We start from the raw sequence: 72,089 nt of genomic DNA, 5'->3' as shown, positions 1-72,089 counted from the left end.
CTGTCGACAAATTTACAAAGTGGATAGAAGCAAAGCCGATAAACTCACCGGACGGAGCGTCTGCCATCAAATTCGTAAAAAGTATCGTCTTCGGGTTTGGGGTACCTCACAGCATCGTAACAGACAACGGCAGTAACTTCACATCCAATGAATTCAAGGACTATTGTGCAGAAGTAGGCATCGAGCTACACTTTGCATCAGTTGCGCACCCGCAAACCAATGGTGATGTCTACGCACACTCCTTTTCCTGTAGACAGTGTTGGGCCTCCAAGAGCAGAGGTTTGTAGAACAGCTGCAAGTTTTCCTTAAGTGGATCACCCAAGGTTTATCGAACTCAGGGAGGAAGAGGTCAAAGATATCCCTCTCAAGCAATCCTGCAATCACAATGCAAGAAGTCTCTTGTGTCCCCAACACACCCAATACACTCGTCAGATGTATAGGTGCACTAGTTCGGCGAAGAGATAGTGAAATACAGGTGGTATGAATGTATAAGATCAGTACTAATGGCGCCAGAAAAGTGCTTGCTGGCGTGTAGTAAGTAAACATGCAGCAGAACAGTAAATAAACGGAGATTGCAGTATTTAGAAACAAGGCCTAGGGATACTACTTTCACTAGTGGACACTCTCAATATTGATCACATAATAAAACCACTCTACACTCTCTTGTTGGATGATGAACACCGCTATTTGTGTAGGGCTACAAGAGCGCCTCAATGCCGGAGTTAACAAGCTCCACAACATTCGATATTCATATTTAAATAACCTTAGAGTGCATGATAGATCAACACAACTATACCAAGTACTAACATAGCATGCACACTGTCACCTTCATACTATGAAAGGAGGAATAGATCACATTAATACCATCATAGTAATAGTTAACTTCATAATCTACAAGAGATCATAATCATAAACTACGCCAAGTACTACATGATGCACACACTGTCACCATTACATCATGAAGGAGGAATAGAGTACTTTAATAACATCACTAGAGTAGCACATAGATTAATAGTGATACAAAACACATTGCAATCATAAAGGGATATAAATAAGCACTTCACTATGCTATCCATAACAGTGAATAAGTATTCTGTGAAATATAGCCTAAGAGACCCACACGGTGCACACACTGTCACCTTTACACACGTGGGACAAGGAGTCTCCGGAGATCACATAAGTAAAATTCACTTGACTAGCATAATGACATCTAGATTACAATCATCATCATATGGATATCAATCATGTAAGGCAGCTCATGAGATCATTGTATTGAAGTACATAGGAGAGAGATTAACCACATAGCTACCGGTACAGCCCTTACCCGATGGAGAACTACTCCCTCCTCATGGGAGACAGCAGCGTTGATGGAGATGGCGGTGGTGTTGATGGAGATGCCTTCTGGGGGCACTTCCCCGTCCCGGCAGCGTGCCGGAACAGAGACTCCTGTCCCCCAGATCTTGGCTTCACGATGGCGACGGCTCTGAAAGGTTTCTCGTACTGTGGCTTATTCATCTCGAAGTTTTAGGTCAGGGGCTTCTTATAGGCGAAGAGGCGGCGTCAGAGGGCTTGTGGGGCCACCAAACACTAGGGCAGCGCGCCCCCCTGGGCCGCGCGCCACCACGTGTGGGCCACCTGTGGGCCCCCTCTGGTGACTCTCGGGTGTTCTGGAAGGTTCGTGGAATTCTAAGATGCTGGGCGTTGATTTCGTCCGATTCCGAGAATATTTCCTTACTAGGATTTCTGAAACCAAAAACAGCAGAAAACAGCAACTGGCCCTTTGGCATCTCGTCAATAGGTTACTTCCGGAAAATGCATAATGATGACATAAAGTGTGAACAAAACATGTAGGTATTGTCATAAAACAAGCATGGAACATAAGAAATTATCGATACGTCGGAGACGTATCAGCATCCCCAAGCTTAGTTCCTACTCGTCCCGAGTAGGTAACCGATAACAAAGATAATTTCTGAAGTGACATGCTACCAACATAATCTTAATCATACTATTGTAAAGCATATAAGATGAATGCAGCGATTCAAAGCAATGTTAAAGACAATGATTAAACAACTGAATCATATAGCAAAGACTTTTCATGAATAGTACTTTCAAGACAAGCATCAATAAGTCTTGCATAAGAGTTAACTCATAAAGCAATAAATTCATAGTAAAGGCATTGAAGCAACACAAAGGAAGATTAAGTTTCAGCGGTTGCTTTCAACTTGTAACATGTATATCTCATGGATAACTTTCAACATAAAGTAATATAATAAGTGCAATATGCAAGTATGTAGGAATCAATGCACAGTTAACACAAGTGTTTGCTTCTAAGACAGAAGGAAATGGGTAAACTGACTCAACATAAAAGTAAAAGAATGGCCCTTCGCAGAGGGAAGCAGGGATAAATCATGTGCTAGAGCTTTTCAAGTTTTAAAATCATATAGAGAGCATAAAAGTAAAATTTTGAGAGGTGTTTGTTGTTGTCAACGAATGGTAGTGGGTACTCTAACCCCCTTGCCAAGCAGACTTTCAAAGAGCGACTCCCATGAAACATTTTTGTTTTTGGGTGGCACACCTTCCAACATTTGCTTTCACAAACCATGGCTAACCGAATCCTCGGGTGTCTGCCAACAATCTCATACCATGAAGGAGCGCCTTTTTATTTTAGTTTTATTTAGATGACACTCCTCCCCACCTTTGCTTTCTCAAGCCATGGCTAACCGAATCCTCGGGTGCCGTCCAACAATCACATACCATGGAGGAGTGTCTATTTTTGTAAAATTATGAAGGTTAATTAATTTGGGACTGGGAATCCCATTGCCAGCTCTTTTTGCAAAATTATTGGATAAAAGGATGAAGCCACTAGTCCATTGGTGAAAGTTGCCCAACAAGATTGAAAGATAAAACACCACATACTTCCTCATGAGCTATAAAACATTGACACAAATTAAGAAGCATTTTGAATTGTTTAAAGGTAGCACACGAAGTATTTACTTGGAATGGCAGAAAATACCATGTAGTAGGTAGGTATGGTGGACACAAATGGCATAGTTTTTGGCTCAAGGATTTTGGATGCACGAGAAGTAATCCCTCTCAATACAAGGCTTAGGCTAGCAAGTTTGTTTGAAGCAAACTCAAGTATAAAACGGTGCAGCAGGACTCACATATGAACATATTGTAAGCATTATAAGACTTTACATCGTCTCCTTGTTGTTCAAACACCTTACTAGAAAATATCTAGACTTAGAGAGACCAATCATGCAAACCAAATTTTACAAGCTCTACAGTATTTCTTCACTAATAGGTGCAAAGTATATGATGCAAGAGCTTAAACATGACCACAGCAATTGCCAAGTATCAAATTATTCAAAACATTATACCAATTACCACATGTAGCATTTCCCGTTTCCAACCATATAACAATTAACGAAGTAGTTTCAACCTTCGCCATGAACACTAAAAGTAAAGCTAAGAACACATGTGTTCATATGAACCAGCGGAGCGTGTCTCTCTCCCACACAATGAATTCTAGGATCCAATTTTATTCAAACAAAACAAAAATAAAAACAAACAGAAGCTCCAAGTAAAGTACATAAGATGTGACGGAATAAAAATATAGTTTCAAGAGAAGTGACCTGATAAGTTGTTGATGAAGAAGGGGATGCCTTGGGCATCCCCAAGCTTAGACGCTTGAGTCTTCTTGAAATATGCAGGGATGAACCACGGGGGCATCCCCAAGCTTAGAGCTTTCACTCTTCTTGATCATATTGTATCATCCTCCTCTCTTGACCCTTGAAAACTTCCTCCACACCAAACTCGAAACAAACTCATTAGAGGGTTAGTGCATAATCAAAAATTCACATGTTCAAAGGTGACACAATCATTATTAACACTTATGGACATTGCACAAAGCTACTGAAAGTTAATGGAACAAAGAAATCCATCCAACACAGCAAAAGAGGCAATGTGAAATAAAAGGCAGAATCTGTCAAAACAGAACAGTCCGTAAAGACGAATTTTTTAGATGCACCAGACTTACTCAAATGAGAAAACTCAAAACTAATGAAAGTTGCGTACATATCTGAGGATCACGCACGTAAATTGGCATAATTTTATGAGTTACCTACAGAGAATTCAACCCAAATTCGTGACAGCAAGAAAATCTGTTTCTGCGCAGTAATCCAAATCTAGTATCATCCTTCTATTAGAGACTTCACTTGGCACAACAATGCAATAAAATAAAGATAAGGAGAGGTTGCTACAGTAGTAACAACTTCCAAGACACAAATATAAAACAAAAGTACTGTAGCAAAATAAACACATGGGTTATCTCCCAAGAAGTTCTTTCTTTATAGCCATTAAGATGGGCTCAGCAGTTTTAATGATGCACTCGCAAGAAATAGTATTTGAAGCAAAAGAGAGCATCAAGAGGCAAATTCAAAACAAATTTAAGCCTAACATGCTTCCTATGAAAAGGAATCTTGTAAATAAACAAGTTCATGAAGAGCAAAGTGACAAGCATAGGAAGATAAAACAAGTGTAGCTTCAAAAATTTCAGCATATAGAGAGGTGTTTTAGTAACATGAAAATTTCTACAACCATATTTTCCTCTATCATAATAATTTCCAGTAGCATCATGAACAAACTCAACAATATAACTATCAAGTAAAACATTCTTATCATGAGTCTCATGCATAAAATTATTACTACTCCCATCGTAAGCATAGTCATTCTTATTAATTGTAGTGGGAGCAAATTCAACAAAGTAGCTATCATCAAATATAGGAGGCATATTGTAATCATAATCAAATTTATCCTCCATAGTAGGTGGCACCAAAAGACTACTATCATTATAATCATCATAAATAGGAGGCAAAGTATCATCAAAGAAAATTTTCTCCTCAATGCTTGGGGGACTAAAAATATCATGCTCATCAAAACTAGCTTCCCCAAGCTTAGAATTTTCCATATCATTAGCGACAATGATGTTCAAAGCGTTCATGCTAATATGTTCCATGGGTTTTTTAATTTCCGCATCAAACCATCCATGTCTTAAATCAGGAAATAGAATAAGAAGCTCATTGTTGTCCATTATGCCTAACTAGTGTAAAACAAGAAACAAAAAGATGCAATTGCAGGATCTAAAGGAAATAGCTTCGAGCATTTACAAAGGTACCAGAAAAGTGTTTAGTTACCTGGGACCGGAGTGTGAGTGCCTTTTACCTTTCCTCCCCGGCAACGGCGCCAGAAAATAGCTTGATGTCTACGCACACTCCTTTTCCTGTAGACAGTGTTGGGCCTCCAAGAGCAGAGGTTTGTAGAACAGCAGCAAGTTTTTCCTTAAGTGGATCACTGATACGTCTCCGCCGTATCGATAATTTCTTATGTTCCATGCTACTTTATTGATGATATCTACATGTTTTATGCATACTTTATGTCATATTTATGCGTTTTTCGGAACTAACCTATTGAAGAGATGCCGAAGGGCCAGTTGCTGTTTTCTGCTGTTTTTGTTTCCAGAAATCCTAGTAAGGAAATATTCTTGGAATCGGACGAAATCAACGCCCAGCATCCTATTTTTCCACGAAGCTTCCAGAACACCCGAGAGTCGCCAGAGGGAGGCCACTGGCCCCTGCATGACAAAGCCGGCGCGTTCTAGGGGGCGCGCCCCCCTAGTGTGTCGTCGCCTCGTCGACCCCCCGACTCCGCCTCTTCGCCTATATAAAGGTCCCTGACCTAAAAACCACGACACGATCGACGAAACCCGCAAAAACCTTCCAGAGCCGCCGCCATCGCGAAGCCAAGATCTGGGGGACAGGAGTCTCTGTTCCGGCACGCCGCCGGGACGGGGAAGTGCCCTCGGAAGGCTTCTCCATCGACATCACCGCCATCTTCATCAACGCTGCTGTCTCCCATGAGGAGGGAGTAGTTCTCCATCGAGGCTCGGGGCTGTACCGGTAGCTATGTGGTTCATCTCTCTCTCTATGTACTTCAATACAATGATCTCATGAGCTGCCTTACATGATTGAGATCCATATGATGATGCTTGTAATCTAGATGTCATTATGCTAGTCAAGTGGGTTTTACTTATGTGATCTCCGGAGACTCCTTGTCCCACGTGTGTAAAGGTGACAGTGTGTGCACCGTGTGGGTCTCTTAGGCTATATTTCACAGAATACTTATTCACTGTTATGAAGAGCATAGTGAAGTGCTTATTTATATATCTTTATGATTGCAATGTGTTTTGTATCACTATTCATCTATGTGCTACTCTAGTGATGTTATTAAAGTAGTTTATTCCTCCTGCACGGTGTAATGGTGACAGTGTGTGCATCGTGTAGTACTTGGCGTAGGCTATGATTGTGATCTCTTGTAGATTATGAAGTTAACTATTGCTATGATGGTATTGATGTGATCTATTCCTCCTTTCGTAGTGTGATGGTGACAGTGTGCATGCTATGTTAGTACTTGGTTTGGTTATGTTGATCTGTCATGCACTCTAAGGTTATTTAAATATGAACATCGAATATTGTGGAGCTTGTTAACTCCGGCATTGAGGGTTCGTGTAATCCTACACAGTTAGTGGTGTTCATCATCCAACAAGAGGGTGTAGAGTCTAGCATCTATCTATTTATTCTGTTATGTGATCAATGTTGAGAGTGTCCACTAGTGAAAGTATGATCCCTAGGCCTTGTTCCTAAATACTGCTATCGCTGCTTGTTTACTGTTTTACTGCGTTACTACTGTTGCGTTACTACTGCTTGTTTACTGTCCTGGGCAAAGCACTTTTATGGTGTCGTTGCTACTGCTTATTTACACCACCTGTATTTCACTATCTCTTCGCCGAACTAGTGCACCTATTAGGTGTGTTGGGGACACAAGAGACTTCTTGCTTTGTGGTTGCAGGGTTGTATGAGAGGGATATCTTTGACCTCTTCCTCACTGAGTTCGATAAACCTTGGGTGATCCACTTAAGGGAAAACTTGCTGCTGTTCTACAAACCTCTGCTCTTGGAGGCCCAACACTGTCTACAGGAAAAGGAGGGGGCGTAGACATCAAGCTATTTTCTGGCGCCGTTGCCGGGGAGGAAAGGTAAAAGGTACTCACACTCCGGATCTCGGCTACTAAGCTATTTTCCGGCGCCGTTGTAAGTACTCAAAGCTATTTCCTTTAGATCATGCAATTGCATCTTTTTGTTTCTTGCTTACACTAGTAAGGCATAATGGAAAACAACAAAAATATGAGAGATCTTTATGAACTTTATCTTGAATTAGGACATGATGTGTTTGAAGAGAGAATTAAAAAACCCATGGAACTTTATATGCATGCTAATGGGAATGTTATTAATATGAATGCTTTGAACACTATTGTTGCTAATGCTATGGAAAATTCTAAGCTTGGGGAAGCTGGTTTTGATGAGCATGATCTTTTTAGTCCCGCAAGCATTGAGGAGAAAATTTACTTTGATGATACTTTACCTCCTATTTATGATGATTATAATGATAGTAGTCTTTTGGTTCCACCTGTTATGGAGGATAAATTTGATTATGATTACAATATGCCTCCTATATTTGATGATAGCTACTTTGTTGAATTTGCTCCCACTACAACTAATAAAATTGATTATGCTTATGTTGGGAGTAGTAATAATTTTATGCATGAGACTCATGATAAGAATGCTTTATGTGATAGTTATATTGTTGAGTTTGCTCATGATGCTACTGAACATTATTATGAGAGAGGAAAATATGGTTGTAGAAATTTTCATGTTACTAAAACACCTCTCTTTTTGCTGAAAATCTTGAAGCTGCACTTGTTTTATCTTTCTATGCTTGTTGCATTATGCTTCATGAACTTGTTTATTTACAAGATTCCCTTTCATAGGAAGAATGTTAGGCTTAAATTTGTTTTGAATTTGCCTCTTGATGCTCTCTTTTGCTTCAAATACTATTTCTTGCGAGTGCATCATTAAAACTGCTGAGCCCATCTTATTGGCTATAAAGAAAGAACTTCTTGGAAGATAACCCATGTGTTTATTTTACTACAGTACTTTGTTTTATATTTGAGTCTTGGAAGTTGTTACTACTGTAGCAACCTCTCCTTATCTTAGTTTTATTGCATTGTTATGCCTAGTAAAGCCTCTAATAGAAGGTTGATACTAGATTTGGATTTCTGCGCAGAAACAGATTTCTATCTGTCACGAATCTGGGCTGTTTTCTCTGTAGGTAACTCAGAAAAATATGCCAATTTACGTGCGTGTTCCCCAGATACGTACGCAACTTTCATTAGTTTTGAGTTTTCTCATCTGAGCAAGTCTGGTGCCTCGTAAAAATTCGTATTTACGGACTGTTCTGTTTTGACAGATTCTGCCTTTTATTTCGCATTGCCTGTTTTGCTGTGTTGGATGGATTTCTTTGTTCCATTACCATCCAGTAGCTTTGTGCAATGTCCAGAAGTGTTAAGAATGATCGTGTCACCTCTGAACATGTGAGTTTTTGATTATGCACTAACCCTCTAATGAGTTTGCTTTAAGTTTGGTGTGGAGGAAGTTTTCAAGGGTCAAGAGAGGAGGATGATATACTATGATCAAGAAGAGTGAAGAGTCTAAGCTTGGGGATGCCCCGTGGTTCACCCCTGCATATATCAAGAAGACTCAAGCGTCTAAGCTTGGGGATGCCCAAGGCATCCCCTTCTTCATCGGCAAATTATCAGGTTCCTTCTCTTGAAACAATATTTTTATTCGGTCACATCTTATGTGCTTTACTTGGAGCGTCTGTATGTTTTTATTTTTGTTTTGCTTGAATAAATGCTTGTGTGGGAGTGAGACACGCTCCGCTGTTGCATATGAACACATGTGTTCTTAGCTTTACTTTTAGTGTTCATGGCGAAGGTTGATTGCTTCGTTCATCATTATATGGTTGGAATCGGAAAATGCTACATGTAGTAATTGGTAAAATGTCTTGAATAATTTGATACTTGGCAATTGTTGTGCTCATGTTTAAGCTCTTGCATCATATACTTTGCACCTATTAATGAAGAAATACATAGAGCATGCTAAAATCTGATTTGCATGTTTGGTTTCTCTAAGGTCTAGATAATTTCTAGTATTGAGTTTGAACAACAAGGAAGACGGTGTAGAGTCTTATAATGTTTACAATATGTCTTTTATGTGAGTTTTGATGCACCGCTTCATCCTTGTGTTTGTTTCAAATAACCTTGCTAGCCTAAACCTTGTATCGAGAGGGAATACTTCTCATGCATCCAAAATCCTTGAGCCAACCACTATGCCATTTGTGTCCACCATACCTACCTACCACATGGTATTTCTCCGCCATTCCAAAGTAAATTGCTTGAGTGCTACCTTTAAAATTTCCATTCTTTACCTTTACAATATATAGCTCATGGGACAAATAGCTTAAAAACTATTGTGGTATTGAATATGTACTTATGCACTTTATCTCTTATTAAGTTGCTTGTTGTGCGATAACCATGTTCCTGGGGACGCCATCAACTATTTCTTTGTTGAATATCATGTGAGTTGCTATGCATGTTCGTCTTGTCTGAAGTAAGAGTGATTTATCATGATCAAATGGTTTGAGTATGCATATTGTTAGAGAAGAACATTGGGCCGCTAACTAAAGCCATGATCCATGGTGGAAGTTTCAGTTTGGACAACAAACCTCAATCTCTTATGAGAATATTATCTATTGTTGAATGCTTATGCATTAAAGAGGAGTCCATTATCTGTTGTCTATGTTGTCCCGGTATGGATGTCTAAGTTGAGAATAACCAAAAGCGAGAAATCCAATGCGAGCTTTCTCCTTAGACCTTTGTACAGGCGGCATAGAGGTACCCCTTTGTGACACTTGGTTGAAACATGTGCTATGCTATGATAATCCATGTAAATCCAAGCTAATTAGGACAAGGTGCGGGCACTACTAGTATACTATGCATGAGGCTTGTGATGTCTACGTTCCCCCTCCTTTCCTGTAGACAGTGTTGGGCCTCCAAGAGCAGAGGTTTGTAGAACAGCAGCAAGTTTTCCCTTAAGTGGATCACCCAAGGTTTATCGAACTCAGGGAGGAAGAGGTCAAAGATATCCCTCTAATGCAACCCTGCAACCACAAAGCAAGAAGTCTCTTGTGTCCCCAACACACCAAATAGGTGCACTAGTTCGGCGAAGAGATAGTGAAATACAGGTGGTATGAATATATATGAGCAGTAGCAACGGTGCCAGAAAATAGCTTGCTGGCGTGTAGTTGATGGTGGTAGTATTGCAGCAGTAGTAACACAGTGAAACAAAGAAACAAGCAGTAGTAACGCAGCAGTATTTAGGAACAAGGCCTAGGGATTAGACTTTCACTAGTGGACACTTTCAACATTGATCACATAACAGAATAGATAAATGCATACTCTACACTTTTGTTGGATGATGAACGCATTGCGTAGGATTACACGAACCCTCAATGCCGGAGTTAACAAGCTCCACAATTTGTTCATATTTAAGTAACCTTATAGTGTAAGATAGATCAAAAGACTAAACCAAGTACTAGCATAGCATGCACACTGTCACCTTCATGCATATGTAGGAGGAATAGATCACATCAATATTATCATAGCAATAGTTAACTTCGCAATCTACAAGAGATCATGATCATAGCATAAACCAAGTACTAACACGGTGCACACACTGTCACCTTTACACATGTGCAGGAGGAATAGGACTACTTTAATAACTTTGCTAGAGTAGCACATAGATAGTAGTGATACAAAACTCATATGAATCTCAATCATGTAAAGCAGCTCATGAGATTATTGTATTGAGGTACATGGAAGAGAGATGAAACCACATAGCTACCGGTACAGCCCCGAGCCTCGATGGAGAACTACTCCCTCCTCATGGGAGCAGCAGCGGTGATGAAGATGGCGGTGGAGATGGCAGCGGTGTCGATGGAGAAGCCTTCCGGGGGCACTTCCCCGTCCGGCAGCCGTGCCGAACAGAGATCCCGTCCCCGCATCTTGGCTTCGCGATGGCGGCGGCTCGGGAAGGTTTCGTGGGTTTCGTCGAACGCATCGTGGTTTTCGCGACGGAGGCTTTATATAGGCGAAGAGGCGGCGCAGAGGGCTTCGGGGGCCCACACCATAGGCGGCGCGGCCCCCTCCGGCCGCGCGCTAGGGTGTGGTGTGGGGCCCCCGTGGCTCCTCCGGCGGCTCTCGGTGTTCTGGATGGTTCCGGGGAAAAATAGGAACCGGGCGTTGATTTCGTCCGATTCTCGAGAATATTTTGTTACTAGGATTTCTGAAACCAAAAACAGCAGAACAGAACCGGCACTTCGGCATCTTGTTAATAGGTTAGTTCCAGAAAATGCACGAATATGACATAAAGTGTGCATAAAACATGTAGATAACATCAATAATGTGGCATGGAACATAAGAAATTATCGATACGTCGGAGACGTATCAGCATCCCCAAGCTTAGTTCTGCTCGTCCCGAGCAGGTAAAACGATAACAAAGATAATTTCTGGAGTGACATGCCATCATAATCTTGATCATACTATTTGTAAAGCATATGTAGTGAATGCAGCGATCAAAACAATGTATATGACATGAGTAAACAAGTGAATCATAAAGCAAAGACTTTTCATGAATAGCACTTCAAGACAAGCATCAATAAGTCTTGCATAAGAGTTAACTCATAAAGCAATAATTCAAAGTAAAAGCATTGAAGCAACACAAAAGAAGATTAAGTTTCAGCGGTTGCTTTCAACTTGTAACATGTATATCTCATGGATATTGTCAACATAGAGTAATATAATAAGTGCAATAAGCAAGTATGTAGGAATCAATGCACAGTTCACACAAGTGTTTGCTTCTTGAGGTGGAGAGAAATAGGTGAACTGACTCAACATTGAAAGTAAAAGAAAGGTCCTCCATAGAGGAAAAGCATCGATTGCTATATTTGTGCTAGAGCTTTGATTTTGAAAACATGAAACAATTTTGTCAACGGTAGTAATAAAGCATATGAGTTATGTAAATTATATCCTACAAGTTGCAAGCCTCATGCATAGTATACTAATAGTGCCCGCACCTTGTCCTAATTAGCTTGGACTACCTGATCATCACAATGAAATGTTTTTACCAAGTGTCACAAAGGGGTACCTCTATGCCGCCTGTACAAAGGTCTAAGGAGAAAGCTCGCATTGGATTTCTCGCTATTGATTATTCTTCAACTTAGACATCCATACCGGGACAACATAGACAACAGATAATGGACTCCTCTTTTATGCATAAGCATGTAACAACAATTAATAATTTTCTCATTTGAGATTGAGGATATATGTCCAAAACTGAAACTTCCACCATGGATCATGGCTTTAGTTAGCGGCCCAATGTTCTTCTCTAACATATGCATGCTTAACCATAAGGTGGTAGATCTCTCTTACTTCAGACAAGACGGACATGCATAGCAACTCACATGAAATTCAACAATGAATAGTTGATGGCGTCCCCAGTGAACATGGTTATCGCACAACAAGCAACTTAATAAGAGATAAAGTGCATAATTACATATTCAATACCACAATAGTTTTTTAAGCTATTTGTCCCATGAGCTATATATTGCAAAGGTGAAGAATGGAATTTTAAAGGTAGCACTCAAGCAATTTACTTTGGAATGGCGGAAAATACCATGTAGTAGGTAGGTATGGTGGACACAAATGGCATAGTGGTTGGCTCAAGTATTTTGGATGCATGAGAAGTATTCCCTCTCGATACAAGGTTTAGGCTAGCAAGGTTTATTTGAAACAAACACAAGGATGAACCGGTGCAGCAAAACTCACATAAAAGACATATTGAAAACATTATAAGAATCTACATTGTCTTCCTTGTTGTTCAAACTCAATACTAGAAATTATCTAGACCTTAGAGAAACCAAATATGCAAACCAGATTTTAGCATGCTCTATGTATTTCTTCATTAATGGGTGCAAAGCATATGATGCAAGAGCTTAATCATGAGCACAACAATTGCCAAGTATCACATTACCCAAGACATTTATAGCAATTACTACATATATCATTTTCCAATTCCAACCATATAACAATTTAACGAAGAGGAAACTTCGCCATGAAAATTAAAAGCTAAGAACACATGTGTTCATATGCACCAGCGGAGCGTGTCTCTCTCCCACACAAGCATGATGTAATCCAATTTATTCAAACAAAAACAAAAACAAAAACAAATAGACGCTCCAAGTAAAGTACATAAGATGTGACTGAATAAAAATATAGTTTCAGGGGAGGAACCTGATAATGTTGTCGATGAAGAAGGGGATGCCTTGGGCATCCCCAAGCTTAGATGCTTGAGTCTTCTTGATATATGCAGGGGTGAACCACGGGGCATCCCCAAGCTTAGAGCTTTCACTCTTCTTGATCATAGTATATCATCCTCCTCTCTTGACCCTTGAAAACTTCCTCCACACCAAACTCGAAACAACTCATTAGAGGGTTAGTGCATAATATAAATTGACATATTCAGAGGTGACACAATCATTCTTAACACTTCTGGACATTGCATAATGCTACTGGACATTAGTGGATCAAAGAAATTCATCCAACATAGCAAAAGAGGCAATGCGAAATAAAAGGCAGAATCTGTCAAAACAGAACAGTTCGTATTGACGAATTTTAAAATGGCACCAGACTTGCTCAAATGAAAATGCTCAAATTGAATGAAAGTTGCGTACATATCTGAGGATCACTCACGTAAATTGGCATAATTTTCTGAGTTACATACAGAGAATTTTGCCCAGATTCGTGACAGCAAAGAAAACAGTTTCTGCGCAGTAATCCAAATCTAGTATTGACTTTACTATCAAAGACTTTACTTGGCACAACAAAACACAAAACTAAGATAAGGAGAGGTTGCTACAGTAGTAAACAACTTCCAAGACACAAATATAAAACAAAGTACTGTAGCAAAATAACACATGGGTTATCTCCCAAGAAGTTCTTTTCTTTATAGCCATTAAGATGGGCTCAGCAGTTTTAATGATGCACTCGCAAGAAATAGTAGTTGAAGCAAAAGAGAGCATCAAGAGGCAAATTCAAAACACCTTTAAGTCTAACATGCTTCCTATGCATAGGAATCTTGTAAATAAACAAGTTCATGAAGAGCAAAGTAACAAGCATAGGAAGATAAAACAAATATAGCTTCAAAAATTTCAGCACATAGAGAGGTGTTTTAGTAACATGAAAATTTCTACAACCATATTTTCCTCTCTCATAATAACTTTCAGTAGCATCATGAGCAAACTCAACAATATAACTATCACATAAAGCATTCTTATCATGAGTCTCATGCATAAAATTATTACTCTCCACATAAGCATAGTTAATTTTATTAGTTGTAGTGGGAGCAAATTCAACAAAGTAGCTATCATATATAGGAGGTATATTGTAATCATAATCAAATTTATCCTCCATAACAGGTGGTACCAAAAGACTACTATCATTATAATCATCATAAATAGGAGGTAGAGTATCATCAAAGTAAATTTTCTCCTCAATGCTTGCGGGACTAAAAAGATCATGCTCATCAAAACCAGCTTCCCCAAGCTTAGAATTTTCCATATCATTAGCAACAATGGTGTTCAAAGTGTTCATATTAATATGTTCCATGGGTTTTTTAATTTTCGGATCAAACCATCCATGTCTTAAATCAGGAAATAGAGTAAAAAGCTCATTGTTGTCCATTATGCCAAACTAGTGTAAACAAGAAACAAAAAGATGCAATTGCAGGATCTAAAGGAAATAGCTTCGAGTACTTACAACGCCGGAAAATAGCTTAGTAGCCGAGATACGAAGTGTGAGTACCTTTTACCTTTCCTCCCCGGCAACGGCGCCAGAAAATTGGCTTGATGTCTACGTTCCCCCTCCTTTCCTGTAGACAGTGTTGGGCCTCCAAGAGAAGAGGTTTGTAGAACAGCAGCAAGTTTTCCCTTAAGTGGATCACCCAAGGTTTATCGAACTCAGGGAGGAAGAGGTCAAAGATATCCCTCTCATGCAACCCTGCAACCACAAAGCAAGAAGTCTCTTGTGTCCCCAACACACCAAATAGGTGCACTAGTTCGGCGAAGAGATAGTGAAATACAGGTGGTATGAATATATATGAGCAGAGTAACGGTGCCGTAAAAATAGCTTGTCGCGTGTAGTTGATGGTGGTAGTATTGCAGCAGTAGTAACACAGTGAAACAGTAAACAAGCAGTAGTAACGCAACAGTATTTAGGAACAAGGCCTAGGGATTAGACTTTCACTAGTGGACACTCTCAACATTGATCACATAACAGAATAGATAAATGCATACTCTACACTTTTGTTGGATGATGAACGCATTGCGTAGGATTACACGAACCCTCAATGCCGGAGTTAACAAGCTCCACAATTTGTTCATATTTAAGTAACCTTATAGTGTAAGATAGATCAAAAGACTAAACCAAGTACTAGCATAGCATGCACACTGTCACCTTCATGCATATGTAGGAGGAATAGATCACATCAATATTATCATAGCAATAGTTAACTTCGCAATCTACAAGAGATCATGATCATAGCATAAACCAAGTACTAACACGGTGCACACACTGTCACCTTTACACACGTGCAGGAGGAATAGGACTACTTTAATAACTTTGCTAGAGTAGCACATAGATAGTAGTGATACAAAACTCATATGAATCTCAATCATGTAAAGCAGCTCATGAGATTATTGTATTGAGGTACATGGAAGAGAGATGAAACCACATAGCTACCGGTACAGCCCCGAGCCTCGATGGAGAACTACTCCCTCCTCATGGGAGCAGCAGCGGTGATGAAGATGGCGGTGGAGATGGCAGCGGTGTCGATGGAGAAGCCTTCCGGGGCACTTCCCGCTCCGGCAGCCGTGCCGAACAGAGATCCTGTCCCCGCATCTTGGCTTCGCGATGGCGGCGGCTCGGAAGGTTTCGTGGGTTTCGTCGAACGCATCGTGGTTTTCGCGACGGAGGCTTTATATAGGCGAAGAGGCGGCGCAGAGGGCTTCGGGGGCCCACACCATAGGGCGGCGCGGCCCCCTCCGGCCGCGCTGTGGTGTGGTGTGGGGCCCCTGTGGCTCCTCCGCGGCTCTCGGGTGTTCTGGATGGTTCCGGGAAAAATAGGAACTCGGGGCGTTGATTTCGTCCGATTCCGAGAATATTTCGTTACTAGGATTTCTGAAACCAAAACAGCAGAAACAGAACTGGCACTTCGGCATCTTGTTAATAGGTTAGTTCCAGAAAATGCACGAATATGACATAAAGTGTGCATAAAACATGTAGATAACATCAATAATGTGGCATGGAACATAAGAAATTATCGATACGTCGGAGACGTATCAGCTTGCAACTTGTAAGATATAATTTACATAATACATGTGCTTTATTACTACCGTTGACAAAATTGTTTCTTGTTTTCAAAACCAAAGCTCTAGCACAAATATAGCAATCGATGCTTTCCTCTTTGAAGGACCTTTCTTTTACTTTTATGTTGAGTCAGTTCACCTATCTCTCTCCACCTCAAGAAGCAAACACTTGTGTGAACTGTGCATTGATTCCTACATACTTGCATATTGCACTTGTTATATTACTTTACATTGACAATATCCATGAGATATACATGTTACAAGTTGAAAGCAACCGCTGAAACTTCATCTTCCTTTGTGTTGCTTCAATACCTTTACTTTGAATTATTGCTTTATGATTTAACTCTTATGCAAGACTTATTGATGCTTGTCTTTAAGTACTATTCATGAAAAGTCTTTGCTTTATGATTCAGTTGTTTACTCATGTCATTACCATTGTTTTGATCGCTGCATTCATTACATATGCTTACAATAGTATGATCAAGGTTATGATGGCATGTCACTTCAGAAATTATCTTTGTTATCGTTTACTCGCTTCTGGGACGAGCAGGAACTAAGCTTGGGGATGCTGATACGTCTCCGACGTATCGATAATTTCTTATGTTCCATGCTACTTTATTGATGATATCTACATGTTTTATGCATACTTTATGTCATATTTATGCGTTTTCCGGAACTAACCTATTGACGAGATGCCGAAGGGCCAGTTGCTGTTTTCTGCTGTTTTTGGTTCCAGAAATCCTAGTAAGGAAATATTCTCGGAATCGGACGAAATCAACGCCCAGCATCCTATTTTTCCACGAAGCTTCCAGAACACCCGAGAGTCGCCAGAGGGAGGCCACTGGGCCCCCAGATATCAGGCCGGCGCGGCCCTAGGGGGGCGCCCCCCCTAGTGTGCCGTCGCCTCGTCGACCCCCCGACTCCGCCTCTTCGCCTATATAAAGGTCCCTGACCTAAAAACCACGACACGATCGACGAAACCCGCAAAAACCTTCCAGAGCCGCCGCCATCGCGAAACCAAGATCTGGGGGACAGGAGTCTCTGTTCCGGCACGCCGCCGGGACGGGGAAGTGCCCCCGGAAGGCTTCTCCATCGACATCACCGCCATCTTCATCAACGCTGCTGTCTCCCATGAGGAGGGAGTAGTTCTCCACCGAGGCTCGGGGCTGTACCGGTAGCTATGTGGTCCATCTCTCTCTCTATGTACTTCAATACAATGATCTCATGAGCTGCCTTACATGATTGAGATTCATATGATGATGCTTGTAATCTAGATGTCATTATGCTAGTCAAGTGGGTTTTACTTATGTGATCTCCGGAGACTCCTTGTCCCACGTGTGTAAAGGTGACAGTGTGTGCACCGTGTGGGTCTCTTAGGCTATATTTCACAGAATACTTATTCACTGTTATGAAGAGTATAGTGAAGTGCTTATTTATATCTCTTTATGATTGCAATGTGTTTTGTATCACTATTCATCTATGTGCTACTCTAGTGATGTTATTAAAGTAGTTTATTCCTCCTGCACGGTGTAATGGTGACAGTGTGTGCATCGTGTAGTACTTGGCGTAGGCTATGATTGTGATCTCTTGTAGATTATGAAGTTAACTATTGCTATGATGGTATTGATGTGATCTATTCCTCCTTTCATAGTGTGATGGTGACAGTGTGCATGCTATGTTAGTATTTGGTTTGGTTATGTTGATCTGTCATGCACTCTAAGGTTATTTAAATATGAACATCGAATATTGTGGAGCTTGTTAACTCCGGCATTGAGGGTTCGTGTAATCCTACACAATTAGTGGTGTTCATCATCCAACAAGAGGGTGTAGAGTCTAGCATCTATCTATTTATTCTGTTATGTGATCAATGTTGAGAGTGTCCACTAGTGAAAGTATGATCCCTAGGCCTTGTTCCTAAATACTGCTATCGCTGCTTGTTTATCGTTTCTTTGCGTTACTCGCTTGTTTATCGTCCCGGGCAAAGAACTTTTCTGGTGCCGTTTCTACTGCTTATTTACACCACCTGTATTTCACTATCTCTTCGCCGAACTAGTGCACCTATTAGGTGTGTTGGGGACACAAGAGACTTCTTGCTTTGTGGTTGCAGGGTTGCATGAGAGGGATATCTTTGACCTCTTCCTCCCTGAGTTCGATAAACCTTGGGTGATCCACTTAAGGGAAAACTTGCTGCTGTTCTACAAACCTCTGCTCTTGGAGGCCCAACACTGTCTACAGGAAAAGGAGGGGGCGTAGACATCAATCACCCAAGGTTTATCGAACTCAGGGAGGAAGAGGTCAAAGATATCCCTCTCAAGCAACTCTGCAATCACAATGCAAGAAGTCTCTTGTGTCCCCAACACACCCAATACACTTGTCAGATGTATAGGTGCACCAGTTCGGCGAAGAGATAGTGAAATACATGTGGTATGAATGTATAAGAGCAGTAGTAATGGCGCCAGAAAAGTGCTTGCTGGCGTGTAGTAAGTAAACATGCAGCAGAACAACAAATAAACGGAGATTGCAGTATTTGGAAACAAGGCCTAGGGATACTACTTTCACTAGTGGACACTCTCAATATTGATCACATAATAAAACCACTCTACACTCTCTTGTTGGATGATGAACACCGCTATTTGTGTAGGGCTACAAGAGCGCCTCAATGCCGGAATTAACAAGCTCCACAACATTCGATATTCATATTTAAATAACCTTAGAGTGCATGATAGATCAACACAACTATACCAAGTACTAACATAGCATGCACACTGTCACCTTCATACTATGAAAGGAGGAATAGATCACATTAGTACCATCATAGTAATAGTTAACTTCATAATCTACAAGAGATCATATCATAAACTACGCCAAGTACTACATGATGCACACACTGTCACCATTACATCATGAAGGAGGAATAGAGTACTTTAATAACATCACTAGTGTAGCACATAGATTAATAGTGATACAAAACACATTGCAATCATAAAGGGATATAAATAAGCACTTCACTATGCTATCCATAACAGTGAATAAGTATTCTGTGAAATATAGCCTAAGAGACCCACACGGTGCACACACTGTCACCTTTACACACGTGGGACAAGGAGTCTCCGGAGATCACATAAGTAAAATTCACTTGACTAGCATAACGACATCTAGATTACAATCATCATCATATGGATCTCAATCATGCAAGGCAGCTCATGAGATCATTGTATTGAAGTACATAGGAGAGAGATTAACCACATAGCTACCGGTACAACCCTTAGCCTCGATGGAGAACTACTCCCTCCTCATGGGAGACAGCAGCGTTGATGGAGATGGCGGTGGTGTTGATGGAGATGCCTTCCGCGGGCACTTCCCCGTCCCGGCAGCGTGCCGGAACAGAGACTCCTGTCCCCCAGATCTTGGCTTCGCGATGGCGATGGCTCTGGAAGGTTTCTCGTACCGTGGCTTATTCGTCTCGAAGTTTTAGGTCAGGGGCTTCTTATAGGCGAAGAGGCGGCGTCAGAGGGCTTGTGGGGCCACCAAACACTAGGGCGGCGCGCCCCCCTGGGCCGCGCCGCCATCACGTGTGGGCCCCCTATGGCCCCCCCTCTGGTGACTCTCGGGTGTTCTGGAAGCTTCGTGGAATTCTAAGATGCTGGGCGTTGATTTCGTCCGATTCCGAGAATATTTCCTTACTTGGATTTCTGAAACCAAAAACAGCAGAAAACAGCAACTGGCCCTTTGGCATCTCGTCAATAGGTTAGTTCCGGAAAATGCATAATAATGACATAAAGTGTGAACAAAACATGTAGGTATTGTCATAAAACAAGCATGGAACATAAGAAATTGTCGATACGTCGGAGACGTATCAATGGCCAAGTCGAGAAAGCCAACGGCATCATCTGCAATGGCATCAAGAAGCGCTTATTAGCACCACTGGAAAAAGCTCGACACACTTGGCCAGAGGAGTTGCCCAGTGTGCTATGGAGTATACGAACAACACCAAATACAGCGACAGAAGAAACTCCGTTCTTCCTGGTTCATGGAGCGGAAGCAGTACTACCAATCGAAATAGAGCATGATTCTCCACGAGTCACAGAATACAATGAAGAAACTTCAAGGAAAGCGCTGGAGGATGATGTCGATGCACTTGACGAAGCTCGAGACGAAGTATTGTCACGGGTCACCAAGTATCAGTAGGATTTGAAGAACTACCACAGTCGACGTTTGCGGCCAAGATCCTTCCAGGTGGGAGACTTAGTCCTTCGGCTCACGCAGAAAAGTCATGAGAAACTCGAGTCGCCATGGCTTGGCCCTTACATCGTCACAGAAGTAATCGAAGGAGGAGCGTACAGGATAAAGGATAAGAAGACCGGGGTTCCCGAGAAAAACCCCTGGAACGTGGCGCAACTCAGGCGGTTCTACGCCTAGAGTCGAAATATAGATCCTCTGTAAAACTACAATGTACTGAAACGCCCGCGAGTTTTCAGACGCACTCTTTTCCTTTTCAGGGCACCGAGTGGGGCTGGAAAGGTTTTTAATGAGGCGGGCTCACAGTGCTGCAATATAGTAAAGATATTGATGACATACATCTTCTTTTTCGACACACTCGGGGGCTTAAACCCGACAATTACAATATAGTTCTTCAAAACTACAAAAAGATAGTTTGCCTTGGTATAACATACCTCGCAAAATCAACAAAGATAAAAAATAGTGATAAAAAAAGCTCGGGGGCTAGTACCCGCAAATACAATATAGAAAAATCTTCGCCTTGGTTTAACCTCGCGAGTACAATACAGAAAATCGCCACAGAAACACTCGGGGGCTAGAAAAATATATATACGACTTTGTTCTGCAATATAGTTACAGTTCTTTTTGACAAAAAAAAGTTATCTACTGAAGAAATTAGTCACGCTTCAATATATCGTCAAGCGTGATTTTTCCTTCTTCGGGAGCGGCGCCCATGAAATCAGCATAATGGCCGTCTGCAAAAAAGTCGGTATCCATCCGAAGAAGGTCACCAATTATTTCCTCGGCCACAGGCGTAACTTTTGCATCAATTCTATCGACACCCGCCTTTCGTCGCTTCAGCTTATCATGAACTTTCTCAACAACCTTGGTCATGTCAAGCTTCGAGTGGCATATCTGAAGCATGATAAGAGCAAACCTGGCTCCAACTATTAGTTGAGCTTTCACAAAACCGTGGATTTTGTGTGAGTCCTCAAATTTTTCCATCAGCTCAGGAAGGGTCTTAGGCTGAACATTTCGAGGAAACATGGAGTTATAAATCATAGACAATGTCTTCGTACAGAAGTCAAGGAATTCACGAACTTGGCAGGCTCGATCTTGGAATCTGACGATCTGTCGGGTGCGTTCAGGGGTAGCCCAAAAAAGAACACCATGGTCAAGTGCAGGGTTAATAAGATAGTTGGATCTTGTGTCCACCCGTTGATCTTCAGCATCAGCGTCTAAAAAGGGACCTACGTGACGACAGCATACGAGTTAAAAATGGAAACAGGAAAAGGAAAAGGTGAAGGATAGGGTTAAGAGACATACCTGCTATATCTTGGCTTGCCTCAATCATCAAGTCAAGCATGCAGATTTCTCGGGAGGCAGCTTGCGCAGCCTCAGCAACTGCAGTTTCTTTCAATACCATGGCTTCTTGGGCTTGTTGAATAGCAAGTTTTTCCTTTTCGGAGGACTTTCGAGATTGCTCCATTATTATGAGAGCCTGTTTCTTCATCGACTGCAGCTGCTGACGAAGTTCGTTCAAATCTTCAGTATGTGTAGTACTCGAAGAACTTTTGATAAAATCGCCAGCAGAGGATTTTTTCGAGCAAGGTGCAGAAGGCAAGGCAGTTGGCGGGGGCACCACGGTATAGTTGTCAAAAATTAACTGGAAAAGGGAAAAATTTCGGTATCAATAACTTCGGCAAGATAGTTTTTCATTGATAAAGATCGGATATTTACAATATCCATTACAAGGAGAGTTCCTAGTGAACAAGTAGTAAAGTTGTCGCCAAAACTATTATGGCGACAACATCAAAAGAAGGACAGCAAAACAAAAAAAGAAGTGGTCTACTTGACCTCCGGCTTTGACGAACTTGGATCTGGAGTTGGTTTGAATCCTAGGAAGGCAAGGATTTTCTTTGAGTTTGGCTTGGCAGCCTTGATCAAAGACACCCATGTCTTCATCTCCATCTTCGGCACGTCGCCAACCTTGGCCCAGTCGACGTTTTGCTGACTGTTAGCAACCAAGGCAATGGTGCCTTCAACACCAACCTTCAAGCCTTCTTGTCGAAGATTGTGTCCAAGATCTTCGGCAGCGTTGAAGCACTTGGCCAGTTCAGCAAAAGTCTTGGGTTCTTCTTTCTTCGGGAAGAAAAATGGGAAAAGCTTCGCCAGGCCCGAGTCAGCATCGTCAATGCCTTGGCGAGCTTCGTCTCCGTGAATCTCGAGGAGGGAGAGCGCGTCGAGAAGATGATCACCTTCAGGGAGTTCGAGTTCGTACTCTTGATGCGTCCTCCCTGACGACGGAAAAATACATTGTTAAAAGAGGCTCGTTAAGGAAAGGACGGTACTCGAAGAACAAAGAAACAGTCAGAGCACTTACTGACAAAACGTCGACTCTGAGATTCTAGTCGAGAGATAATTGCTTTCTCTCGAGCGGTTTGCTGAGTGATGTGGTCACTCAGAGAAGTTTCTGCGTTGTGAAGTCTCTTCCGAAGATCTTCAACAACGGCGGCGCTTGATTCCGCCTTCTTGCGAGCATTTTCGCTTTGCTCCAATTTTAGAGCAAGAGCGTCAGCACGTTTGTTGGCTTCCGCAAGGTCGGCTGGAAAAACAATCGACAAAAACAATTGTCATGCCAACAATTATGATGCAGCAAATCCAATCAGAAGAAAGATAGCAAGATAGTACCTTTCAGTTGGTTCGAAAGATCACGGTACCCGACGAATTGGGTACCGAGACGGAAAAATTCCTTCATCAAAGGCTGGAGAGATCCAAGGAAACAAAAATCAAATATAGCGTGGAAAAAGTTTGGCGACAACAAGCAAAAATAGGCAACATTCAAGAGAATAAAGAGAAAACTTACATCATCCAATGAAGGAGTCATGAAACCACCAGTTAATTGGGTGGATTCTTCGACTGGCTCTACCCTGGCTCTCTTCGGTGAAGGGGCTCGGGGGCTTACAGCTGGAGCAGTAAGCTCAATAACTCGTTGAGGAGCCGAGGTTTCGTCTCCATCAGGCTGAGCTTCCGAGATAACCAAAGTACGAGACGTGCTCGTTCGAGCAGTCACGTCAATGGGGGGATTGTCCTCCTCTTCATCACTGCAAAAAAATAGATTACAGTATAAAGAGACAATATAGAAAAAATTTCGAGAGCAAAATAGTAACAAGGAAAACTTACGAGCTGAGAAGGGCGGCTTCATAAGGGTTTAAAGTTGTCCTTTCTGAAGTAGGAGCAACTTCTTCGGCATGAGATGTGCCGGCTTTGGACGTGCCAGTGTCTACAACCTCGAGCCTCTTTCTTTTGTTTCCTGGGGAAACAGCAGAAGGAAGGAATTGTGTCGACTCGCTGGCGTCAGATTCAACTTTTTTTTCAGAGGAAGCCGCAGATTTGCGAGAACCTGCGACTTCACTCTGAGGGAGAGAAGTACCCTGGTTGTCGTCAGTGACAACAACCTGTTCTTCAACTTCTCCGTCTTCGGGAAGAGGAGGAAGAGAAGCTAGGACCGGATGGTTCTACAAAAATAGCGACAAGGAAATATACAAGAGTGTCAATAAAAAAGCAGCAGTCGATAAAACAGCAAAAGTTCGGGAAGACAAAAAAGTCGAGAGGACAAAATACAAGGAAAATACATGGGGGAGAGGATTGGTGGCGCTGTATGGTTCCACGCGGCAAGAGGATGAAATAGGATCCTTCTTGCTGAGTGATGAAATTCTTCGAATAAGCTTCTCCAAGTCCTTTACAGAAAGATCTTTGGAGAGCCTATTAGCATCTTTTTCGCCAGCGTAAGTCCAGAGGGGATTTTTGCAAGCCTGTAGAGGCTGCACTCTAATCCTAAGGAAATATGTTGTGATCTGGATACCCGACAGTTCCTTGCCTCGGGTATTCTGAAGCTCGTGGATACGGGACATGAGAGCCACTGTCGCCATTTTCTCTTCTTCGGTAGCTTCAGCATCCCAGGAACGGCGGCGAAGAATCTTGGCGCTTCCATCAAAAGGAGCTATGTTGTGCTCGACAGAGTTGGCGCTTTCTTCGTGAACATAGAGCCATCTTTTGCGCCACCCTTGGACGAAGTCAGGGAATTTGACGTCAAAATACTCAACGTCAGAGCGGATGCAGATGACAACGCCGCCTATGTTGTAGGTGGCGTTGTGGGAGCCATTGCGGCAGAGGCAGAAGATGCGCTTCCACAGAGCCCAGTTAGGAGGGACTCCGAGGAAGCACTCGCAGAGGGTGATGAAAATTGCGACATGGAGGATGGAGTTGGGGGTCAGCTGGTGCATCTGAACCCCATAAACAAAAAGAAGGCCGCGGAGGAAATCATGGATAGGGGTGGAAAGACCGCGGATGAGGTGGTCGACAAAACTAACCCGATACTCGATTGGCGGAGTGGGGTAGCTTTCTTCGCTGGGGAAGCGGATGGAACCTTCATTCTTCATCAATCCCAGTTTCTTCAGCATGTTCACGTCTTGGTTGGAGATTTTGGATCTCTCCCACTCAAGATCTTCAGCGGCCATCTTGGACTCGGGCGTGCTGTGGCGAGTAAGTCGCGCGCGTGGTGGCATCAATGGCAATGAAGGAGCGAAGCTTGTGCGTGGGCGAGCTCAGAAAGCACCGGGCGCAATGGAGGTTTTTGCAAAGGGGAGCAGAGAGGCGGTGTGAGCGAAGGTGTGAACGGAGGAAGAAGAAGGACTTATATAGGGTTTTGGTGAAGCAACACACCGTTGGATGGAGAAATCGTACGGTCGAAAATGAACTCGTAACTGAAGGGTAAAAATGTATGTTTAGTGGGATGGAACAGAACAGGCGCTACAGTACGTGCGCCAGGAAAAGCGGAGGACGTGTGTCCCCCACTTGCACGACGTGTCAACATGACAGGAAATTTGGGCCCACAAGACAGAGAGAGAGCAGCAGTCGCGCTTTCTGGAGGTAACGATCGTGGCTATCGTCAGTAATGAGGTCACATTGACCAAAGGGAAAATTTCGACAGTAAAGATTGGCGATAGGAAAAATTATTTCGGGAGCCTTTGATCAAATACAAGTTTTTGCCCAAATGGTCGGGGGCTACTTTGGAAAAAAGTAAAATTCGAGTATGACAATATAGAAATTGCGGGAGCCTATGATCAAACGCAAGCATTTGTTCATAGCCTCGGGGGCTACTCCCATCGGGAGCGCTGTTCGCGCACCCGATAGATATGAAAAGCTCGAGAAAGAATGACAATATAGCGGCATAAAGTGTGGAGCCTACAACCAAGTCCAAGTCCTTGGCTGTAGCCTCGGGGGCTACTCCCATCGGGAACGCTGTTCGCGTGCCCGATGAAATAATACAATAAGTGAGCATATTTCGAGTTAAACAAATAACTCGACATATACTCCCATCGGGAAGTCAATATAAGTCATCCGTGACTCAATAGAATGTGCTATTCCAACAGCCGAAAAAGCACTCGACAATATATTCTCAGAGCGCTGAAAGTCGCGAATAATCTCTGAATGTCGCAAAACTTTGCGAAGGTAAGACCCCAGAATCTGTTCTGAGCGGCGTAGCACCGTCTCTGACGTCGGATTGCTACTTTTTTCCGTATCAACAGATACGAAGAAAAATCCTAACGGACGCGTTAGGTACCCGATAAAATATGACTGGGACTCGACAGAATGGTAAGACCTTAAGCGGCACATGTCGGAGTTTACACCAGTATCCCGAGATCATGTCCAGGGACGTGATTTTGAAGTAGGTTTTTGCGGATTGCCACTAGAGCAGTTAACTAGTACCTGATCCGTCAGATGAACTAGCCCCAACTACCAGTATCCCTGTACAATATAGAATTGCGTATTTAAAGATACCTGATGAGCTTGGTAAAAATATAAAGTTGGAGATTTTCCATGACTCTTCGATTCAAGCAAAATCTCGGGGGCTACTGACATAGGCATCCCCAATGGGCCTGCCGAAGATGGTACCCGGGGTTTACTGAAGGCCCATGACTCGAAGAATATGAAGTTCAGAAGCCCAAGATAGAATTAAGGAAAGCTAGAGTTGTATTAGGAAACATAGACTTGTAATCTTGCGGGATGGGTCAGCAACCCTCCCGGACTCTGTAAACTTGTGTATCGCGAATCCCTCGGCTCCACCTCCTATATAAGGGGGAGTCGAGGGACAAATAAAGCATCGAATCATTGTTTCACGCAACCCTAGTTTTCATATTCGTCGAGTACTTTTCGGCTGAAACCTTCGAGATCTACTTGCCCTCTACTTCCAGCAAAACCCTAGTTTACAACTTGTAGGCATTGATAAGTTAATCCCTTGTCAGTCGCCTAGAGGGGGGGGGGGGGGTGAATAGGCGGTTTCAAACTTTTACGAGATGGGCTTAACAAATACGGAATAAAACTAACGCTTACTTTGTCAAGCCCAAAGCCTATATACTATGATTCACCTATGTGCACCAATAACTTATGCTAAGCAATAAAAGCAACTATGTGATAACAATATATATAACTTCAAGCATGATGGTTATCACAAAGTAAAGTGCATAAGTAAAGAGGTCGGGTATAGAGATAACCGAGGCACGCGGGAGAAGGTGATTTATCCTGAAGTTCACACTCTTACGAGTGCTAATCTCCGTTGGAGTGGTGCGATGGCTTAGTGCTCCCGAACGCCACAAATGGCCTCACCTTGAGGTGTGGTTGCTCGATGCACACCAACGCCACAAAGGCCTTACCCCAAGATGCGGTAGTCACAATACACACCGAGCGCCACGAAGGCGCCTCACCTTATTCTCCGGTGACCCTCGCCACAAAGGCCTAGGTCACGGTTCCACTAAGGGATTTCCTTCGAGACGGAAACCGGGCCTTACACAAAGCTTGGAGCACACATCCAAAACTTAATTGGAGGCTCCCAAGAAATCGCCGCAAAAGCCTCAAATCCGTCTAGGGTTCCAAGAACCCAAGAGTAACAACCTTCTTGCTTTCACTTCCACGAATCATCGTGGAGAACTCAAAACGATGCACCAAATGCAATGGCAAGAACACCACAAAGATGTTCAAGTCCTTCTTTCTCAAATTCCAACAAAGCTACAAAAGCTACTGGGGAATAAGAGAGGAAGAACAAAGAGGAGAACACAAAATTCTGCAAGATCTAGATCCCAAAGATTCACTCACAAAGAGATTATATGGTTTGGTCAAAGTGTGGATGTAGATCTCCTCTCTCTTTCCCTCAAAAGGGGGCAAGAATCATGGAGGGGTTGAGAGATAGAACAAGATTCTCAAGGTCAACAATGGAGGAGAGAGAGAGTAAGCGAACCAACAGCCCAAGGAGAAAGAAGTGGGTATTTATACCCCCCAGAAAAATCGAGCCGTTGGGGCATAACAGGCCGGAATTCCCGGCCTAAGTGAGGGCCGAAAATTCCGCCCCCACCGGAATTCCGGCCTAGAAAGTGAAATTTCCGGCTAAATTTTCGGGGGGGGGGGGGTCCAGGGGCTCATTTTCGTAGGTCCTTAGTCGTTTTTCGGGCTCGGAAATTCCGGCCTAGAGAAAACTGGCAACAACAATAAAATAAGAAAGATCATAACTTGAGCATCCAGATTTCGATTTTGATGATCTTGGGCTCGTTTCAAAGCTAGTAATAAGCTCTACAAGATCATACATGGAACCATCATAGTCCATCAAGGGAGGATAGAAATAGATGATGAAAGGTTTGACCTATCTAGAAAGACATACCGGTAAAATCTCCAATTTTGGAAATGCAATAAGTTGCCCGTGCAAAAACCATTCTCGATGAACTAGAGCTTGTCATGAGAATAAGAAAAAGATCTAAAAAAATCACATGGATAATATCCAAATAACAACCAAGAAAGATGATGCAAGGATGCAAATGTTTAAGCTCTCTCCGAATGATACGACCGAGTTACTCACTCGAGATCCCTCTTGATAGTACGGTAGCTAAACTATAAACCGGTCTCCAACTACAGAGACCGGTGAGAAAAAATCCCTATTAAGAGGAAATCTTAAACTTGCGCATTCCACTTGAGCTCGGTGATGACGGTCAACAAGATGGAACGCCTTTCTTGACTGTGCTTGCTTGATGAAGTCTTGTGGATTGCTCCCCCATAATCCATCATGGGAGAGCTTCTTCTTCGGCACACCTTCTCATATCCATGATCACCATATGGATGGCAAGATTGAAGCAAATGATCTCTTCGAGATGGCTCATCTTGAACTTGCACTTTATTTATTCATTCTTCATCGTTGATGTCTTGAAGTTAAACTTGAGGGCTCACATCATCTTCATCTTCAAGACATACTTGACACTTGATCTTCTTCATTTTCTTATTATTTCAATCTTGAAGCCAACATATGGTTCAAGCATTGCCTATGGACAACTCCTACAAATATAACTCAATACAAATATTAGTCCATATAAATTGTCATTAATTACCAAAACCACACATGGGTGCTCCATGCACTTTCAACGCTGACTCCAATGTCTTCACGACCTATGTAAATTTACGGGTGTCTCGGTGTAGAGGCGAGCCGTATATCTAGCCTCCCGCCTCCGATGGCTGGTTTTGTACTAGTGACACAAAGTCATTTAGATTTTAGTTTCTAAGTTTCTAATTTTGGCATCGAGAAATATTTTAATTTTTTTTTTGTCTCAACCATTCTGCTTTGTCTTGACGGAGCAATACTCTCATTTTCGCACGAAAACTGATCCAGCTTGTTGTAGGCTTTTGATTATTTTTTTGTATGCGAGGTTCACACGCCAAAGCCATAACTATGTCACATATAAGGTGGTCTTTCATTCGTCCAATATAAACACATCATTATAGCTCCTTTCAAATAGTTAGCTTGCTCTAGATTCACTGGTTTGTGCAACAAAAATAATTAAGTCACTAGTTTGTGCAACAACAACCTCAAGAGTTTATGGTTTGTGGAATTTTCTCTATTTTTTTTAAAAGTCAAACCAAGTAAAGTTTGATCATTTTTTTAGAAGAATCTACAACAAATATGATATTTTGTAGATACCATAGGAAAATATATTTTATTACCTATCTAATCATACTGATTGTATTTCATGATTTTTTGGTAAAAACTCAATCAAAATTTACATAGTTTGGCTTTCTAAAAATAATACTACAAGACTTAATCTTTGGGATGGAGGTAGTATATGTTTTCATTCATTATGCCATTTTATAGACTCATTTTTCTTGGGGTATGTTAAAATAGCTAGTTATCACCTCACTTATTTATTTATTGTCATCTTATGTTACCAAAATGGTTTGAGATGTTACTAACTATGTTACTCTCACTATGAGTAGTCAGATATCACATTACTAGTTGAATGCCCGTGCGTTGCTACGGATGTCATGTTCCTTCTTTATCTCTTGTCCGCTTCAAACCATAACATCAGATCCGAAGAAATTTGTGTGAATAATCAACCATTCAAACATGTATGCACCTTCGTTTCAACGGAAAAACAAACTTAGAGTTTGCCGATGTTGTCACAGAATAACAAACAATTCCAGAGAATAACAAACACATCCAAATTAGTTATATTTGATTCAAAAATAATACAGACAATTCCAAATCAGTTATATTTGATTCGAAAATAACATGTAGTTTTTCAACAGATAAATTTTGTTGAAATCTTACTCTAACTGCTGCTTTGCCAAGCAAAGATATATTAGCACAAATTCCCCTATTTTGTTCTATTATATCGAAATTATAGATATGTAAAAAATTACACACACATGTACCGAGATTTGCCATGAGCAGGCTGAGATTAAAAATACGGTGTACTTACTTACATCCACGACAAGGAAGGCTCGTATGCTCTACCCTATCCGACAACAACCTATTTCTTGTTGCGGCTCTTACGCAAAATATAACATGGAAACCTATTTCTTGTTGCGGCTCTTACACAGGTTGAAGCAAAATATAATATGGAAACCCATTTCTTGTTGCGGCTCTTACACAGGTTGAAGCAAAATATAATATGGATAACAACACTTTACAACAATTTGAAGAACAGTCAGATCAGCATGATACATCAATATATTAAGCAAACAATTTATCATTTATCATCATGAAAGTAATATTTGTGCTCAAAATTCATAAAAATATATAGTATAATCTTCCATATCCAACTACAGGGAAGACATCATAGTAGTCAAAATGCTTAAACTTGAACTACGACATCATTTTAATTGGAAAGTGTTGGATGGTTTGCACTTGTCACTTCTTAGTCCAGCTTCTGGATCTTCTGCACACATGTACTCCACATGATAAGCTAAAGGAAACGTCCAGGTTCCGAAAATGAGTCCAAAATACGGGCAATCGGTTGAAGTTGATCCTCTATATATATCTCATCAATTTCAGCATTATTAATTATTATTTTTAACAAAACCAGTATTAGGAAGATGCATGCATACATGAACACATGACACTAATTGAATGCTCTATAACATATCTTCATGATTCTAGTGCCATATCTTGTTGAAATCCTGAACACATTCTGGTTGCAAAATAAAAATAACAAGGAGTAGTTGGGCTAGCTAACATAGAAAAAACTGTGACAAATAACTTCACATCTAAATGGGTTTTACATGGGAATTAGAGAATCATGAGATCCACATCATCGTATAAAAGTAGAAAATACTTCAGCTGGCTGGGGGCAAGGCCCTTCTCTAAGCAGAAATCATTAAACACCCATATACATTTCAATTGCTCAATGCACAACAAGGAATCTGTGTGGGAAAAATATTTTTAACTTTGTCGTTGCCTTTGAGAGAAGAGTTAACTAATTAGATATTGCAACAAAATCTTCCAAGTTTGTTTTAGATATTAAAACGATTTCGACCTGGCAGAGGCTCCATGTATATTGCTTCCCTCTAGTGTCCCTTTCAGCTGTACCACAGTAGCTTATTTCCAGTGTGCAAAAATTAAAATAGCAATAGCATAAACCCTGTTGAGCTAAAGTAGTCAATATTCCAGAGTAACTTTGTACTGAACAACTAATAAGTTTGTACAAGAATGAAAATACACTATCAACTAATAAGTTTGTTTATGTCCAATAATCAACTAATTTAGCTCAACAGTCAGCAAATCAGTGAAAATAATACACTATCAACTAATAAGTTTGTGCAAGAATAAAAATACAATCGAACTTTTCAGTAATTTTGTGAGATTTCTTTCTTAATTTGATGTCACCACACAATAGAAAAAAAACAAATAGGAGCACCCTATATTGTGTGAGTTTGTTTTCTTAAGATAAAACACGCTGGATGAGCAGCTGGGAGAAAATCTCGCCTAGTACCTGCTACCGTAATACAACGACCAGATGAAAGATTCAGAATCTTACTTAAATTTTTTTCCTCCTGTTGGGTTCGAAGCATTCACTCTACACATTTTTTAATGGCTACAACAATATGTAGAAAAAGTAGGAGCAACATTCAATTGTTAATAAATTGTAGATATATTGTAGGGAAGCATTTTTTCCTTAGACACATAAATGATGCCTTGCAACTTTTTTCTATCAGTTAGTGTGGAGAACAAGCGAAATAAGGCAGATACACTATCCAGAAAGGCATTTTCAGAAGCAACAACTACCAGACCCCATGTTCAACAACATATCCTTAGAGGCGTGTCACGACCTACACTTCCGCACAACATTACAAGCATACAACTAACAAAAGTACAAAACAAAATCAAATGCTGCCTATGATGCATTCCAACAAGCATATGAAAACGTTACCAATCCAAAATAATCAACTAAAAGAAAATAACCGGAACTTCCTAGTAAACATGATAGAAATTTATAATGAAGTTTTGTAGCCATAATGTCAGAATATGTAATTTTGAGATACATATATGTAGATAAAGGCTATTTTTTCTGACTATCATAAATAGTTCCATGATCTCCTAATTCCTCTTTTTTCACATGAAAAGGAAAACAGTTGAAAAGAGAACTACTGAAATAATACTAAAAACTAAACACAAGTATGGACACAAGAGTGGGCATGATCCCAGGATAAATGAAGATAGAACAGGCATTGAAAGAATACAGATTAATAATAAAATGATTTGCCTAAGCTATAGTGGCAAGGCCATGTTCAACGAACATGTCGAATAATAAGATACTTGAAAATGTTCCTTAGCTTGAACTTCGATGAGAACTAACCTCGGAGATGGAGTGCTTCAAGAGAGAGTTCATGCTCATGTCGCTCAAGTTTGGGGTCACCACTCACCATGAACGAGCTGCCACATAAGTAAGCTTGCAGTTATGGCCATGGTGTTTTGGTAGCGGCTCTGGTATTCAGAAATGGAAAATGAGATGACCAAAACAATTACCCGCATGTGTTGTAGCAGATTGTTCACACCGGCTTCCCGCGCCTCCATGGTTCACCCATGCTGAAGAAGTGCATGTCGAGTCCTACATTTGCATGCCTGGAAAACATTCAGAACACAACACACTGTTAGACCAGTAGTAGAATTCGCATATAATGGTTCATTTCCTATCCTTAAATACATCATTTCTCATGACATGTTGACGATTTTTCTGCTAACCGGGAGACATGCTTCTAACGAGGGAGACGTGCTCTGTCTCATACCAACGTCATCCTCCACAACCACCACGCATCCTGCCCGCTCCTCTTTTAACCTGTCTCGGCTACACTCCAGAAATCCAGCCGCCCGTCCCCTCCTTTCATTGCACCGACTCCACGATCTATGCATTGGATTAATCGCAATGATAAAAATAACTTTGTTGTGCACAAATTAATTCGACATTATAAATGCAAGTGCCAAAAACATCAAAATACATGAAATGATAAATCGTTTCATAATCAAATTTACTTGTACATATACAATGCCAAATTATGTATCTTAACTAACTTTTTTTCTCAACTCCAAACATAGAATTGGAAATGCAGTTTTCATCATATGAATTGCGCATCTCCTCTCGACCCAGCCATTGCTGCAATGATTGAAATCCATCAGAAAGTACAGAATAATTTACAATAGAGAGAAAAGAAAGAAACTTACCAAGCTACCACAGATTCTGCAAGCTCTTGGGGCCTTGAGGGCGTAGATATATGTGATTGTGAATGATTTTTTGAACTTCTGGATATGGACGCCCATCAGACCATCCTTGTGGAAGTTGTCCCGATGTCATTCCACTTGATGGTGGGTTTGTGGGTGATAATGGCCCTCAGCTTCGACTGCTCTGAATCATCCTCGGCTTTATTTACCAGCAGCAAAGTAAGTAAGAAACTCTCAATCTCTCGCAGCCCTCTGTCTCGATCTCTCATACACAAATAGGTACCAGCAGAATTCAGATATAAAAAAGCTAGCACCAGAACATGATTTCCCATCCCGGCCGATCATCCCATGGCTTCCTCCTCGTGAGCGCCGCCCCCAGCGCCTCCTTCATTCAGGCCTCCACCTTCCACGCAGCACCCCCCAGAAACGGCCCAGTGCCACCCCTTGCTTCTCCTCCACCTCTCGCCAACCTCCATCTCGAGCGTCTCCACCAAATACCGCGGCCTGCTCGGCACCTCGAACACCATTCGACCTTCCTTGCATCCAGGCCGGCAGCTGGCTGTGCGCCATGATGCGGCGGGGTGCTCTCTGTCCCAACAAGATGACCATCGTGGCCGCCGCCACGAGGTCGCAGCCCCTACTCTCCCGTCCGCGTCAGAGGTGCCCCTCCCTTGCGCTCTTGCGACCGGATGGGAAAGGTCATCAGCGGCGATCCAAGAAGACATCGGGCTGTAGGCGCTCCAGAAGGAGGACGACGAGCGACTTGGCGGTGCTCGGGTTGTTAGTTGCCGCGGCAAGACGTGAGGCGGCTGGGGCGGGGGGCAGACAGAGCCCTAGCTGCTCCGTACGGGAGGGGGATGGGGATCTGGGTGGAGGCGCAAGAGAGGGGTCGGGACTCGGGATGGAGCGGGGGAGAACAAGGGATCGGACGGTGGATTCACAAAGATACCAGGAATGCGCAAAGGAGGCTTGTGCGATGTGGCTTCACAGATTTGTCAAAGCATTTTAGGACGACGTGGCTTCACATATTTACAGTTCTGTTACACATGGATCTGTCAAGGATTTTACGGCGACTCGTGGCTTCACAGAATTCTCGTAGTCAAAGATTGCTATTTAGATATAGAAAGATCTATCTATCTATATATATTTATAGATTGCTATTTATGACAATCAATAACACATATATTTATAGTAACAATAGTACATGGTAATGAGACATAAGCTGAGTTCAATTATTACAAAATGAAGTCTGGCACAATCTCGTACATGAAAAAAGCAACGAATGTTCTCTCAAAAGATATGCTCAATCCGTCCCAAAATGAAAGGCGCCTAACCTTTGTCAAAAGTCAACATCTTCTAAATTTGACCAAGTTTATACGAAAAATATGAATATCTACAATATCAAATAGATATTTTGAGAAACTATATTTTCTGGTGAATCTATTGATACTAATTTAGAATTGTGAATGTTTATATTTTTACGTATAAATTTGCTTAAACTTAAAATATGTTGACTTTTGACTAAATCTTAGACAAAAGTCAACATATTTGGGCGGAGGGGGTAATTTGGTATCGATAGTTTTAGTTTAGAAAAAAACGAGTGCCGTAAAAGAATAGACCAACACCGAGCTGAAGGGTCAGGCCAACAGGCCGGATCTGGGATTTCTTCCCTAAGTACAGCCCAGTTTTGCACAGCCGAACAGGCCAATACAGTATGGCAAAGCCCAGACAGGCCTAGTTACGTGTGGATCCGTATGCAGTGCAGGCGATCTGAAAAACCCTAGACCAACCCACCGGCTAATAGCTCTGCGCTGAAACTCTGCGCGCCAAATGGCCGAACACCTTCCCGCCAAAGCCACTCCCTCATTTTCACAATAGATCTCCGCCGCGCGCTTCCTTTCTTGTGCGTGAGTTAGAGAAAGATTTAGCGAGAGAACAGAGAAGGATAGAGCGAGCGAGCGAGGGTAGAAGAGGGGTAGCCATGGAGGACCCGCCCGCCGACGCCGCCGCATCCGCATCCGGCCGCCGCCTGCGCACCCGGGGCGCCGAGGCCGCGGCGCCGGCGCGCTCCGCCGCGCTCGAGCGCATCCGCGCCAGGCGCGAGGGCGGCGCCCGCGCCGCCGCCGTCCAGGTGAGGATGGAGGACCCGATCTACGACACCGTGGCGGAGGAGGACTACGCCGCGCTCGTCGCGCGCCGCCGCAGGGACGCGGGCGCCTTCATCATCGACGACGACGGGCTCGGCTACGTCGACGACGGCCGTGAGGAGGACTGGACCCACCGCGCCCTGCCCTCCTCCTCCGACGAGGGGTCCGGCGGCGAGGACGGCGCCGCCCCCCGCAAGCGCAAGCAGCCGCGCCCGCCCCAGGCGAGGCGGCCCCCGCAGCAGTCCGCCGCGGCCGCGTCCCTCTCCGCCGCCGCCGCCATGATGGGCAAGCAGCGCCTCTCCTCCATGTTCACCTCCTCCGTCTTCAAGAAGCCCGGCAGCGACCGCGCGCCCGCCGCGGACAGCATCGTGGATGACGTCATCGCCGAGTTCGCCCCCGACGAGAACGACCGCGAGGAGCGCCGTCGTCGCGTTGGTAGGATTTCTGCCCCTACGCCGCTGCCTCCACCAGTCGCCCACATTAATAAGCCCGTAAAAGCAGCCCTATACCCTGAAATGGAGGTTAGATCGGATAACAACGGGTTCGAGCCTGATGTCGTTTCCGACCATGGAAACGACATGGATGTGGAACCAATTCCAGAGGTGGAACTCAAGCCAGATGTGGAAATGCAGCCCAAATCAGAAGCAACCCAAGGTTCTAGTACTGAATTGGCAGATGTCAGTAAGAACTTGGAGGAGCTGAAGCAGGAGGCTAATGGGGAAGTGAAGGTAGAGAAGGCGCACCGCCTGAATGCGAAGATTAAGGCGGAGGGGAGCATGAACAGGGATGTATCGAGTGCGACAGCAGGCTGGATGAAGATATGTGGGGAGGGGGAGAATGCAGGAGGTGCGGGAGAGGCGGCTGCTGATGGTAACGTAGATGTGGATGAAAGCTCAGAGTTTGAACTCAAGGATGGAGCACTGCCCTTCTATATACTGGATGCATATGAGGAGCCCTTTGGCATCAATTCAGGCACAGTGTATTTGTTTGGGAAGGTAAATATTACTACTAAGTTTGCATTGAAATATTCTGCTAATCTGCCCCTAGAAGAGTCATATTTAGTTGTGACATCTGTTCCAAGTGTTCTTTTGTTTGCAGAATATCATACTGAATAGCCAATGATTCATCAGAGCACCAGAACAATTGATTTTTCTTTAGCTTAAATAGGATAACCAATTTACCATAGATTACGTGGTGCTTAAATTTATCCGAATGCATGATTGCTTCCCATAGAAACACTGTAATCATTGCCTCCATAAGCTCTCGGTATTTTCAAATTAGCTCTTTGTATGGCTATGTTATGTCAAAAATAGATATGAGCTTTGCTGATAGTTGGTGTGTTCTATTGAAATTATGAGCTATCAAATTTTTGCAGTTCTCGGTTAGTTGTACACTCCTCTTTTTGACCGTCTGCTTTTCTTTTCTAGGTGCAAATAGGCAAGGGGTTCCATAGTTGCTGTGTGGTTGTAAAAAATATGCAAAGGTGCATATATGCAATCCCAAGCAGTTCAGTTTTTCCAAGGGACGCCATATCAAGGACAGAGAAGAACTCTACAAATTCGGATGCTTTGCCATTACTTCGAGCAACCCTACATGTAAGAGATTCTTTATTTCATACTAAACTTATGCTCATTGCAGCACATTTATCTTATACGCATACTGCATATCCTCTTGCCAGGAGTTGGCATCTGGACTAAAGAGCGAAGTAGCTGAGAAGTTGTCTGACCTCAACATTTCAAATTTTGTAATGACTCCAGTCAAGGTATGTAGGTGGAATCTCCTTTTTGGAAGCACCCTGTAACATCCTTTCCTGTATTTTTGTTTGTATGAGCTAACTGATCATATTTGGCATGCCATGCCTTAGAGGAACTATGCATTTGAGAGGACGGATATACCAACCGGTGAGCAGTATGTCCTGAAAATCAATTACCCATACAAGGTATGTTCGTTGAACAGTACATCTTTTGTCTCATAGACTCATACTTCTTATTTACTTATACCATGTATTTTCTTAGGATACGGCGGTACCATCAGACCTTAGAGGTGAACATTTCCATGCGTTACTTGGGACAAACAATAGGTATGATCCATAAAAATGTGGACCATGCTCAACAATTTTCATGTGCACTCTTCATGCCACATCCCTTCATCACACACGTTAACCATCATACCTTTTCAGTGCTCTTGAGCTGTTTCTCGTCAAAAGGAAGATCAAGGGTCCTACATGGCTATCGATTTCCAAATTTGTGACATGTCCATCTACACAGCGGGTATATCCTTGATTTCATACTGTCCTCTTATCCCAGGCTGTGCCCCTATCTGAATATTTGTTGCATGCTATTGGTGGTTATGGTTTTTGAATTTTTCACAGGTCAGCTGGTGTAAATTTGAAGTTACAGTTGATTGTCCAAAAGACATTTCTGTTTTGATGACAAGTGCCGCACTGGAAGTTCCTCCAGCTGTAGTTGCGGCTGTTAATCTTAAAACAATCATAAATGAGAAACACAATGTGCATGAGATTGTATCAGCATCCGTCATATGCTGTCACCGGGTGAAAGTAAGTACGCTAATCTGGAGTTGAAGTATTCTATTCTAGTATTTGTCACCGGGTGAAAGTAAATGGTTATCCTTGTCTCTCGAACAAAATTTTCTAGATAAACTGACACATATATGTCAATGAGGTGTCAAGCAAATGGAACCTCCCATCTCTCTAAATTTCTGAAACAGTTCGTTTTAGACTAACTGACACACTTTGGGCTTATTCAAATAATCGTCAACTCTACACATGTGTTTTTAATAAGATAAGGACACTTCATACCAAATAAGTGTTCCTTTATTTTTGGGGTCATTTCAGATTGATAGTCCAATGCGCCCTGAAGATTGGCAGAAACGGGGAATGATCAGCCATTTTACTGTTATGCGCAAGCTTGAAGGTAGCATATTCCCTATAGGCCTCAACAAGGAAGCTTCTGATAGGAACCAAAAAGCTGGTAGCAACGTGCTGGCACTAGAAAGCAGGTGAGCTCATTGTTTTGGCTTATGCAGTTTACATGTTCCTTTGTACAAAGTGAGTGCTTCAGCTTGCTTTTATTAATATTTTTGTTTGATTTTCAGTGAACGTGCTTTGTTAAACCGCTTGATGATTGAGCTTAGTAAACTTGATTGCGACGTACTTGTCGGGCACAACATCTCGGGATTCGACTTGGATGTCCTTTTGCACCGTGCTCAGGTACTCTAAAATTATTTCCTGGTTCATCTTGGTTCCTATATGTAATCCATAGTGGTAGCCATATGTTCTCTTTGACATAGACTGAAAGGCTTCTGTTAATAATTTACTTTAAACATGTCTAATCATGTTTTAGTTCAATTCAATCAATAAGAAACATGTCTTCTTTTGCTAGACCTGCAAAGTACCGAGCAGCATGTGGTCCAAAATTGGTCGTCTTAGAAGGTCAATAATGCCAAGGCTTACCAAAGGAAACACCCTATATGGTTCTGGGGCAAGTCCAGGAATTATGTCCTGCATTGCTGGTCGTCTCCTCTGTGACACCTACTTATGCTCTCGTGATCTTCTGAAGGAGGTAACAAGCATTTTAATTGCTTGGTGCACTTATAAGATCAAATTCGACAATTCTAACCAATTGTTTTATGCAGGTTAGTTATTCCTTGACACAACTTGCAGAGACACAACTGAAAAAGGACAGAAGGGAGGTTTCTCCGCATGATATACCCCCAATGTTCCAATCATCTGGAACACTTCTAAAGCTGGTGTGGCTTCTTTGAAATAATAAATCATGTTTACCTGTTTCAAGAGAATGCCATGACTTTGGAATTATGAACTGAACTAACGTTTACCAATTTATTATGCTCATGTAGGTTGAATATGGCGAGACTGATGCATGGCTTTCTTTGGAGCTCATGTTCCACTTAAGCGTTCTCCCGCTGACACGTCAATTGACAAATATTAGTGGTAATTTGTGGGGGAAAACTCTCCAGGTACACCATCATTATTATGCCTAGTCTACATCTGCAATAATGCAGTCTATGTTATAAAGAATGCCTGTATTGACATTATCTCAAACAAAATGGATGCAGGGTGCTAGAGCTCAGAGGGTAGAATATCTACTGTTGCATTCATTCCATGCAAAAAAATTCATTGTACCAGATAAGTTTGCACGCAACAAGGAGGTGAACTCTGCAAAAAGAAAAATGAATGCTGATACTGAAGGTGCAAATGCTGCTGATGGTGTTACTGATCCATCCGTTGATGACGAGGTGCATCATGGTGATCAAGGTAAAGCAAGAAAAGGTCCTTCATATGCCGGTGGCTTGGTTTTGGAGCCTAAAAAAGGTCTATATGACAAGTATATTCTACTCCTGGACTTCAACAGTCTTTATCCTTCCATAATTCAGGTAATAGTCCTTTTTCGCAGATTCTGTAATTTTGGCTTATTTGCCATGAGTCAACTGCTAAATGATGTGTTATATTCACTGCTGGCTTTATTCTCTTTCTCCCAAAGGAATTCAATATCTGCTTCACTACTGTTGAACGGTCTTCTGATGGCAATCTTCCTAACTTGCCAACTTCAAAGGCTACTGGTGTTTTGCCTGAGGTACTTGGCTTACAGATGTGCTTTATTTTTATCTGGAGTTTTGGGGTACTGGGTAACATACTAACATGCCATAGGTGGGACGCTTCCTGATGAGTTGAAGGACTATCCTTAACTCCTTAACTGGATCAAATACTTATAACTAAGCTGGACTACAGTTTTAACTTTTTTTTTTGTTTCCAACTGATTTTGAATGCTATGAGAATTCAGAAACCTTAGTTTTGGAATAGACTACCGAGTCATAATTTATTTTGTTCATTTTGTTGTACAGTATAGTAATGCACCTGATCAACACCCAATATTCTAATATGTATTAAAGCACCGATACGGCATTACGGTGAGACGGATAGGGCGAGACGGATGCAGGGATACGGAATCCAGCAATTTCTAGAAATAGAAATACGGTGATACGACGAGTATACATATAAAAATTAAAAAAATGCCATGTGATTTAGACAAAGAATAATTGAATGCTGTGAAAAATCTGTCCTATTTGTTGCCTCCATGTCTGCTTTAAGTCCTCGATGGCTGAATGATCATCTCAACAATTTCCTCAATCATTATACTGCCCCATTTGTGCTTGCAAAATACATCAATGGCATCAACGCCTAGCACCAGTAGCAAGCAACACCACACAAGACAGCCTGGCAGAAAGCAAGCACGCATACCCAGCAGCAAGCAAGACCTGCAGCAATGGCCATGGTGCGCTCAATCGCTCCTGATCCGTTGTGATGGTCATTCGACCGAATAGATAAAGAGCGCACTGGTTATTAGGGTTAGTAGTGAGCTTTGGCTGGGCTTCCCGTGTCTCCCGAGTATGGGCATATTTCTCTTTATTTAAATAGGAAAAGACGATACTCATGGTATATTCGTATCGCCCGAGTATCGGCATTTTTTTTCTTTCTTTTTAAATCGGAAAATACGATACTCCTGAGATACGCGTATCACCCGAGTATCGGAGTATCGTCGGAGTATTTTACGCGGACACGACGGAGTTTAAAGTATCGGTGCTTCGTAGTATTAGTACTCCAGCAATTTAGTCATTTCATTTGCTAGTTTTTTCCCTCAACACAATCATTTCTGTATGGATACCAAAGAAGTATACACTTAGAATCTAGAGTGACCAGACCGAACACAGCAAGTCTCACATGGACTATGACGTTAGCATGTGATTTGTTATGATTCGTTTATTTTCATCATACTTCTGTTTTCAATGTAATGTGGCTTTTTTGTCAGGGCATAATTTTTTTCTAATGCGTGTATTTGAAATCATGACTCAGTTGCTGAAGAGCCTGGTCGAGAGGAGAAGAATGGTTAAAAAGTGGCTCAAGACTGCTTCTGGTCTTAAAATGCAGCAACTTGATATTCAACAGCAAGCTTTAAAGCTTACTGCAAATAGGTAAACAATATTCTGTGGCAAACATGAGTAATTTCTCTTGCATTCTCCCAATATGGTCTATGGGTTGTAACTTACCCTTTTTTAACACTTATTCTCCAGCATGTACGGTTGCTTGGGCTTCTCCAATTCTAGGTTTTTTGCAAAGCCACTTGCTGAGCTTATTACACTACAAGTGAGAACATGTTTTTCTCTCCTGCAGAAGTATACAAACTTTTCAACTACTCCCTCCGTTCCAAAAACTTCTTAACTTTTTCTAGATACGGATGTATCTATAGCTAAAACATGTCTATCTACCTCCATATCTAGACAAAGTTGAGAAGTTTTTTTTTGGAACGGAGGGAGTATATTGTTGTGATTAATAAAAGCTATGATGCCCCTTGCAGGGAAGAGAGATCTTGCAAAACACTGTTGATCTGGTTCAGAATAATTTGAACTTAGAGGTATGTATAGTAACTAATGTTTATTATATCTCTGGCAAACAACGTTTCTAAGATACCCAAAGAACCTTGTTTTTAACAAGCTTCAATTTCTTTATGAATAGATTGATCTTATTAGTTGTTCTTTTTTTTAAAACTTTATTGGACAGGTTATTTATGGTGACACAGACTCCATAATGATATATACTGGACTGGATGACATCTCCAGGGCAAAAGCAATTGCAGGAAAGGTCATTCAGGAGGTAGGACTCTAATCTTCAAGCTGCAGGTTTTGATGTTAGTTTATCACTTTTGAAATATCTTTCTGTTCAATGAAAACCTCTTGGATTTGTACGGTGGATGCACAGTGCCAAGGCACAACCAGGATTGAGAGTGTTAGCACCTGCCTGTTGTATTTAGGCTTCTCTAAATTACAACCTCTGCTTGGAAATAAGTGACTCAACTTTGTATCTACACACTGAAATGCATCTAGATACATCCGTATCTGTACAAAGCTGAGTCACCTATTTCCGAACGGAGGGAGTATGATCTATGTGCAGCACAAAAACATCATCTTGCCACAAATGCTTTATGCAGGTGAACAAGAAGTACCGTTGTCTGGAGATTGATCTTGATGGTGTATACAAACGAATGTTGCTTCTCAAAAAGAAGAAATATGCTGCCATTAAAGTGACACTAGATGGTACTTTGCGAGAGGTGTGTGCTTATTCCAATTTTATATTTATTAGTAAATCTAGGAGAGCTATTCTAACATGCTCGATGCAGAACATTGAGCGCAAGGGACTTGATATGGTCAGACGTGATTGGAGTTTGCTGTCAAAAGAAATTGGAGACTTTTGCCTAAATCAAATTTTGTCTGGAGGGTGAGCTTTTTAGTTGCTGCTGTGATTTTTTTTGAGTTTTTCTTCTGTCTCATCCATGTTATTCCTTTCTCTGCAGGACATGCGATGATGTTATTGAGGCGATACATAATTCTCTTGTCCAGGTCAGTAGCCTACATTTGTTTCATCCTTTAAGTTTTCCTTATTCCATCTGTTTTTGAGAGCATAGCTCTGCAAAAATAATTGACTGAAAAGGAATTATTGACATATTTCGAAGTCTAATAATATATGATCGACTGAATATGTGTGTTGCTGCAGGTACAAGAGCAGATGAGAAATGGTCAAATAGAGCTTGAAAAATATATCATCACAAAGAGCCTAACGAAAGCGCCAGAAGATTATCCAGATGCTAAAAACCAGCCTCATGTCCAAGTAAGATTTACCTGTTTTTTTAATTTTTTTTTTCCTTTGGTCTTGGTTTGTGAAATAAATGGATAACTGATGAGCTGAGTGCTGTCTTACCTATGGTTGTGTTCTGTTTTTCAGGTTGCTTCAAGACTGAAGCAAAATGGTTTCTCTGGGTGCTCTGCAGGTGATACAGTTCCTTACATTATTTGCTCGCAACAGGTATTGCAATCTGTTCCTTTTTCTGTTTTGCGATGCATCCCTAATTTAGTATTTTTTTTGTTTGGTTCCCTAACCATACTGTCTCTGCTTTGACACCCAATGATAATTCATAAAGGGGCATAATTTTCCATTCGTCTGAAATTGTTGTAAATCTAAAAATAAGAAATCCTGGCACTAATAATTCTTTGGAAATATCTGTTTTCTAGTTATGTTTCAGCATATTTTATCAGGCTTTATGATTTAGTTGACTATTTTAAGAAGGTAACTTTAACTTTATTTAACTCTTCCAAACAGGACTCAGATAATACACATTCTGGGGGAATAGCTCAAAGGGCAAGACATCCCGATGAGCTAAAAAGAGACCCTAACAAGTGGATGATTGACATTGACTACTATTTGTCACAGCAGGTCCTCCTTCACATATAGAAACCTACAGTTCTCTTATCCCGCACTGGTAACTGTATTGCTAATTCTAATTGCTTTTGCAGATTCATCCTGTTGTTTCTCGTCTGTGTGCTTCAATCGAGGGTACTAGCCCAGCACGACTGGCTGAATGTCTTGGACTTGATTCATCCAAGGTGTGCACCCACTCTTGGTTCATGGTTACTGCTAACTAAATTAGCTTATTGCTATGACTATTTTTTGATCCTTCTAATTCCTTGGAATCAGTTCCAATCAAGATCTATTGGGTCTAGTGACCAAGACACTTCTACCACGCTCTTATCTGTAATTGACAATGAAGATGAGAGGTAAGCATATAAAATATAATTTCGCTTTGATGCCTGCAGTTCATAACTTAAACTAAAGTAACATAAGTAATATTTGCAGATATCGTGGCTGTGAGCAACTGCGCTTATCATGTCCAAGCTGTTCCAGTGCCTTCGAGTGCCCCCCTGTATCTAGTCTGATTGCTAGTCCATCTGACCCAAATGAAGGAAAAGACGCTAGTGTGAATTTCTGGCGTCGGATGCGGTGCCCAAAATGTCCAGATGACACTGATGAGTGCAGAGTTTCTCCTGCTATGCTCGCCAACCAGGTAAATATCAACTATAATATGATGTAGCATTCAGAATGCTGAACTGAAATTGATTTTTGTCCATGCCAGATAAAAAGACAGGCTGATAATTTCATCAATCAGTACTATAAGGGTTTACTGATAGTAAGTATAGTTTCCACTTCATTGATACTTCATGTTTCTTTACCCCTTGGCTAATTGTAATTGACCTTTTTTTCAGTGTGATGATGAGGGTTGCAAATATTCAACTCATACCGTGAACCTTAGAGTGATTGGAGATTCTGAGAGAGGAACCATCTGCCCAAACTATCCACAATGCAACGGCCGTCTAGTAAGACAGGTTTGTTGATATGGGCTTATGTTTACAATGTGCTTATTTGTACTTTGATGGTGAATAATACTGATTCTGTGTGCTGCAGTATACAGAGGCAGATCTATACAGGCAATTGTCCTACTTCTGCTATGTACTTGATGCAACCCGGTGTCTTCAGAAGGTTACACACAATCTAATTGCTGCTATTTCTTTTCCCTGGTCTTGTGAATGCTGTAGTTAATATAAATATTTGGATGCAGTTGGACCAGAAGACTCGGCTTCCTTTTGAGAAAGAGTTTGCAATATTAAACCAAACCATAAACTTGGCATTTGTGGAGATTCAGAAAATCCGGGACAGATGTGCATTTGGATGGGTGCAGTTGACAGATCTAGCAGTGTCAATCTGATGAGCTACCGTTTGCTCTGATCTCAAGCATTTGTTGAACCGAGCTAGAAGCTCCTCATGGGCCCGTGAGATAGTGTTGCTGAAACTAATCTCCTGTTGAGGTAAAAAAAGAACATTAAACAAAGCGAAGACCTGGGCCACTAGCCCGTTTGAAGGGTTTTCCGGCCTGTGAAGGATGGAGTTCCCCAGAGTATGTTGCATTTGAATTCAAATGTTCTAACAAGTGAAGACCATCCTCATTACCTTCGCTAGATTTTCGCAGTGTATATTGTATTGCAGTTGTAAATATGTTGCATCCATAAATCTCATGATTAATGTGGTAACATACTTTGCATACTAAATGTATCATTCATCCAGTTCATTTTTTTGTTTGCCATCTAAATTTATAATCAATCCATTTGTCTCTTTACTGATTGAGATGTAGGTTTATGTTTCAGAAACTAGGGATCTTGTTTCACTTGAAATAGATTATTACTAAATGCTCTAAATCCTTGGCAAAGAGTGTGTTTGAGGTTGCTGGAATTTCAGAATTTTTTTCTGTCATTGCAGCATGATATCTAATACTCCCTCCATCCAAAAATAAATGTTTTATCTAAATTAGGATGTATCTAGACACTAAATAGCATCTAGATATATTTAGATTTGGATAAATCTCAAATGTCTATTTATAGACAGAGGTAGTACTAGCTAAGAGCATCTCTAGTGTGTTCCAAAATGATGCCTGGCAAAAGCTGATATATATACTAAGTTTGAGTGTCTTGGTTGATATGACAAAACAACAAAACATAAATATAGTTGTGAATTGATGAACGTGCTGTGAAGATCATTCATCTCAAACTACCCTTGAACTGCCACCCCTGTAAACTTCATCGTGACTTGTATGGGCTCTTCTGATGTGATGGTTTGCGCCTGTCCAGGCCCTCGACAAGTCCAGCATAGTCTCAGTGGCAAATTGTTTTTCGAGTATCAGTAGGAGCATCAATCTTTGTCTTTCCCGCACGTCTGTGTTTCTGCTTTGGGTTCCTCGGACACATAGAGATTGCTGATTTTCATGACAACGTCTTCTACATCATTAGGTTCCTCTGCAATGCTGATTTTGTAGTCCTCCATGTGTAGAGTAGAAAGCAGGAATATATGAAATGGAGCATTATTTGTGTAGCACTAACAGTTATAAGATTCTTGTAGGATTCTTTTCGAAGCTGGTTGCAATCTGAACTCAGGAGCCTTGAACATACTTTGAAGCTAAAAATATCTATGTGTGCCTAAATTTGATAGCAAGGGAGATGTTACCATAGCATCGAAGGCACGGAAAATTCATGAATGCAAATAAACTTAGTGTTTCGCCGACATGTGTGAAATCCCCAATCATTTGATTCCCGTCCCATGGAAAGTCACATACAATCATGTTCTGAATACAATCAGGTGCATCACCTAGCCACACCTTACACAAATTGTAAAAATGCGATTTGGGGGGTAAGAAGCCCTCCAAACAATTCAATAGATGATATATTGGTGTGTACAATGAGAGAGCGGACGCTAGCACTCGAACTCGAGATCTCACGGGTAGCACAGGTATCAGCACCCGGCAACCATCCGGGCTATGCCTCGGTTCACACACCTTACACAAATTGTTATCGCAGCCATCTTTTGCCATTCTATGAGCAGCTTCGTTCGCTGATTGGCACACAGATCGCACCAAGGTTTCTTCAAAGCTTCCGAGGAGGGATTTTATTTCACGAACTAATGGACCATAGATTGAATGATCCTGCCCCTCGCCCTTCAACTTCGCGGCAACCTCAACCCTGTCCGTCTTCTGAATAACCCGTTGTATGTTGGCGCTGTTTCTTGTAGGTATTTAAGTATTTTCCAAATTTAGTGACACAGTGAATGTGTATTTGCTTGCCTGCAACTCTTCATTGACCTGGATATTGGTGGCGATCACTTGAAGATCCCCACGGCGACATGATTACGCGGATATTAAAATTGATGATGAAATGGGTCGTATATGCGCAATTAGATGGAAGGAGCAGTCTTAGATTCCAGGCCTGGATATTACAAAATTCGAATCAATTAAAGGGAGTACATGGTCTAGCAGTAGAGGAGAGGTGCACTCGAGTCGCGGCCAAAGCTGGCGTTTTGTCATTTCATAAACCACTGGTGTAGGATGCTACCGGCAATTCCCCTGCCACTGCTTCTAGATTCTCCTGTTCGCATTTCAGTCAACTGCACATCATGAATTATGATCCTCGCATCCTTCCGAGAACATCGAATTCGTCTCCCGGTCGCGAAGCCATGTAGTTCTCTCTACCTCTAATGACCACATACAGAGATCATCACACTGTACTTTTGTTGTCTCATGCTGCCGACTTCACCCTTCATGTCGCGATCGGCGCTGTGGTTGACTGCTGGTTGATTGTGGCGCTGTTCTACCGAGGACCTGGTTTCAGTTTTCCAGGTGACATGTCAACGTTCATGGTTCACTTGGCTCTCTGCATTCGGAGTTCTGCGTTGGATTTTATGTTCCAGTGAATGCCAAACTCTCGAAGACCTCAACATTGTCCGCACTCTGATCTGATATGAGTGGATTTTCATGGCCCGGAGAAAATGCAGTGGTGTATGATCTCAGCAATTTTCATGGTTATCAGCATTTCTTTCTCGAGTGTTCTGTAAGGTTTTTCTTTTTTCAGGCAAACGCTAGTCTTCAAGAAACGACCCTCCATTTGCAGTGCAGTTTTCTCCTCAGGACCGTCGTGTTTTTCAGAAATTGAGAGCACAAGGCGACGTGCACAGCCCACACACACCATATTCAGCTTTGGACGGCCGGCAACGATAACGAACGACCAGTATCTATATACATTCAGTTATATAGGAGTATAAAAAAAAAGGCTGACCTACAACTCTAGAAGGTGCAAAATATATGTGCACTGAAAATCAGTATCAGATATGAGGTGTGTTTTAGTGGCCCCCTCACCTCCCGCCACAAGTTGAGAGGATAAGTTAGTCCACGAAATGGTATCAGGAAATCCTAGCCATCCATGCAAGGCCAGAGTTTGCATAGGGAGACACTGAGGCAAAACCGATCCAATATATGGGGACACTCGTGTTGGCTCTCTGACTTTAGTGATATTTTTTGCGAAACACATTACATTTATAGACACTCATATATACGCACATACACTCACCCACCTCTATGAGCACTTCCGAGAGACTGAGTTAAAGAAACTTTATCCAACGGGTCTTAAGATTGACGTAGTCATCATAAATGTCTCGTTGTCGACGAGAACATCGTTCCACTGAAAAATATAAGTGTCAAATCTGGGATTTAAACTCTGATGGGCTGGGAATGACACTGCCCTCATAACCATCCAACCACAGATTGATCCTCGACTTTGGTGATCTTCACGGCCCCACCGAACAACAACACAAGCATTTCAAAACAAAACCATTTTCTGCACCACCAGGTTCTAGCTGTAGGTTTTCCAGCGCCCGAGGTATACATACATGTGTGGTCACGGCACATTTATACCTCCAAGAAACAGCACCAAGATTTTCCTGTGCCATGGCCATGGGCCCATGGCCACGTCAGATTGATTCGGAGTGGCCGCTTTGACTGATCCATGACCGGAGTCAGCCGAGTGTGAACTGGTTGACTCGTATAGTCGTCTCGTATCCTCTCCATCTCCGCGTACATCCCCCTCACGCCGTCACTGTACACAACTTGCGTTCCTTGCGGCGATCCACTTCTTGCTTTTACCCTCTTGTGCTGTTGTGCAGTTCTACTGTAACGAGTGCAGTATTGTTCACGCGCTTGAGTCAGCCCTCGCCCGTTGACAACACCGCCCCGATGGACCATGGATTGGACAGGGAAGAAGATGCCAATTTGGGCGGCGATGAAGATGAACTCGCGAGCATGGTCTGGTCTTTCTTTTACAGGTCGGTTTCCATGCATGCATGGTCTGGTCTTCCTACCCAGTCCGTTTTCAGGCGGATCTTCGTCCGATCGGACGTCTCCAAGTTGCGGCGTGTAGCTTTCCCTAGGGATTGCTAGGGTCTGGCTTAGCTGATGCCGGCAGATTCGTCAAGCGTGCCGACGCCGAGTAATTCACAAATATGCAAAATGTGCTATGGTATGAATATTTACAGAAGGAACATGGAACAGATAAAAAAAAAACTGTGTGCGTAATGGGTGTGCTATTTGTTCGCTATTTAAACAGAACATTATTATGTCATTTGTTTGAGCTGTTTTGGCTACTACTACTAGTAGCCGTTTTTTTAACAGGTGATTTTTAGTCCATTTTTTGGAAACCTCAAGATCCATATTATCAACATGAGATAGGAATTTTATCTCACTTTACTACAACCTATATTCCATAGAATAAGGCTTATATGGATTTGAAAAGAAAACCCATGTAAAGCTTAATCAAAGTTTTATAAAAATCCATTAACTTTTTAAAATGGAGGTTGTACCCTCGGTCTCTGCACTAAAATGATGCATGTGGATTTTTTTTATTAAATTATTCACAAAAGCCTTACAAGATAACACATCAATCAACCCGAAGCCACCTTTTGACGACAAGGGTTGCTACACCTACAAGCTTCTGAAGGGGATGTCCATGATCAGGGTCGTATTCCCTGACTACACACCTACACGCATCATCTAAAATCAGCTCACTGGTCCAACAGATCCTGAGCGTGCACATGCGGTGCACGCTAAAGAAATCGCCACCGCTGGCTTCCACGAAACCATCTTCATGAAATGCATGGATCTACATATTGACCTTGCTAGGCCTTCCCTCTACACCAGACATCGCAACCACCATGCACACGATCCATGAACGTGACTCCCGCCACGAGACCTGCCATCATCGACGCGGTAGATGCAAAATCGCTACACCCTTGCCTCTTACATCCAACATATGCCCCAAAACCAAAACCTCCATGAGGAAAAGCGATACCAAAAGCACCACCATCGTCCAATCTAGGAGACCTAGAGCAACACGAGTGAGTAGAGGATGACTGCAACGATGATGCCTTCAACAATGTAACAAGGCATATACCCCGTCACCGACCGCCATGAATGCAGTCAGAGCTCGGTTTTCACCGGTAGCCACACTTCTCCACCTTGCATCTAGGACTAGATGTCAGATCTTGAAATCCGCCACAACCAGTCGCAAACCAACTGATTACCTTCGGCGTAAGAGGAGGTTGCCATCACCATGCCCAGGACCACTGCCCATGCGTCCTCATGTTGCGGGTGTAGCCCAGGAGCACCTTTGTGTGCCGACCGGAGCAATAGCAATAGCAGCTACACAAAGTCGTTGCAGCCTCCCCGACACATCTAGGCCCACATTCGGCATGACAACCTCACGTTGTTGCCACCACACCACAACACCATCCCTGGAGAAGGAGTAATTGTCGCTGCATCCGACTCACTTGACGATCGAGGAAATCCGTTACCGTCGCTATGTTGCGCATGCTTTGTCTAGCGACATCCCTGGCGGCGGCACGAAGGAGCTGTTGGAAATAATCCCATCAGGAACGTGGAGAAGGTCGGGGTAGGAGGAGGCCGACCCTAGGTGCTCCGGTGCGGCCTGGTGCTGACGCAGGGGAGCGAAGGAGGGGTCGGTGACAAAAAATCATTTCATGCAAAATACAAAATCGATATCATTAGATATATCATAAAATATACATTCATATGATATATATGGAATATCATATTTGTTGATAGAATTTTCTACAAGTTTGGTCAAACTTTTCTTTGCAAAGTGAGTATATTTTGGAACACATGGTGTATTTAATCCATGGTGGGTTGGAGGTAGTACGACTATCTTCACCAGCCACCGAACCTAGTATTATCTACACCGTCATCTATTGGTGCCCTCACCTATTTGAATTAATGCTAGTAACCGGTTTTGTAGTGTTGTCCATATTGTGGATCACATACATCGAATGCTGGTCCACAGATTATTCCGACTGCCGTACGTTGATCAAACTAGCTAGACATATGCACTGACCACGAAATTGCATGCACGAATGCATATAGACAACGGTGCTAGCTAGGGCGGCGCTGCAGGTCCGCTTGATTGACCTTCGTTTGAAGACCTATCTTAGAGTTCAACATCATGTTGCTAGCTAGTGACAGAGATTTGGTGTTTCTGAGCATCAGTGCTTCTGCTATTTTAGAAAAAATAAAAATTATATTTATGTGTTTTAAACAAATTAAAAAAATATGGTGTATCCAATAAATTGTTCCATGAACGTGTAAAATTTCAATTTCAAATACAAATATTCTAGGCCACACATAAACAACAAACGCGTGGATATGGTAAGCATATTTCAAATCTCCAAATTTCAACAGATTTTGTCTTTTTTATGTAGTCTACAATATAAAGAATTTCATATTAAAATTTTACACGCTTGTAGGTTATGTCATTTATTAAGTCCAGATTTATTTCATATTTTTTTGAAATAAATATGTACGATTTTTAAAAATTTTTAAACAGTAGGAGCACTGTTGCCCATGAGCCAAAGACACTTTTCGGCTAGCTAGTTGATTATCTAAAGTCACATGGTCACCAAGAAAACGATACGTGCAGTGGCTGCGTTTATCCCCAGGGTGGATTACGATAATTAGAGCATCTCCAGTCGCGTTTCCCAAATCATCCCCTAAAGAAATTTGGAGCGCGCCGGACAAAAAAACGTTCCCAGCCGCGTCCCCCAAACCCGATTTTTGTCCGACGCGGCCCGATACGGTGTTCGGCGCCCCGAGGCCGTCCCCGCCCCACGGGGGACGCTCCGGGCACGCCAGACACAACGAAAAGCGAGACAGGGAGTGGTGGGGCCGACGCGTCAGCGACACATTCAAGTTTGGACCTAACCGTCGCCTACCTCGTGGCGGAAGTTATTCGCGCGTAGTGACACACGACCGAAGCGTCGCAGCTTTGCCTTAATGGCGGCGGAGGGGTAGGCGAGACGTCTCGTCGGTGCTGCGCAGTCTCCACGCATCGCCGGCGTTCGCACGCCACCGCGCGTTCCCGCGCTTTCTTCTCGCCTCTTCTCGCGCTTTCTTCCTGACGCCGACATCTATAAAAGACCCTCCCGGCTCAATGGCAGCCACCCCAGCCTCCGACACCCCTTTCTCTGTAGGGATTCGTTGCATAGAAAACAAAAAATTTCCTACCGCGAGAACGCAATCCAAGCCAAGATGCAATCTAGAAGACGGGAGCAACGAGGGGATGATCAAGACTAACCCTTGAAGATTTCCAAAGCCTATAAGAGTAGGCTCTTATTGCTGCGGTAGACGATCACTTGCCGCTTGCAAAAGCGCGTAGAAGATCTTGATCACGGTGCCACGATCGGGCAGCACCTCCGTACTCGGTCACACGTTCGGTGTTGATGAAGACGACGTCCTTCTCCCCGTTCCAGCGGGCAGCGGAAGTAGTAGCTCCTCCTTGAATCCGGCAGCACGACGGCGTGGTGGCGGTGGCGGTGGAGATCTCCGACGAAGCTTCGCTAAGCGTGCGGGAGAAGAGGAGGAGAGAGGGGGCGGCTAGGGTTTGGGAGAGGGGGTGGCCGGCCACCTAGGGGTGCGGCCAAGCTATGGGTTTGTGGTGGTCAGCCCCCTCTCCTATGCCCCTCATTATATAGGTGGAAGCCCCAAGTGTTGGACTACAAGTCTTCGAATAAGACCAGAACCAAAAACCTTCCATGTGTAGGGAAACCTACCCAAGGTGGGAATCCCACTTGGGGTGGGATTCCCCCCTTCCATGAGGGGGGTTGGCCGGCCACCCTTGGGGAGTCCACCTTGGACTCCTCCCCTTTAGGGTTGGCTGGCCATGCAAGGTGTAGTCCCTCCGGGACTCTACTTTCCATGGTGATTTCTTCCGGACTTTTCTAGAACCTTCCAGAACCTGCCATAAATGCACCGGATCATTTCCAAACTTGGAATATGACTTCCTATATATGAATCTTATTCTCCGGACCATTCCGGAACTCCTCGTGATGTCCGAGATCTTATCCGGGACTCCGAACAAATATTCGAACTCCATTCCATATTCAAGTTCTACCATTTCAACATCAAACCTTAAGTGTGTCACCCTACGGTTCGCGAACTATGCGGACATGGTTGAGTACTCACTCCGACCAATAGCCAATAGCGGGATCTGGAGATCCATAATGGCTCCCACATATTCAACGATGACTTTAGTGATCGAATGAACCATTCACATACAATACCAATTCCCTTTGTCACCCGATATTTTACTTGTCCGAGGTTTGATCTTCGGTATCACTCTATACCTTGTTCAACCTCGTCTCCTGACAAGTACTCTTTAATCGTACCGTGGTATGTGGTCTCTTATGAACTTATTCATATGCTTGCAAGACATTAGACGACATTCCACCGAGAGGGCCCAGAGTATATCTATCCGTCATCGGGATGGACAAATCCCACTGTTGATCCATATGCCTCAACTCATACTTTCCGGATACTTAATCCCACCTTTATAACCACCCATTTACGCAGTGGCGTTTGATGTAATCAAAGTACCTTTCCGGTATAAGTGATTTATATGATCTCATGGTCATAAGGACTAGGTAACTATGTATCGAAAGCTTATAGCAAATAACTTAATGACGTGATCTTATGCTACGCTTAATTGGGTGTGTCCATTACATCATTCATACAATGATATAACCTTGTTATTAATAACATCCAATGTTCATGATTATGAAACTAATCATCCATTAATCAACAAGCTAGTTAAGAGGCATACTAGGGACTCTTTGTTTGTCTACATATCACACATGTACTAATGTTTCGGTTAATACAATTATAGCATGATATATAAACTTTTATCATAAACATAAAGATATAAATAATAACTACTTTATTATTGCCTCTAGGGCATATCTCCTTCATTCTCCGCCACAAGCCCTCGTCGCTCCACTGTTGTCTCCTTTGTTGTATTGTGATCCAAATTCATATATTAAAGGGAGGCTAACTTCTGACGAGCGGAGCGAGGCCCGTCGCCGGTAGGCTTGGGGCGAAGCGTAGCGGAGGGGTGGGAGGCGCGGTAAGGAAGGAGCGACGAGAAAAGAGGCGTGAAACAACGGTTTATGCAAATACTCGCCGACATGTGGGAGCCCGCCTCGCTTTTCGTTGTGTCCGGCGTGCCCGGAGCGTTCCCTGTGGGATGGGGACGGGCTCGGGGCGCCGGACACCGTATCGGGGCGCCGGACAAAATGGGCTTTGGGGGAAGCGGCTGGAATGGTTTTTTTATCCGGCGCACCCCAACTCTTAGTCCTCTCACTAGTATCTGTTACCACTCAGTTTTGAAATCTAAGATTTTTTTAGAAACTTTCTAGTAATGCTTATATTTCAAAATAAAGGTAGTATCATTTTGTCAATTGTTTAATCATCTTTTTTTTAAAACATTTATGTCTCTATCTCCGCTGTGTAATACAAATACAATCAATCAACCCAGTTTAGCAATCATAAAATGAGTCTAAATTGATCTGCTAGTCTTGTACGTGGAACCCTCAACACACTTGGGTTTGAGTTCCTAAGGACAATTTGTCAGATAAACGGAATTTTGAACTAAAAAGTCGCAATTGTATGTTTGTTTTGAGTTAACCTTGTGGGTAAGTCTACCGTTTCACTTTCGTACTTTGGACATGGCCTTCCATGACTGCACCTTTCTTTGCTAAGCATGGAAGGCAGGCACTAGGGATCTTGGCATTTGGTCGAATGCAGGTGATATTTTTGTCCTAAGGCGGAGAAGTTATGTTTTTAAATTTCCCTGACACAAATAATAATGATATGATTCTCTTAAGTAACAATTATCTTTGCACGAAGGCATTTTTATCCAATTATTGTGACTACAAGACATATGGCATTTTGCATAAAAATATTTTTTCCTTATATTTACTTGCTCAAACTTTACAAGGTTTGATTATGACTAAAATTAAAAACATTGAGTATTTTTAGGAAGGAGGAAATGCTTATGGTACTGATGTGCGAAATTTTGACCGCATGCTTTTTTTATGTAGTATATGATTGTTGGGTTGGCGTCGAATGGATGACTAAACTGGTCAAACTTGTGGAATACCAATATTTGGCATTGTGGTGTCACAATGGCATGGCTATAAATTTGTTTGAAAATAAATTGTAGCAAAAGTTTCCAGTTCTGAAACATAAGAAAACTAATAAAACTTCCGTGCCAAAATGCATGTCTCGTACTAGTATGTAAGTTCGTTTAAGTTAACGTATACTTGCTCAAAGATGTAATCTCTCAATGTCCACTAATGTAAGACCTTTTACATATTTCATTGAATTAGATACATACCAAAACGGGTGAACCCAAACGCTAAAATAAGTCTAGAAAGTAGATACATGCATTTTCGAAATAAGCTATTCACGCCTCCATAATAAGTGTCAGAACTTTACTTCAAATTTAGAATAAATTAAACTAAATCATTCGAAGGTTATTATGGATCAATGGGGGTAAAAAGTCTTGTACTCCGTATAATAAACGGGGGGAATATACATGATTAAGTCTTAAGATGCGTGTAAACAAGGAGAACTCGAACTTACTAAACAATTTTTTGCATGGAAAGAAAAGTAGAAACTTGCAAGTGCATCGTACAAGTTCTAGAGAATGCAGACCATCGTGCATCATGTCCCAAGTTGTAATATGAACAGGATCTACTAGGTATTTCCCTGCCATTCATGACACGGCACGCGCGAACATGGCGCCATGCCTGCATCGGGCACTTGAGTAGTCCTATTGACCCGAGGCCTCTGTTTCTTTGTGTGCAAGTCGTCATTCCGTACGAACTCAGCAAACATGTGCATGTGTCAGTGACAAGGCACTGGCACGCTTGACAAGCTATTTCATAATGTACCAAAATAAAATTGTTGATAGGACGGCATGCAGTCGATTTACACAAAAATAACCCTTTGTTGAAAAAAACGCACAAAATGACCTTCCGGGCAAACTATTTCACGCATCTAATCCTTTTGTGTGGCGCCCTTCGTAAGGGCGCCACACCTGTCTATGTGGCGCCCGTGGGAGCGGCGCCACACATTATCGGCAGACAAGCTCGAGCCACCACGTATGAAAGAATGTGTGGCGCCCTTGCGAAGGGAGCCACACAGAAGGGTGTGGCGCCCTTGCGAAAGGCGCCACATAGAAGGGTGTGGCGCCCTTGCGAAGGGAGCCACATAAAAGGGTTAGAAACGTGAAATAGTTTGGCTGGAGGGTCATTTTGTGCTATTCTTACGCAAATGGGTTATTTCTGTGTAAAGTCACCGGCGTGCAAAGCAACAGGAGTCGCAAAATGTCAAAAAGGAGATGTGAGCCATGCATGCAAAAAGGAGAAGACGAAGGAAAACTGGGGCGTCGCTGTAGCATCTAGCATGCGCATGCAAACCACTTGTCATTTCCGATTCTTGGGACTTCAAATTCATCAGCATGGACCGTTGAAGTTTGAGGCAATTGCCCCTCCAAGATTTCAACTCTCGGATCCCAACTGTACCGGTGCTCCGCAGATCAATAACCGACCATACATTCTTGTCTGATGGTGCCTTACGATCAACGTATTGATTTGTAATGTGTGTGTTTGGCAGAATGTTTGACGACCAGAAAGGCTCGGAGTTCGATCAGCTATTATTTTTCGCAAGTGTCAGCTCCCATGCAGTATTATAATAAGCCTCATTCAAACTAATCAAATTGCCTCGTGTGTTTCCTTTTTGGGGCATTGGTCGCAATGTGTTTGGCCAGACCAAACCGTTGCTCTGTCTTTTGGAAACAAACTCTTGAATTGTTCTCTCACTTCATGTTTTACTAATGTTCTTTGCCCTGTACACTTTGATTTCCATATACTAGTTGGCATATTTATGTATCAGGGACAGAAAATGTCAAACAGTTTGACCAGTGTGGCTGCTTTGCAGGCCTCCGATCAGTAGCTCCTCGGCAAAGGAGATTGTTTGACCTCTGCAAACTGATTTTTTTCCGTCTACCGAGGCGATTGCTTCCCATGCCTTTCTTGAATGGCTTGTGGATACTGTAGCTAGGTTGAAATTTCCCTCCTCTGCTTCTGAGAGAAGTTAATTAACAGCACGATTTGGAACCGAGGATTTTCCAAGAAAATAATGTTGGAGCTGTTATTTGGAGGAAAATAGTTTGAGACGCATGTGACTCAAATAAGTGTGAAAGTTCAAAGTTTCCGTTTCAACATCAGCATCGTAGTCAAAATACTACCTCTGTCCATAAGATTTTTCTAAATATGGATGTATCTAGACACTATTTAGTGTCTAGATACATTCAGATTTAGAAAAACCCCAGACATCTATTTATGGAATAACTTTGAACTTTTATTATTTTTATTGGAATAAATAATATTTATTTAAAATATGTAATAAAAATAGGATAAATTCACACATAATTTTAAAGTGTATATTAAACATTTGGAAGTATTTTAGCAGTTCAAAACTTCAACCCCGTCATTATCTAAATTTTGCAAAACTAGAGAGAGTAGCTTGCTCGGTACATAGAAATATGTTCAAATGCTCTAATGCAAAAGTGTCTGAAGATGGCAAAAATGATTTGCAGATGTCTTCCATACAATACTCACATTGTAATATTCACACGATTGCAGTGGTCAAATTTGAGGACCAAAAGTTACAAGGATTAATTTCTTTGTGATATATATATTACTAGCATGGTTTCTCCAAGACTTAAAGACACAATGTTTTCTACTCCATCCGTTCTGATTTAGTCTACATCTTTGAAAAAATCAGACAAACTAGTATACATTTATTAATACTATTTCAACCAATCAAAGCTACAAAGAGCAGGATTGCTTCATTTTTGAGTTGTTATTGATTACAAAGCTAAAATGTAGACTAATTTAGAACAAATTTTAGGCCTAGAAATAATGGAGGCAGTCCTTGGATCCCTCTCACACCGTGATAAAGAACTGTCCGACGCTTGTCTTCATTGATCTTGGACGTACTGTCGAGTGTCGGAAGGCTACATTGGTCAATTCCAAATGAACGACATGCTTGGAGTTTTCCGGAGCGGATGGATTTTGGTCGCGCGCTACCATATTTTTTCTAAAAGTTTGGTTGTAGAGGGAGAGTTGCAAAGCTCTGCGATCTGTTGCCATCACGGAACATGTCTTAGTTCCACGGTGAAGTCAGACGCACAGAATGGCATGGAAGCTGAGAACTGAGGACTAGCAGTGGGGATTGAGTCTTGGTGGTGATGAGATTCTGGCTTGGTGATTAATGACTTGGAGCAGCGATATTGTCCATTGGGGGCCACAACTTGAGGAAGTCATTGTCTATACTTGCAGGGTTAAAACCCAAGGTCTGGCGTTAATTGGTGGTGCATGGCAATGGTCTTGTTGAAGGTATTGTTTTGTGAGTGCAGATTTTCTCCGGGGTGAACACCTATGGTCATTAATCAGGGTGATGACGGTGCTTGCACACTATTCCTTTCTTGGAGGTGTCGTTTTTGAAGATGATGGATTTCTGGTGTTGTCTTCATGGTGGTTGGCCTGTTATTACAAGGACAAGTCACTATAGCGGAATGGAGGGAGTATGCTTCAGAAAATAGGTTTATGTGTACCTATGATCTCAAACTTGTCTTCAGCTGGGAGAATAGAAGCATAGACAATGCCCCCAAACACACCCAAACTAAAATAGAGACCCTCCAAAATGCAAGTAGCTATCAATCTGAAAGTGACACATTTGTCATTAGTGAAATGAAGCGATGGCAACTGGCCTGCTCTAGCTTTGCCACCAAACAAACAGGAAGTCGACAAGTTTGCATATTTTATTTAATCATTTGAACACCATGTGATGATTAGTAAAGAGAGGGCGGATCGGAAGTGGTCTATGATTGTCCTACTCCCACCTGTCAAGCCGTCTCACACATTCCACCAAGCTATATTTCTTCCCCGCGCAATCCAGCTTCCCCATGTGCTTCTCTCGTGCGTGCGAGCGAGCATGACCCCATCCACGGATCACTGCTGAGATAGGGCGGCGCGCGGGAGGAGCACAAACGTCGATCTCATCTAGCACGCGTGCCTCGTCAGGCAGCTGTAAGGTTTTCATCACTGTTCGCCGTCGCGTTGATCGGAGCACGGTGTCTTTTGACCGTACGTCGCCGTCGGACCCCGCCTCCCCGGTAGCGACCGCTTCCCCGTTGTACTCCAAGCAAAGCGAAAAAAGAAGTACTAGAAGCATCATCTCTCACATATAGCCAAGCAGAGGGACCATCCTGATTAAAACATTCGCGTGCCTCGATCGCCCCCATCGCTTGGATCTCAATCCTCGGAAGAAAAAAACGGCCAGGAGATCTGGTTAGGATCGCTACAGTTAGGTCATTAGGTGGGATGTTTAGCCCAGTTGGTCGCGAGCAAATCTGTGCAAACACATCGACCTATCTCGCACGAGAAGAATGTGTGCGCCGCAACTGCCGCATCGATCGCAAAGGACCAGTAGTCAGTAGATCGATCGACAGTGATCAGTAGGTACCATCCGTAAGTGGCTAAAACTGATAGATCCCCAGGAATAGGCCCCTTGATCGTCTCCCATTTGCTATCTTTATCCATCGCAGGGCATTCCTAGTGATCCACTAATGGCTAATCCTCGTGGTGGAGGACGTACGTAGTAGATGCTCGCCGATCTCATCCACGCCATGCGTGATGTGATCTCTGATCTGCATCATCGTCTAGCCCGATCGATTCCTCGGATAAGCAGGGAAAGGGTACGTTTCCACATGATTCCGCGGAATCAATCATTGAGATATCCAATTCTGATGATGGGCAAGTCACTTTGATCCCCGTCCTCGCCATCAGTTGTCACCGCAGGAGTGCAGCAGCAGGCCGGGGAGATCAAATCTTCCATGGAAGAAATCATTGCCCTTTGGGTTCTGTTTTGGCCTGTTCTGCCACCTTCGTTGCACCGTATCATATCCCAACTGTTTGCGTATCCGGAGCAAGATGTGTTAGCCAAGGAAGATTTTCGTGGAAGAATGTAGCTACAGTAGTTCAGATCCTGGTTTGGGGAAAATAAGTCGATTTGGAGGCACAAAACACATGACAATCATGGGACACATTCCTGGATGAAGACTACCACTGAAAATTTGGACGAGGGCATTACATTTGTCTCCACTCATCACTAGTCTCTATAGAAGGTTCCATACTAGAGCCCCCATAATGATACAGGAAAAAAAAGGAAAGAAAAACAAACGAAAGGCAATTCTAGGCCGATGGGAAAAATGAAAAAAAGAATTTACCCTAAAAAGGATGCTCCCCTAGGGTAGCACCAATGAAGCCTTTGCCATTGCCGTACAAAACCCGCTCGACAAAGGGAGGGGTATGCAACAAGGTTTCCTCCTTGTCTTGCGAGGCGCCAACGACAGACGCACTAAGATCCTTTTTCCTGACCGTTAGGCCCGTTTTCCTGCCGAGCCCGGGTTTCTACCTTGCATCGATGCTAAACTAGTCGCCGGGCTCCATGGTTGTTGCATAAGCGCCGAATGACCCCGTAGGATGCTACGCCATGTAATTAGTGTTGGACCTAGGGGCTCTTGCGCATACGCTAGTAGTATAAAGTTTAGATCTTTTATTTCTCAAGCGCCCAAACTTGTACCTGCGCTTTGTACATGGCGTCATGGCCTGATGGTGAATAAAATGTGAGGTGTTATTCCAAGATGATAACCTCTGAGTTTTCATTGCACTTAGCTGAATTGTTCAATTCTAATGCTTAGCATCTTTTACATTTTTCCCGGCAAAGTCTTGCTCTTACTGTGAGAATTAAGTTTGCAGCTTCAAAAATAATGAAAGTTACTAGAGTACTTATTCCACAATTGCCAGTTTGTGAACTTAAAAGTTGCAAATGACTGTGAATCTTAGGGAAAGCACCACATCAACAACCAACTAATCTTAGGGCACATACGATTCTTAGGATTTTACTATGGAAGCCCTTTGACTTATAGGATCATATCCTATAGGAAATAATTCCATAAAAATATTATATTTTAAATTTTATAGGAAACAAATATTAGGTTAGACCTTATGAAAAGGCAGTTCACCAGTCCTTTGATCCGTAAGATTCTTAGAACACATGAATAGGAAAAACACATATTAGAAAGGTACCTCATAGAGCATTTAACTGTAGAGGAAAAGCAAAGGAACTATAAAAAGTTGTTGATGCAAACAAAGCGCAAACAAATTTACCACTGCTTTGAGTTGCACGATTTTTAGAATATAGGAAGGGAAAAAAGGCAGGATCAAAATTGTATGTCCTATTCAATCCTACATGATTTTGGATTCATGCAGTGTTCCATTGCAGAAGAAAAGCAACGGAACTGCAGAAAGAGGTTGGAGCGACGATTTTGATCACTGCACGAATCGTCGCTCCGTGGAAAAAAAATCATCGATCCAAATGAGAGCGCAAACAAATTCTCTGTAGGAATTCTAAATGATTTGTAATTCCCGTGGATCAAATTTCCCTCGTAGCAAATAGCAGAATGCGTGATGATCCAAATCATGCAAGGTTCCTACATGATTTTCTTTGAACCATAGAAAGTTTCAAAAAAAATTCACATACTCATACTATATTCAGCTAAACATGACATTCCAATCCTACGCATTCTAAATTATTCACTCATGTTCTATCCGTGAATCAAAGGAGGCTTTTAGGGAAAAAAAAATAGCCATATGTACACGTAACACAACTCCACTTCTAGCAACAATGATAGAATAAAGCGTTCTTGATCTGAAAAAAAGGAAAGAATAAAGCATTGTTTCGCCAAAGCTAGCCAAACAGCGATGGACACGGGCCGACGCAGCCGTTAAATTCCCAATCACCCGTCACCGTCACCTTGCCAATTGCCAGTAGTAATTGTTCTGAACTTCTGACCGCTCGCGTTACCAGACGTTCGGCATCGGTAGACTGTAATTCGCCGTTGGCTGTCAAACTGACCAGTTTCTTTTTGTTTTTTGAAAGAGTCAACTAGTCCAGTTGGCAAGTTGCATGCAACATGAGCGCGACGGGCCCCACCGAAGACACTGATCACTGTGACACTCGGTTGTCGTGACTCACAAGAAGCATCTCCACGTCCGGTTAAAGCGTCAAATAGGTTGTTTGGGGGACACCGCATCTTGGTGCCGCGTTTCTATACCTAACCTCAAACAATTTTTTATTTAAAATTAATACTCCCTCTGTCCATAAATAGATGTCTTAGAGTTATCTAAATTTAGATGTATCTATACACTAAATAGTGTCTACATACATTCAAATTTTGACAAATCTAAGGCATCTATTTATGGACAGAGGTAGTATTTTATTTATAATTTTGAAGATGCTTCGTTACTTTTACATGGAAAAAGCATTAAAACGGACAATGAAGAAAAATACAAAAACGTTGGAAAACACCAAGATAGGGCCCTAGTCATCTTCGATGTTATCGTGGTCGCTGTCGTCGCCCGAGTCGATGTGGTAGTGGATACATCAAGATTCTTTATCATACACCTTGACGTTCATCTCTCCGTCACCTTCGTAGAAGAAGTTCACCAAGCAGCCGACCTCGATGTCGTTGTCGCGGGTGAACTTCTTTCAGCCGTTGTGGAGGTACATCTTGCTTTCCCCGTCGAATAAGACCTCCGCGGTCCATCCGCAGAAGTCGCAACATGCTTTCCGCAGGGTCACCGCGGCCGGCTCGCCAGCGAGAAATTTGACGAATGCGTCTGAGAGCTTCTTCTTGCCGAAAGGATCCTCGTTGATGAAGACGACAAACTCGAAGTACTTGTCGCAGAGGCAGTCCTCTTCCTTAGGTGACGACAAGCATGCAACACGACTGCCCCTGCCCCTACCATGGCTGCGACCGCGGCCAATTGAACCCGCCATGGAGCACGTGTGGAGAAAGTTGGGTTGCGACGGCTAGGGTTATGTGAGAGGGCGTTGAGGGAGCACCCTGTTTTATACGCCGGAGGCATGCGAGGAAGCGGTGGCCCGCATTAACGCTGGCACGCGGGACATGATGCAACGAGACGTCTCGCTGCACGTGTGGGGAAACTGCAATGTCGCTACGCGGAAATTAAATTGAGTTGGCCAGAGGTAGGCGACGGGTGCACGGCAACCCTGTGTGGCTGACGATGCTAGCCCTTCACTCGCGATGCGAGTTTTTGTTATGTCCAGCGTTCCCTGTGCAACGTGATGGGCTCGAAGCGTCGGACACCGTATTTAAACGCGAAATAAAAATAGACTTTATGAGCCACGCTGGAAGGCAAACATCCGACGCGTCCTAAATCCCTTCGAGAAACATTCTGGGGACACAGCTAAAAATGTTATTCTATTTTTTTTGCAGGGTAAGAATGTTATTATACTTAGTGGAAGAATATGCCTCCAGACTCTTTTAACCGATCTGTCTAGTGGTTGATTCCAGAGTCCAGTTACTCGACCTTGTCCTCGCGAACGAAGCAAGGAATCTTCTACTAGAATAAAAACCGACGAGCCGAGGCGTCCGGAGCGCGAGCGTCGCCCGTGCCACGGCGCGACGGCGACCGGCGGTTCGCGGCGGCAGTGGATAGAGCACGAAGTTTTAAAGGCGGGCAGCCGACTTCCGTCGGAGGGGCCCCAGGAGTGATCAGGGATCTGGACCAAACCTTACCGACGGCCGCGGGGGCCTCCACGTACGTACGTCGCCGGCCCCAACCCAACCGAGCGCATCGGTGGTGGACGTGGACGACGCTCGTCGCGTGGAGCGACGTCGCTGTCCGTCCGTAGAGTCAGGTTCTCTGCATCGGAGAGTGCCGTACATCGCCGGAAAATGGCATGTGTCTTATGAGCAAACCGTGGTCCATGCGGCATCCGCCGTTATTTTGGTTTAGAGCTTATCAGCTGATTATCATCTGCTTGGTGGTGCGCCTACTTGCCTAGTTGTGAGCTGTACTGCCAGCAGGCGAGCATCAGATGTTATCTTGCTGACTGTGACAATCGATCGACAGGGTACTTGGAGAATCTCCAAGTGTTCTCTAAAATTGTCCTGAGATGTGTCCAGCGGCGGGAGACGTTATGAAAGTTTTGTAGGGCAAAATCATAGGTATACATTATTATTTAGGACGATGCTACACAATGCTATAGCACCCGTTAGTCTTACAGAGTGCCCACCCTGTCTGAACGCAATTATTTCCAGAAAAGAAAAGTAGTCCCAAACATTAAAGCGACATGTCCAAAACTAAAACGCGTTAAGTCCATTGCACGGAGCACAGTACAAATGTTTTGACCGAATATTTTTTTAACCGGCCCTCTACCATCTTTTAAGCTGGATGAATAAAAATCATAACGATGCAATTAGAAACATTTACATGCAGAACTCAAAAATTACATCACACGGATTTTTTTTTAGATAGCTTTGTAATTGTAATTGTAATTTACGTGTAGTTGGGCACACTGAAAAAAATACATCCATGGGTTAATAAAGTACATCTAGAATCTGGCACTAAAGCTTTATAAATTAATAAATTACATCCGAAAATCAGAAGAAATACACCTTGATATTTGATATTTTCATCATTTCAATGTAAAAAATATATAAAAAGTACAACCATTTCAAAAAAGTTACATGCAGAATTGGGGCAAAAGTTACTATTGTTACATTCATCCATAAATCTGGATGAACAAACAAGAGAATGTCAGAAATTGTTGCTCACCTTGGTGCAGCGTGAGGGTGTTGAATTGGAGTGGAGGAGCACCTGGGACACAGGAGACCGCCCTCCCGGTCGGCCGCTGACGTTGGACGACATCCTGGGAAGGGGAGGCGCCGGCGACGGTCGTCGGGCGGCCGAGACGCGCCCGCTACCGTGTTCTCGGGTGGAGGCAGAGGCGTATCGGGCGTTGGTCCTACGGCCGCATCATCGGCGCCAAGTCCAGGACGAGCGCACGACGGAGCGAGAGCGGTGAGGCTGGACTGGGGGCTGGCGCAGATCGGGGCGGCCATGGTGCCCATGCGCGAGTCGAGGGAGGGCCCTCGCGGGAGGTTGGGGAAGGCAGAGGAGAGGCGGCGGCAGAGGGCAGGGCGTGAGACCGGCACGAGCACCCCCGGCAGGGTGGCGCCATGGCTAGGCGGAGACTAGTTCACGGGAGATTTCTCTCGCATAGATCGTGGAGGTGGAGAGTGGATAAGGCTGTGTTGCGTGGAGGAGTGAGAGCCACGTGCGGGGCTGAAACCGTTTCATCTAATCCGCTCAATGTAGATCGGAGGCGGGAGGCAGGAGCACTGCCTAAAACAACACGGTGCCCCGTCACGAATTAGATTTGGGGTATTATTTAACTTGAACCATGGGTAGTTTAGGTTGGGGGGGTTGGGGGGGCATATTTGTATTGTGTAAGTCGATTTGATCGCATCACTCAACGATAAAAGTTGTTTATTTGAATTGGTATACTATTTATAAACACAAGGTAATAGCAACATCTTTAAATAGAAGTAGAACCTATACATATACCAAAAGTGAAATTTTATTTCCATCCAGAAGTCGTAGACAGTAAAAAAGCTATAGCTTCTTTTGAAAATCTTTCTTAGTTTCAGCATGATAAGAATGCTACACTTACGGGAGATTCGTACGGGATGAGTTGGCAACCAGCGACCGCATGAGATCTTGCAAGAACTGGTGCAGGAGTTTCTTCCAATCACTCAAGTCCACGTCGTGCCCTTAAACAAATCCCGTACAGATCTGCTCGTGAGTATATCAGTTTTGCTTTTGAATATATCTCGCTCTATGTAGCACGCTCATACGAAACATATCTACTAAAATGTTTCTAATGTTATTATTCATGATATTTATAAGTTTTATTATATTTATTGGGACTAACATATTAATAGTTGTAAAAGTGCACATGTTTTTTAATTACACTTTGATATGTAAGGATTGCATGTATATTAGACTAATCACGAAGTAGCCTCTCATTGTGCTGAAATCCGGAATTTCTCAAAATTTATCCCTCATAGACTTGTTCTTCAAGATCGCCAAAAGGCTTTGGGAAGATGATATCAAATAAAATAAATCAAGACATGAGAGTTGTGTGCCTCTTCTAAAACTTTCGTTTGCCTATTTAAACATCTAAATCTGACTTCTTATGGAACCAAAAAATCTGATTTACTTAACAGTGTATACACATAAGAACATACGTGAATATATGTAGTTTTTATCCAAAAATAAAGGTAGGGCAGCTGCCCCATCTTGCCCTAAGGGGAGCTCCGTCCCTGGATGTGTGGTTCCTGGACATATGTTCGCCCGGTGTCCGCCTGTGAACCCAAGGGCGCCGCTAACTTTGGTCCGCAGTTTCATTCTATTTTTTTCTTTTTGTGTAAACTTTCAAATATAGGTTGATAAACCTAGAAATATTTTACATAGAACATTGTCCAAAATTTTAAACTGAAAACATAACAGACAGTACGAAACTAAACTAAAAACATCACACTGCACTTAAGCATATAAATCTAAGGGTGTGTCTATGTCTCGGTTGACTGAGATTTTCTTAAGACCCAGTTAGCTCAGAAAAGTGCAACTGTAGTTTAAAGAAAAGTGCAACTCAGTCCAGTTGCACATTTCGAGCAGAAAAGTGCAATTGCACTCTTTTAACAGAATAGTGCAACTCAATCACTTTTTTTGTAAATGACTTGGACTTAATAAAATCTCAGTTGACTGAGATATAGCAAAACCGTAAATCTAATGCTAGATCTACTCTAGCATGATGAACTCGTAGTTGCGGATGATGGTTGGCTTCGGTGCCAATAGGGATCCGGGAGACGCAGGTTCGCCAAGACCTGCGGTGAACGCTCCTTCTACAGACGAACATAGAGATCTTGGTCGCCCAAGCGCTGAAACACATGTCCAACTCTTTGGAAAAAAAGTTGCGTCGCCAAAGCTCGCGCGAGCACAAGATCCCACTCTGGTGAGTCCCACCTGGGGACGCTTCAGCTCCTCCGGTCTCGAGTTACGACGGTCGTAGGCGATAGCGCACACGCGCTTGCTACCTATTAGGGTTTAGGTGCCACCCAGGTGGGATCTTGTAGTCCGACGACCTTTTGTCAAATGCTCTAACGACATCCACGCACCGCTCCTCCGCGTGGACTCGGTGCGGCAGGGAAATAATGTTCAAAGTTTCAAAAATTGGATAGTCAGATGTAAATCACTTTGCGAGCAATATCATACTTAAGCATTCAAAGAGCCAACTTTTCTTTGATTCCCTCAATGATACAGAAAACTGAAATTTCAACCCCGCATTTCTTCTTCATGCGCTTAAAAACAAGACCTAATCAAGAATTTGACAAAATGCCTTCGGATGCATGCATGTTGTCAACGCATGTACTGCATACTGGTAAAAATTTCGTGGTACCCAGCTTATCCACGCATCTACCGCCATTACTTACCCTTTGAGAGTAGTAGATAATTCCTCACGAAACCGTAGACCCCATCGAAATGGAGCACTACTGAGAAGACCATGTTCCGAACCACGCCTAATATCCAGCGAAAGAGTCAAGGCAAGAGCAACATGATGATCACCCTAATCAAACATTGACCGTCCGGCTGGCTGGCTTATCCAACATCTCCGAGCATGTCTATCCCGTTATCCTGCCTGACGAAGCAGTCCGGTCACTAACTCGTCAATGGCAACTCAAAGAAACAATCCTTAAGAAAAGGAGTTGCACTACTAGTAGTAGTTAGTAGTTCGTCGACCTGAAAATTGCTCGAGGAAATAATCAAAAGCAGGACGAGGAGAAGCAAATTCAGATATGCAACGAAGGAGTTAGTATTACTCCTAGTATTATTTTTTGACGAAAACGAAGGGATTAATTGGGTTGGACGCGGGAGCTGACCGGGTCAACTTGCTCTGTTTTTTTCCCCCGGTGCGATCCGGTGCGTGAACCACGTACGTATGCGAGACGGCTTTTGGCCCGATCGAGCCAAAACCATGTCGGCGAAAGCGATCGGCACCGGAAGTGAAGAAGGTAACTAAATAATTAAATCTCGCCTGAGATGCATCGCGGTAGTTCGTTAATTAGGCACCTCATCCTGGGACACGGATGATCGGATGGATCCAATACTGCCGACATACACGGATTGGTGTGCTCGATCGTGTACATTGCACGGTGGCCGATCATGCGTACAGGTCGGCGCGTTCACACTGGGGAGCGATTGACTGGGATCAACGAAGCGTACGTGCTACTGCCTACTGGAAGCTACGGAGAATTACCAGGAGAGAGACATTCCTCCGTTTGTTTTTAATATAATCCACAGGTAAAACTGGCATGTATGTTTTAGCGTCCTCTTCAGAGAGAGAAGAAGAGTAGAGAAGACAGAGGATGAGAGGAGAGGCCATGTCACATGTCAGAGGAGGCCCCGTTTGAAACGAACCTTTCAAGACGGCTAGTATTTCATCACGTTTTTTCCTTTATTGGAGATTATTAGCTTGCACGCACGGGAGCACCGCCCACTAGCGCTATATATCTGCCTCGGTCATGCTCGGAAATGTTCGGAGGGTTGAACGGAAATTGAATGAGGTAGATAGATAGCCAGATATCTCCTACTCCGGAGTGCCAACCTCTACGACGACTCTCCTCTGCCTGCTCTGCCATTTGGAAAAGGAACCTACTACTTGCTGAGCGCCTAGAAGGAGTCCGTTGCATGCGACGTTGATGTGCTTCGACCTGGCGGACCAACGCAGACCGCACGGCAGCGGCGGCGGCGGCCGGGCGGTGAAGGACGGCGGCGAAGGTAGCAGCGGAGCGGCGGCGGGCTCGGCAATGACAATGGCGGAGCTCATGTCCGGGTACTACCAGGCGCAGGAGATGTCCACCATGGTGTCGGCGCTGTCGCGGGTCGTCGCCGAAGACGATCCCTGGGCGGCGGAGGCGTACCAGTGGGCGGCACCGGCGACGACTTCGTCCGGCGGCATGGGCCTGGAGGAGCAGGCAATGCGCGGCGGCGGCGGCGGGTACGTGCACGAGCTGGGGAGCTACCCGGGCGCGCCATCGTCAGAGTTCGCAGGTAAACAGTCAACACACGCATGCCGTAGTAGTAGCTTGGTCGAGCAGAGCTTTGCATGCTCTGCTTTTTGCCTTTGCTTGCATTTCATATTGCTCCACCCAGCTTCCGCGTGCTCTTCTTTCTTTTTTGCCCGTTTTGGTATTCTTGCGTGGTACTCCATCTCGAAGGGGCGTGCTGGGCGTCCCCCGGGGGATCAAATCCCGGGATCCCCCGGGTCACAAGCCGTCCGATTAAGTCAACTTAGCAACTGCGTCCGTCCGATATAGAACATGCACAGGAGAAACTTCCTCCAGCTCCACCACGTGGGTGGACCCCACCATCAACAAGCTTCGCAGGGAAAAAAAGAATAGGTCGTCGTCTCCACAACGAGCCCCGATGCTGCAATTAAGGAAAAAAGGACGGAAGTCCGACGAGACTGCCGCCGCTTGCAGTACCGTCGCCGCCGCCACTTGCAGTATCGCCGCCGCCGCCGCCACCGCCGCCGCCGCTCGTAGAACCGTTGCTGCCACCGCTCACAGCATCTCCAGCAAGGGCTAGTAGCACGTCCTTTTGCCGCTCGTACCATCGTTGCCGTCGTCGGCAGCACCGGCGTCGTAGCATCTCCGTCCATGCCTCGCCGCATCGCCGCCGCCTCTCGCAGCAACCACGGCGAACCTTTGGCAGCAACGCCGCCAGCCCCATCGCAGCAAGCCCGCCCGCCCTTCATAGCAAGGCCAGTAGCCTTTTGTAGCGACGATGGTCGTCGCTGGCAGCAACTGGGTCCGCTCGCCGGCGCGACTACCTCGGCGGCTGGTAGCAACGCCCCAGCCCCTGTTGCAGCAAGCGCCCGCCCTTCGTAGCAAGGCCAGTAGCCTTTTGTAGCAACGCTGGCCACCGCCGGCAGCAACCGCCTCCGCTCGCCGGCAGCAACTACCTCCGCCGCTGGTAGCAATGCCGCCAACCCCTTGTAGCAAGCCCAGGCTCCCTTTGTAGCAATGCCGGCTGTCATTGGTAGCAACCGCCTTCACCGCTGGTAGCAACTTCAGCAACCACTTTGCAGCAAAGGGCGGCGCACGCCGTAGCAACCGCCTCCCCAGAGGCAAGAAGGTCGCCGCCGATGGCAAAGAACATCTTCGCGAGATGTTCCCGAGCGGCGACTCGCAACGGTGGCGCGGCAAGATGTAGCAACGGCCGGCGGCGCGACTCGCAGAACGGCCGGCGGCGCGACTCGCAGCAACGGCCGGCGGCGCGAGTCGCAGCAACGGCCGGCGGCGCGAAGAGGGGATTTGGGGACGACGCGCTCGCAGAGGTGGAGGCCGGCGACGAGGCGGCGCGCTCGCAGATGTGGAGGCCGGTGGAGAGGAGGCGCGTTCGCAAGGGGTCAAGGTGGAGGCAGGACGAGGGACAACGGCGGCGTGTGGCCGCGGTGGTGCGAGACGCACCAGAACATACGAGAAGCGAGAGAAAGAAGAAAACCGTGTGCGGAGAAGATGGTTCAGGAAAGAGATAAGGTGGACCCACCACTGTAACTGCCTGGACACGCGTCACCCGTATGAGGCGGAGGAAATAATCGCGGGATCCCCCGGGGGAAAGGTAGCGTTTTCCCATCTCGAAACGTGGCGCGACTGGGCAACATGTTTCAGCTAACTTAATAATCATCATGCGATAGCAGGTCCAGATTCAGAGGCACACTGACGACCTGCTAAGCTTGTAACATGAAATGCCTGCATCGCTGCACAACAAGTTGATCCCACGCCCAAAAATTAAAACTAAAACTGAAACTGTATTAGCACCGGGGTAACAATATCATCCATCTTATTAACTTGAGCATGAAGACAGCAGAAATTTGAACGTCCAGCCTCTAATTCTGATCGACTCTTATGTTTTGTTCAACAATTCTTTTTAATATCTTAACAAATCTGACCTGTTGGCAAAACTACTAGCTTGTTTCTTCCGCGCCGAAACTATTTTAGCATCACGCCCCTGGGTTAAACAGCAACAAAAATGGAGCCAAATTTATATAGGTCAGTGCCAGTTATATTTGACATAGGATTTTTTCAGTGGTTCGACGCCCCAGCGCTATGACGCCAGCCTACGTTAGGTGCCCCACCTTACGGTGTCGAGCTTGCTTCTGCGCCAAAGATGCTTGACACCAACCAACAATATTACGACTTCATATAGTAGTTCGCACCGAACTCAACGGTCTAAATAATTCCTCCAAAGTTAGATAAGAGCACCAATGGTGAAAGCGGTATGTTTGTGTCGCCCCAGTACAACCACGTAGGTAATTGACAAATGAAGCTATAGCTAATTATTTGTACATCCAAAGCTAACAATTATTGATGAGCTCTGCAAAGTACACAAGACCATCTCTCTTGCCTCCTTTTCCCTCTCTCTTTGCCCTCTCTTTCTTGTGAAGAAGTGGTCTTCTCTTCAAACTATAACTTCACTTCTAAGGCTTTTACTTTTTCAGCTTTAGGATACCTGAACCTACGTGGACCGAGGGTCCTGTATGTTGAGGCATATCATTAACCATGTCTTAAGGCTGTATTTCGCAAAAAAGTTTGATTTATAAAAGAAAT

The 72,089-nt window shown here is 43.3% G+C and overlaps 2 protein-coding genes and 1 long non-coding RNA gene across 5 annotated transcripts in view; 2 read left to right on the top strand and 1 right to left on the bottom strand.

The window, feature by feature from the left end:
• Positions 1-30,295: 30,295 nt before the first annotated feature.
• LOC127344244 (uncharacterized) lies at positions 30,296-34,633 on the bottom strand. 3 transcript variants are annotated; one of them, XR_007877867.2, is made up of 5 exons: positions 33,691-34,633; positions 33,214-33,622; positions 32,998-33,093; positions 32,828-32,904; positions 30,296-31,612 (listed from the first exon to the last, which is right to left on the bottom strand). It is a non-coding gene; the product is annotated as an uncharacterized lncRNA (long non-coding RNA). The 3 variants fall into 3 exon arrangements; XR_007877866.2 differs by having other exon boundaries at positions 30,296-32,904; positions 33,214-33,373; positions 33,541-33,622; XR_007877865.2 differs by having other exon boundaries at positions 30,296-32,904.
• Positions 34,634-35,588: 955 nt separating this feature from the next.
• On the top strand, positions 35,589-45,823 carry LOC127344245 (DNA polymerase alpha catalytic subunit). The gene is made up of 31 exons (XM_051370470.2): positions 35,589-36,829; positions 37,262-37,429; positions 37,513-37,596; positions 37,699-37,773; positions 37,850-37,914; positions 38,014-38,104; positions 38,206-38,391; positions 38,689-38,852; positions 38,949-39,063; positions 39,236-39,415; positions 39,489-39,602; positions 39,711-39,830; positions 39,930-40,247; positions 40,355-40,447; positions 41,725-41,843; positions 41,943-42,015; positions 42,227-42,283; positions 42,430-42,522; positions 42,857-42,976; positions 43,046-43,143; positions 43,220-43,265; positions 43,420-43,533; positions 43,648-43,728; positions 44,023-44,136; positions 44,217-44,306; positions 44,398-44,477; positions 44,557-44,764; positions 44,834-44,887; positions 44,964-45,083; positions 45,163-45,237; positions 45,317-45,823. Exons 1-31 carry the CDS (start codon positions 35,669-35,671, stop codon positions 45,461-45,463), a joined length of 4,623 nt encoding a protein of 1,540 aa, XP_051226430.1. The 5' UTR covers positions 35,589-35,668; the 3' UTR covers positions 45,464-45,823.
• Positions 45,824-69,020: 23,197 nt separating this feature from the next.
• LOC127344246 (uncharacterized) overlaps positions 69,021-72,089 on the top strand; it is a 7,297-nt gene continuing 4,228 nt past the window's right edge. The window contains exon 1 of the mRNA XM_051370471.2: positions 69,021-69,528. Within this exon, the coding sequence (XP_051226431.1) occupies positions 69,177-69,528 (352 nt within the window). The 5' untranslated portion in view covers positions 69,021-69,176. The remainder of the gene's footprint in view (positions 69,529-72,089) is intronic.

This window comes from Lolium perenne, chromosome 3, assembly GCF_019359855.2.
Source record: "Lolium perenne isolate Kyuss_39 chromosome 3, Kyuss_2.0, whole genome shotgun sequence".
NCBI lineage: Eukaryota > Viridiplantae > Streptophyta > Magnoliopsida > Poales > Poaceae > Lolium > Lolium perenne.
The sequence above is the reverse complement of the archived record's forward strand: the minus strand, read 5'-3'. Positions and strand labels throughout refer to the sequence as shown.

Coding starts and splice junctions, on each gene's coding strand:
- LOC127344245 (XM_051370470.2), top strand. CDS start 35,669: ATGGAGGACCCGCCCGCCGACGCCGCCGCATCCGCATCCGGCCGCCGC. Junction 42,016..42,226: donor CTGAGCTTATTACACTACAA/GTGAGAACATGT, acceptor TGCCCCTTGCAG/GGAAGAGAGATCTTGCAAAA. Junction 44,765..44,833: donor CTGCTATGCTCGCCAACCAG/GTAAATATCAAC, acceptor TGTCCATGCCAG/ATAAAAAGACAGGCTGATAA.